Source organism: Oryctolagus cuniculus, assembly GCF_964237555.1.
Source record: "Oryctolagus cuniculus chromosome 16 unlocalized genomic scaffold, mOryCun1.1 SUPER_16_unloc_1, whole genome shotgun sequence".
NCBI classification, from domain to species: Eukaryota; Metazoa; Chordata; class Mammalia; order Lagomorpha; family Leporidae; genus Oryctolagus; species Oryctolagus cuniculus.
In genome coordinates this window covers 1,386,281-1,447,228 of record NW_027208201.1, presented here as the reverse complement: position 1 = coordinate 1,447,228, position 60,948 = coordinate 1,386,281, and the positions used below count along the sequence as shown (strand labels likewise).

General features: G+C 41.3%; 1 protein-coding gene and 1 pseudogene across 1 annotated transcript; one reads left to right on the top strand and one right to left on the bottom strand.

Annotated features, from left to right (window-relative positions):
• Positions 1–2,422: 2,422 nt before the first annotated feature.
• On the bottom strand, positions 2,423–19,751 carry LOC138847785 (vomeronasal type-2 receptor 116-like; annotated as a pseudogene).
• Positions 19,752–29,930: 10,179 nt separating this feature from the next.
• Positions 29,931–33,067, top strand: LOC108176200 (uncharacterized). Its single transcript, XM_017340298.3, has 2 exons — positions 29,931–30,294; positions 31,123–33,067. Exons 1-2 carry the CDS (start codon positions 29,931–29,933, stop codon positions 31,923–31,925), a joined length of 1,167 nt encoding a protein of 388 aa, XP_017195787.3. The 3' UTR covers positions 31,926–33,067.
• Positions 33,068–60,948: the final 27,881 nt, after the last annotated feature.

The window sequence follows — 60,948 nt, the reverse complement described above, 5'->3', positions numbered from 1 at the left end:
CAACAATAGCCAAGAAAACAACCTAGTCAAGAAGTGGGAAAAGGATGTAGAGATTTCTCAAAAAACGAAATCCAAGTGGCCTACAGACACAAGAAAAAATGCTCAGGATCACTAGCCATCAGGGACATGCAAATGAAAACAACAATGAGGTTTCACCCCACTCCAGTTAGAATGGCTCTCATACTGAAATCAATAAACAAAAATGCCAGTGAGGATGTGGGGAATAAGGTACCCTAATTCACTGCTGCTGGGAATGGAAACTGGTAAAGCCACCATGGAAAACAGTTTTGAGATACCTCAGAAATCTGAATAGAGCCCTACCCTTGGATCCATCCATCCCACTCCTTGGAATGTACCCAAAGGAAATGAAGTCAGCAAATAAAACAGACATCTGCACCTGTATATTATGGTAGCTCAATTCACAATAGCCAAGATATGGAATCAACCTAAATGCCCATTAACTGAAGACTTGATAAAGAAACTATGGAGCCTGGAGCCAGTGCCACAGCTCACTAGGCTAATCCTCTGCCTGCGGTGCCAACACCTTGGGTTCTAGTCCCAGTTGGGGCACTGGATTCTGTCCTGGTTGCTCCTCTTCAGTCCTGCTCTCTGCTGTTGGCCCTGGAGTACACTGCAGGATGGCCTAAGTGCTTGGGCCCTGCAACCACATGGGAGACCAGGAGAAGCACCTGGCTCCTAGCTTCAGAACAGCACCATGCGTCAGCCACACCGCTCCGGCTGCAGCAGCCATTGGGGGGTGAACCAATGGAAAAGGAAGACCTTTCTCTGTCTCTCTCATTGTCCACTCTGCCTGTCAAAAAAAGGGAAGAAACTATGGGATATGTACTATATGGAAAACTATTGGCAGTTTAAAAGAATGAAATTTGGTCATTTACAACTAAATGGATGAATCTGGAAAATATCATACTTAGTGAAAGAAGCCAGTCCCAAAGGGACAAATATCACTATATTCTCCCTGATCTGTGACAACTAACAGAGCACCTAAAAGGAAACCTGTAGAAGTGAAATAGACACTATGAGAAGCAATTACTTGAACAGCCCTTGGCTTGACTGTCAAGGAACACTTTATTATTTCACTTTATCTAGTTCTTCATTCTTTTTTTCTTCTCTACTTAATACCATTAGCTAAACTCCTTACTTAACCTAGAATTAATCATAAATGTATTATCAATTGAAAATAGATTCCAGTTCAAAATAAGAATGGGAATGGAAGAGGGAAGAGCTGTACAGATCAGCACACATTCACACAGACCTATCCCTACTGATGATGCTAAAAATGTTCCATGGACTCCAAATCCTTTAGCTGGGTGGCCCTGATGCCATCTTATGTGTAAAAGTGATCATATTAAGTATAGACTTGATCATATACATAGGAACATCAGACAAAGGGATCACATAAATAAGACCAAGTGCCTGATAATAACAATAGACTGAATTACAAAGAAGGGAAATTTCTAACACGGGAAACAGTCCACACAGCAGACTCATAGAATGCAAACACCCTAAACAGCACTCTGACCTAAGAATCAGCCCCTGAGGCCTGACTGAAAACACGATGAGAGAATTTCAGGCATGGAAAGCCAAGACATAGTGGCAAAAATGGTTCTGCATGAAGGATCTCTGTGAGTGAGACCCCAGTGGAAAGAAAAAGCCATCAAAGAAGGATGTACTTTATGCTGAAGGGAGCATAGAACTTCCACTTCGCATATACCCCTGTACAAAAAACTGATGGAGTTTGTGAACTCAAAAGGCTTCTGTAACCTTGGCAACTCATGTCAAGAGCCTCAGGTGATCACTGACCTCATAGCTAAGAGGTCAGTTGTTAAATCAACAACAGGAGTCACTGTGCACTTGCTCCTCATGCTAGACCTCTGTCCTTAATGTGTTGTACTACAAGAGTTTCAGGACAATGCATTATACACATGAAAATGATTTAACATGTCTAATATTTACACTGAAATATTGCAACTCTATTATAAAGCTGACATTAATAGTAAATGAATAATGAATGAATAAATACACTAATGAATGAATAAAAACAGCAAACAGGGGCAGGCGCTGTGGTACAGCAGGTTAGCGCCGTGGCCTGAAGCCCCGCCATTCCATATGGGGGCCAGTTTGAGAACTGGTGCTCCATTTCTCATCCAGCTCTCTGCTATGGCCTGGGAAAGCAGCAGAAAATGGCCCAAGTCTCTGGGACCCTGCACCAGGAACCCCTGGCTCCTTTCTTCAGATCAGTGCAGCTCTATCCAATGCGGCTAATAGGAAGTGAACTGAACAGATGGAAGACCTCTCTCCCTCTGCCTCTCCTCTGTGTAAACCCTTTAAACAAATGAATAAATCTTAGGAAACAGCAAACGTGTAACTCATTTTATTAAAATAAGTATATTATCATGTCCACCAGGTGACAATGAAAACACAGAAATGAAAAGCAATGAAAAGTTTCAAGGAGAGCCTTTATCTGAGATCAGTTTGTGTTTGTGAACATGAAACCCAGGCTAAGAAATTTATACACAGTATTATTTTTGAAGAGAGGAGGATTGGGACCAGTGTGAGTGTGTAGTGGATATAACCACCACTTGTAACTATGACATCCCATGTGGGTGCCAGTTCATATCCTGGCTGTCCCACTTGGAATACTACTCCCCGTTAATGATCCAAAAAAAAAAAGCAGTAGAAGATGACATAAGATGTTGACACTCAAATGGACAACTGAAATAATCTTGGTTTGGCAAGAACCAGCACTGGGCCACAGCAGATATCTTCAGCGTCTATCACCAGATGGAGAGTTTTTCCTACTCTCCCTTTCTTTTCTATGAGTTGGTGCTTCAGAACAAATACATTTTAAGAGAAACATAAAACATTCATAATATGGTTACACTGTGTAATTTTTTTTATAACATCACAATGCAAAATCGGTTTTATAAATCTTAGTTTCTAACCATTGAAAACTGCGAGAGACTTAAGAGCTATTCTTCAGAACATCTGTTTCCTTGGAAACTATTCTATCCCTTAATCCTTTCAAAGCATTCTTCTCAGGTCTGAAGAGAATAATGTAGCACTTGGGAACAAAGATGCAGCCCAGGAGCCCTGCACTGGAGCACAAGATGGAGAAGACCTCCACAGCCACCATGACCTTCCCCTTGGTGCTGTGGTAGACAGGCAGGAAGGTCACCCAGACACTGCAGAACACCAGCATGCTGAACGTCAGGAATTTGGCTTCATTGAAGGTGTCAGGCAGATTCCTGGCTAGGAAAGCCACAGTGAAGCTCACCAGGGCCAAGGAACCCAGGTAGCCCAGGACACAGTAGAAGGCAGTGATGGAGCCCTTGTTGCACACCAGGATGATGTGGCCATGCTCAGAGTGTGCATCTGTGTCAATAAAGGGAGGAGAAGTCCCAAGCCAGATGGCACAGAGAGCCAGTTGGATCAGGGAGCAGATGGGAATAATGGAATTAGGTACCCCTGATAGCAGCCAGTGTCTCATCCTTCTCCCTGGGGCAGTGACCTAGAAGGCCAGAAGCACAGTGATAGTTTTGGCCAGAATGGTGGAAACAGCTGCAGTGAATGCCACTCCAAACATGGTCTGCTGGAGGACACAGGTGGTTGTGTTGGGATGACCAATGAACAGTAAGGAGCAGAGGAAGCAAAAGGTGAGGGCAATGAGCAGGATATAGCTGAGACAACGATTGTTGGCCTTGACTATGGGAGTGTCTCGGTGCTTCACAAAGATACCAAGAAAAACAACTGTGAGGATAGAAAAGCACAGAGCGGTGCAGACCAGGGTCATCCCCAGGGGATCTTCAAATGACAGAAAGGTCACTTTTTTGTGGAAGCACTGATCTCGCTCTGTGTTGGCATACTGAAGATCTGGACAGTTCACACATTGGTCCATATCTGGTGAGAAATGTAATAAACATCATCCCAAGTTCAGTTACTCTTGATTCACAAGTACCTTCTAGAATACCCAATGTAGCTAGTTTAGGCAAATAGTCCTTATTTGATGTGAAAGACAGCATATAAAATGACATATAAAATTACTGGTAATTATTTATGTCCATCTTCCTCATGTTAGCCAGTGTTAATAGTTCATCTTCCTAAGTACCTTACATAATGATGAGTACATTCTCTTTTTCTCCTAACAAAGCCATAAGGGCTACTCTCTGAAACTATTCATGGTGCTTTAAAAACATACCTTAACCTGTGTTATTTTAACACCACAAATTCCTTCTTCATTGTTTCTTCAGATAGGGAACTGATGATCAAGATGCCAGAGGGTTGCATGTGTGGCGAGGGCTACTCTGCCCTTATACAGGGCACATTTTGCTGCATGCTCACTTTGAACAAGAGCAAGCAGCAGCCTTTGATTTTTAAGTTTTTATTTAATGATTGCATTTTTCATACATTCACCTTTAGGAATATAGGAGTTCTTTTACCTATACCCACCCTCCCACTCCCACTCCCATCACACCTCCTTCTTCCTCTTCCTCTACCATCTACTTCTTCATTATGGTTCATTTTTAGTTTGATTTCAAATACAGAGGACCAACTCCATGTTAAGCATAGATTTCAACAGTTGGTATCCACACACACAGACCACATATACAGCACAGTTTAGGAACAAAATTTGCAGTCGATTCTCATAGTACAACTCATTAGGGACAGAGGTCCTACATGGGGACTAAGTACACAGTGACCTCCGTTGTTACTTTAATGATTAACATGTTTATGTATGCATGATGTCAGTGATCACCTGAGGCTCTTGCCATGATCTGCCAAGGCTATGGGAGCCTTTTGTGACCAGAGACTCCATCGGTATTTGGACAGGGCCATACGCAAAGTGGTTGCTCTCTCCTCACTTCAGACAAGAGTACATCCCTTTTTGATGACCTTTTCTTTCAACAGAGGTTTCACAGAGATCCTCCATGTAGTCTATTTTTTACTGCAGAGTCATGGCTTTCCATGCCTGAAATGAGCCCTTCTTTTAATGGTGCTATTCCCTCTGTACTCTCATGGCCTATTCAACCACCCAATGGTTGCGGTCTTTGTTTTAGTGAGTATTCATTTATTAATAATTTACATGAAAGTCAGAGTTTCAGAAGGAGGAGGAGAAGCAGAATGGAGAGAGAGGGAAAGAAGGAGAGGAGGACAGGGAGAAAGAGAGTGAGAAAGGGAAAGAGGTAAGAAAGGAGGGGAGAGATCTTCCCCCAGTGATTCACACCACAAAAGACATTAATAGCTGGACCTCATCTGTTTTGAAGCCAGTAACTGGGAGCTTCTTCTGGGCTTCCTGTATTGGTGTGAGCTCCGAAACTTGGGCCACCTTCAGCTGCTTTCCCAAGCATCAGGAGAGAGCTGCATTGGAAGTGAAGCAGCTGGGACTGGAACTGTTGACCAACTGGGATGCTAGAATCCCAGCCAGGGGCTTAACCTACTATACCACAGCACTGGCCCCAGGTTCCCACTATTAATGTCATGGACTGGGAGATATACTTTATGAATTTTGGTTGCACAGAAATCACCTAGCGATCTCACTAAAACATATCTCTTTAAGGTAGAATCTGGATTATGTTATGATAGGGGAAAGCACTGATTGACAAACCACCATTAGAAGGCAAATGGTCAGGTTCTAGAGAAACACAGAACAGCTGTACACTTGATACCAGCTGGATTAGCTTTCACCCTTGAATGTTTTCATCAAAGAACACACTAGGATGCTGCCTGTAATCAGAGTCAGTCTGTAGACCATCTTGAAACTTACTCCATGTTTCCACTTTCCTGTCTTTTTATCCTTGAACATGAATTTTCTCCCCAGCTCTATCTGTACCCTCCTATTTTCAAAATATTGCTCCATTGATGACTGATGTCTCAACTTGCAGATTTCTTCCAATATTTAGTTAGTCTTACCTTTGTATATTTCATACTTTTGAGACATTACAAGTGCCATATTTTGTAGCTTTGGTTTCCAGAATTGGTAAGGAAAAGTAACTGCTTTGTACAATTTTGTATACCAGCACTACTTAATTCAATTATCAATTCACTGATTTCATTACACTATCCCAATATCACTTTAAATGATGCCACTTTTATATCTTCCTTTTTAGTAAGTTGAATGTCATTCTTTTTTGAAAATATGCATGGAGCCGAACCTCCTGTGTAATTTTCTGTAGAAGTTGCGTTCTTTCATCAACTTTGTATCCAATCTTCAGCCGTAATTTCCATGTTTTGTAGCATTCTAAAATACTCTTTAGGATTGAAAGCTAATCCTTCTTTTTGTCATGTTTCAGTGGTTTTGTTCTTTGTTTACAATTCATAGATCACTTAGATTTTATTAACTATTTTTCTTCAGTTATGCTAATTAATATTACAATTTTCATGTACTGTAAACTGAATTAGATTTTATGAAACTCTTTGGGCATGATGTAGCTTATTTAAAAAGTACGGTTGGATTTACATTGTTTGAGATTTCAAATGTATGAATTTATTTCAACAACAGTGTCTTACAATTTCATTTTGCTGAAATATCTGGCAGTATTTGATCCATCAACTTGAGATGTTCCCATAGAAGAAACATAATTTTTCCCTTTTTCCTGTTCTCTATAGGAGTTGAGAAAGGAGTTCATCTGAAAATTGTTTATCACAATTCAAGTATTGGGAATTATTTTAATAACTGTGAGGATATTTGGATTTTTCAAATATTGCTCAACATATTTCATAATATTTCTATCTGAGAATATCTGAATTTGTTCTATATTTTTCAATGTATCAGAATTAAATGATTAATAAGCTCTAATATTAGTATTTTTACATCTAAATAGACCCCTTCAGCGCTCTCTGTGTATACACACACACACACAGAGTAATCTTACTGTTCACACTGTTCCATCTTGCTGAGGTTCATAAATCTTGTTTATGATCACAAACTTTAAATTATTCCAATGTTTACTTACTTCAATTTCCTTATAATGTCCACATTTTACCTTTAAGGGCTGGTGCTGAATCTGCAGTCATTGACCTACCTTGGTATGCATACTTATTTTTTTAAAGACAGAGTTACAGAGGGAGGTAGAGACAGAGTGAGGTCTTCCATCTACTGGTTCACTCCCCAGATGGCTGCAGCAGCCAGAGCTGTGCTGATCTGAAGACAGCTTCGGAGTCTCTCATGTGTGTGCATTGGCCCAAGGACTTGGACCATCTTCTACTGCTATCCCAGGCCACAGCAGAGAGCTGGATCAGAAGATGAGCAGTTGGGACTAGAACCGGCACCCATATGGGGTGCTGGTGCTTCAGGCCAGGGCTTAAACCCACTGTGCCACAGTGCCAGGCCCACTATGCATACTTATTACCATGTATGTCAGCTTGTGTTCTTTTGATATGAATTTTATAAATGTGTGTACATATGTAAGCATAAGAAGGTTCTTAAAGATTTATATTTTGAGCAGCAATGACTTTTGTCAAAGGCTAAGATTAGCCCCATTTATGATATTTGATGAGTATTATCCCCAGGATGATATACTATATGATTTCTAACATAGTTTTTCATATAACACACAGTTTGTGTAGAGTTGCACTTTCTCACTCCAAGCATGCTACACTTGAATTTGGTGAAAGCATTTTTACCTATACAAGCATAAGGAACTCAGACATGAGTTTTCCTATACTGAATTAGCACATACACCACACTACTCCCATGGACTGTACTCTGTTGCCAGAACCTTTCATTATCAACAATAAGTTTCACAAAATTAGAATGATACTAAATATATGGTACAAATAACTACTAATGCAACACAAGCAAAAACTGGAAAATCTTTTTTTTTTTTTTTTTTTTTTTATGTTTACATGTATGTTTTTTTTTTAACTTTTATTTAATGAATATACGTTTCCAAAGTACGAATAATGGATTACTATGGCTTCCCCCCCATACCGTCCCTCCCACCCACAACCCTCCCCTTTCCCACTCCCTCTCCCCTTCCATTCACATCAAGATTCATTTTCGATTATCTTAATATACAGAAGATCAGCTTAGTATACATTAAGTAAGGATTTCAACAGTTTGCTCCCACACAGAAACATAAAGTGAAAAATAATAGATGATTTTTTTTTAATGATGATGAAATCAGATCAGACCTATTGTCATGTTTAATCCCAGTGAGAGTCAAGTTGGGAGTTGATAGTTTCTATTCTTTTTTTTTTTTTTTTTTTTTTTTTTTTTTACAGAGGATCAGTTTAGTATGCATTAAGTAAAGATTTCAACAGTTTGCACCCCCATAGAAACACAAAGTGAAATATATTATTTGAGTACTCGTTATAGCATTAAATCTCAATGCACAGCACACTAAGGACAAAGATCCTACATGAGGAGTAAGTGCACAGTGACTCCTGTTGTTGACTTTACCAATTGACACTCCTGTCTATGGCATCAGTAATCTCCCTATGCTCCAGTCATGAGTTTCCAAGGCTATGGAAGCCCCTTGAGTTCTCCGACTCTTATCTTGTTTAGACACGGTCATAGTCAAAGTGGAGGTTCTCTCCTCCCTTCAGAGAAAGGTACCTCCTTCTTTGAAGACCTGTTCTTTTCACTGAGATCTCACTCACAGAGATCTTTTGCCAGAGTGTCTTGGCTTTCCATGCCTGAAATACTCTCATGGGCTTTTCAGCCAGATCTGAATGCCTTTAGGGCTGATTCTGAGGCCAGAGTGCTATTTAGGGCATCTGCCATTCTATGAGTCTGCTGAGTATCTCACTTCCCATGTTGGATCACTCTCCCCTTTATTTATTCTATCGGTTAGTGTTAGCAGGTACTAGACTTGCTTATGTGCTCCCTTTGACTCTTAGTCCTTTCATTATGATCAATTGCGAACTGAAATTGATCACTTGGACTAGTGAGATGGCATTGGTACATGCCACCTTGATGGGATTAAATTGGAGTCCCCTGGTATGTTTCTAACTCTACCATTTGGGGCAAGTCAGCTTGAGCATGTCCCAAATTATATATCTCTTCCCTCTCTTCTTCCTACTCTTATGTTTAACAGGGATCACATTTCAGTTAAATTTCAACACTTAAGAATAACTGTGTATTAATTACAGAATTAAATCAGTCATATTAAGTAGAACAGACAAAAAAACTACTAAGAGGGATAATGTATTAAGTTGTTCATTAACAGTCAGGGCTATGCTGATCAAGTCACTGTTTCCCATAGTGTCCCTTTCACTTCAACAAGTTTCCTTTTTGGTGTTCAGTCAGTTGTCACCGATCAGGGAGAACATATGGTATTTGTCCCTTTGGGACTGGCTTATTTCACTCAGCATGATGTGTTCCAGATTCCTCCATTTTGTTGCAAATGACTGGATTTCGTTGTTTCTTACTGCAGTATAGTATTCTAAAGAGTACATATCCCATAATTTCTTTATCCAGTCTACCGTTGATGGGCATTTAGGTTGGTTCCAGGTCTTAGCTATTGTGAATTGAGCTGCAATAAACATTAGGCTGCAGACCGCTTTTTTGTTTGCCAATTTAAATTCCTTTGGGTAAATTCCAAGGAGTGGGATGGCTGGGTCGAACGGTAGGGTTATCTTCAGGTTTCTGAGGAATCTCCAGACTGATTTCCATAGTGGCTTAACCAGTTTGCATTCCCACCAACAGTGGGTTAGTGTCCCTTTTTCCCCACATCCTCGCCAGCATCTGTTGTTGGTAGATTTCTGAATGTGAGCCATTCTAACCGGGGTGAGGTGGAACCTCATTGTGGTTTTGATTTGCATTTCTCTGATTGCTAATGACCTTGAACATTTTTTCATGTGCCTGTTGGCCATTTGGATTTCCTCTTTTGAAAAATGTCTATTGAGGTCCTTGGCCCATCTCTTAATTGGGTTGTTGGTTTTGTTTTTGTGGAGTTTCTTGATCTCTTTGTAGATTCTGGTTATTAACCCTTTATCTGTTGCATAGTTTGCAAATATTTTTTCCCATTCTGTCGGTTGTCTCTTCACTCTCCTGACTGTTTCTTTTGCAGTACAGAAACTTCTCAATTTGATGCAATCCCAATAGTTAATTTTGGCTTTGACTGCCTGTGCCTCCCGGGTCTTTTCCAGAAACTCTTTGCCTGTGCCAATATCTTGAAGGGTTTCTCCAATGTTCTCTAGTAACTTGATGGTGTCAGGTCGTAGATTTAGGTCTTTAATCCATGTTGAGTGGATTTTTGTGTAAGGTGTAAGGTAGGGGTCTTGCTTCATGATTCTGCACGTGGAAATCCAATTTTCCCAGCACCATTTATTGAATAGACTGTCCTTGCTCCAGGAATTAGTTTTAGATCCTTGATCAAATATAAGTTGGCTGTAGATGTTTGGGTTGATTTCTGGTATTTCAATTCTGTTCCATTGGTCTATCCTTCTGTTTCTGTACCAGTACCATGCTGTTTTGATTACAACTGCCCTGTAGTATGTCCTGAAATCTGGTATTGTGATGCCTCCGGCTTTGTTTTTGTTGTACAAGATTGCTTTAGCTATTCGAGGTCTCTTGTGCCTCCATATAAATTTCAGCACCAATTTTTCCAGATCTGAGAAGAAGGTCTTCGGTATCTTGATTGGTATTGCATTGAATCTATAAATTGCTTTTGGGAGAATGGACATTTTGATGATATTGATTCTTCCAATCCATGAGCATGGAAGATTTTTCCATTTCTTGGTATCCTCTTCTATTTCTTTCTTTAAGGTTTTGTAATTTTCATCGTAGAGATCTTTAACGTCCTTGGTTAAGTTTATTCCAAGGTATTTGATTGTTTTTGTAGCTATTGTGAATGGGATTGATCTTAGAATTTCTTCCTCAGCCATGGCATTGTCTGTGTATACAAAGGCTGTTGATTTTTGTGCATTGATTTTATACCCTGCTACTTTGCCAAACTCTTCTATGAGTTCCAATAGTCTCTTGGTAGAGTTCTTTGGGTCCCCTAAATAAAGAATCATGTCATCTGCAAAGAGGGATAGTTTGAGTTCTTCCTTCCCAATTTGTATCCCTTTAATTTCTTTTTCTTGCCTAATAGCTCTGGCTAGAACCTCCAGAACTATATTGAATAGCAGTGGTGAGAGTGGACATCCCTGTCTGGTCCCAGATCTCAGTGGAAATGCTTCCAACTTTTCCCCATTCAATAGGATGTTGGCTGTGGGTTTTTCATAGATTGCTTTGATTGTATTGAGGAATGTTCCTTCCAAACCCAGTTTGCTTAGAGTTTTCATCATGAAAGGGTGTTGTATTTTATCAAATGCTTTCTCGGCATCTATTGAGAGAATCATATGGTTTTTCTTCTGCAGTCTGTTAATGTGGTGTATCACATTGATTGTCTTGCGCACATTAAACCATCCCTGCATACCAGGGATAAATCCCACTTGGTCTGGGTGGATGATCTTTCTGATGTGTTGTTGCATTCTATTGGCGAGAATTTTATTGAGGATTTTTGCATCTATGTTCATCAGGGATATTGGTCTGTAATTCTCTTTCAGTGCTGCATCTTTTCCCGGCTTAGGAATTAAGGTGATGCTGGCTTCATAGAAAGAATTTGGGAGGATTCCCTCTTCTTCAATTGTTCTGAATAGTTTGAGAAGAATTGGAGTTAGTTCTTCTTTAAATGTCTGGTAGAATTCAGCAGTGAATCCATCTGGTCCTGGGCTTTTCTTTGTTGGGAGGGCCTTTATTACTGTTTCAATTTCTGTCTCAGTTATGGGTCTGTTTAGGTTTTCGATGTCTTCCTGGTTCAATTTAGGTAGGTTGCATGTGTCCAGGAATCTATCCATTTCTGATAGGTTTCCCTGTTTGCTGGCATACAAGTCCTTGTAGTAATTTCTGATGATTCTTTTTATTTCTGTGGTGTCTGTTGTTACATTTCCTTTTTCATCTCTGATTTTATTGATTTGGGTCTTTTCTCTTCTTTTTTTAGTTAGTTGGGCCAATGGGGTGTCAATTTTGTTTATTTTTTCAAAAAACCAGCTCCTCGTTTGGCTGATTTTTTGTAATGTTTTTCTTGATTCAATCCTGTTGATTTCTTCTCTGATTTTAATTATTTCTCTTCTCCTACTAGATTTGGGTCTGGTTTGCTGTAGGTTTTCTAGATCCTTGAGGTGAATAGAAAGCTCATCTATTTGGTGCCTTTCCAATTTCTTGATGTAGGCACCTATTGATATAAACTTTCCTCTTAACACTGCTTTTGCTGCGTCCCATAAGTTTTGGTATGTTGTGCTGTTATCCTCATTTACTTCCAGAAAGTTTTTGATTTCTCTTTTGATTTCTTCTATGACCCATTGTTCATTCAGGAGCATGTTGTTCAATCTCCATGTGTTTGCGTATGCTCTAGGGATTCCTGAGTTGTTCATTTCCAACTTCATTCCTTTATGGTCTGAGAAGCTGCATGGTATGATTCTAATTCTTTTGAATTTGCTGAGACTTGCTTTATGGCCTAGTATGTGGTCAATCCTAGAGAAGGTTCCATGTACTGCTGAGAAGAATGTATAATCTTTAGCTGTAGGATTGAAAGTTCTGTATATATCTGTTAGATCCATTTGGGCTATAGTGTCGTTTAAATCTACTGTATCCTTGTTGATCTTCTGTCCTATTGATCTGTCTATTTCTGAGAGTGGAGTATTGAAGTCCCCCAGTACTATTGTATTGGGGTCTAAGTCTCCCTTTAAGTCCGTTAACAAATCTTTTAGATAAACCGGTGCCCTGTAGTTAGGTGCATATACATTGATAATTGTTATATCTTCCTGTTGAATTGATCCCTTAATCATTATGTAGTGTCCCTCTTTGTCTCTCTTAATGGTTTTTGTGGTAAAGTTTATGGTGTCTGATATTAAGATGGCTACGCCTGCTCTTTTTTCATTTCTGTTGGCATGGTATATCTTTTTCCAGCCTTTCACTTTCAGTCTGTATGGATCTTTGTTGGAAAGATGTGTTTCTTGTAAGCAGCAAATAGATGGGTTTTGTTTTTTAACCCAATCAGCCAAACGGTGTCTTTTAACTGGACAGTTCAGGCCATTCACGTTCAATGTGACTAATGATAAGTGGTAACTTTGCCCTGCCATTTGCCAAAGATAAGTTCTAATATATGCTTTGAATTCCCTGTGATCTTTAGCTGTGAGCTTTCCTTCCTTGGTTTCCTTCCTTTACCTTCTTTCATATTGATGACCGTGTTTCTTTGTTTCTGTGTGTAACACATCTTTAAGCATCTTTTGCAGGGCTGGACGAGTGGCAACAAATTCTTTCAATTTCTGTTTGTTATGAAAAGTCTTTATTTCACCTTCATTCACAAATGAGAGCTTGGCAGGATATAATATTCTGGGCTGGCAGTTGTTCTCTCTTAGTACCTGGGCTATATCTTGCCATTCCCTCCTAGCTTGTAGAGTTTCTGATGAGAAGTCAGCTGTGAGTCTGATTGGAGATCCTCTGAGAGTAATCTGACGTTTCTCTCTTGCACATTTTAGGATCTTTTCTTTATGTTTCACTGTGGAGAGTTTAATTACAACGTGCCGTGGTGAGGGTCTCTTTTGGTCGTGTTTATTAGGGGTTCTGTGAGCTTCCTGTACTAGGATTTCTCTGTCCTTCTCCAAACCTGGGAAATTTTCTGCTAATATCTCACTAAAAAGGCCTTCTAATCCTTTCTCCTTCTCCATGCCTTCAGGAACTCCTAGAACCCGAATGTTGGGTTTTTTTAATAGTATCCTGAAGATTCCCGACAATATGTTTTAGATTCCTAATTTCCTCTTCTTTTCTTTGGTCTGACTGTATCCTTTCCTGTTCTCTGTCTTCTAAGTCCGATATTCTCTCTTCTGCTTCTCCCATTCTGTTTGTAAGGCTCTCTATTGTGTTTTTCATTTGATCTATTGAATTCTTCACTTCAGTCACTATCCCAGTTTCCTGTTGTACTAGTTGTTTCGTTTCATTTTGATTCCTCCTTAATATTTCATTTTCACGAGAGAGATTTTCTATCTTGTCCATTAAGGATTTCTGTAGTTCAAGAATTTGTTTTTGAGAACTTCTTAATGTTCTTATCAATTTTTTGAGATCTGCTTCTTGCATTTCTTCTATGTCATCATCCTCATAATCTTGAATTGGGGTGTCTTTTTCATTTGAGGACTTCATGGTGACTTCCTTGTTTTTATTACCTTGGTTTTTGCGTTTGTTATTTGTCATATTGGAGATATTTGGTTTCTTCACTGTGGTGCTTTTTCTTGTTATACTACGACTCTAGATTAAGTGGACTATCTGTTTTTGAGGGAGCCTTAGGGCTTGAGATGGGTGTGGCCTGAGAGCTCTGTTTGGTGTGCCTAAGGTGACACTCCCAGGTTAGGCGTGGTAAACCTCTCTCTCTCTCTCTCTCTCTCTCTTTTTTTTTTTGATTCAACAGGGAAGTTATTCTGCACAGCTGAACAAAGTTGGAGGTAGTTAGCAGGCGAATGATATACCCACAGGAGCCAGAGATCAGAAGCTCTTTCCCAAGGACCACACAGGGAATCTGTTCGGCCCTTAGAGTGGGCTCAAATTCTCCTTCAGTCTCCCACTGGGTTGCCAAAGTTACAGAATTGTAGCGTCTCTGGAGAGTGCTCACGTGAATTCCGTGAGTTCTCTCCCCCACCGTCTCTTTTTTCACAGTCTCAGTTCAGTAGCACCATAAATTTACTAAGTCCTAATCTCCTGTTAATTCGCCCCACCCAGAGTCAGGTTTTTCTGCTAGGCTCAGGGCCGGTGCAGACCTGAGGTCGCTCTGCTTATGACGTATGTCCAAGATGGCGCCTGCTCTTTGTCTTGCTCGCCCTTGAGAGGTGAGCGGAGAGAGAGAAACCCGTGTCCATACCAGTCACCTTTTTTTTTTCCCCCTCTCTCTCTTCCAGTTAGCTTGGTGAAGTCCCCCCCGCCCCGGGGGTCGTTCCCTCTAGTCTCCTCTCTCCGCTTGCCTGCCGGTGTCTCGGGTTATTGAGGTTCGGCTCACCTTGCGTTCCAGCACTGGTGTGTTGAGTCTGCCGCTGATGTCCCGAACTGTGGGCTCCCACGCTCTCCACGCAGGTCTGCTCCGCTTCCAGCGCCGATGTGTGGACTCGGAGCCCTGGACTTCCCAAGTCTCCCCGCTGTTGCACTCCCCTTCGAGCACTTGCGGGCAGACCCTGCAGCTTGCGCAGCTCAGTCCCGCTGCTCAGCTTCCGCAGCTCAGTCCCGCGGCTCGGTCCTGCGGTTCGGCTTTCGCGCGCGGTGGGCGACCTTGTTCTCCCAGTAGGTCCTCCGATTCACGCCCACTGGATCCAGAAGAGTTTTGTCTGCAATATTTTCCTGGTTCTTTTTTCTGAGGCTACCGTAACTCCCCTTTTATTAAACTAAATTTTCCCGGACTATCGGTGCGCGCCCTCACTATTCCGCCATCTTGGCTCCGCCTCCCGAAAATCTTTATGATACATCGGATAGCATAGCTCTGACTCATGGCTAAATCTTAGAAATGCCACACTGTTTTATGGGGTGAATATTCTCCAATCTTGGTTTCTATTCATTTTTTACCATATGTATATCAGCCTGAACTCCAACATGGTCAGCATTACAGAGACATTCAGTCTCTTGTATGCTTTCATAAATAATACAGAGAGTGTATTGTGGAAAGTTTTATCCTTTTGTGGATTATTATTGATTATAAGGAATAATTTCTACCTGAAGCGGGGAAGACTATTCTCAGCAGTCATATTCCACAGATTTTCTTTCCATGGATAAGTTGATAATTTAAGAAACAGGTGGTAACTTCTCCAAGAGGCAGGTATTGATTTACCTGTCTGATTGGAAATCTCATTCCCAGGACAAGGTGTGCAATCAAAACAACAGGCAGGCTTTCCCTCAAGAGGGGTTTTCCTGAATCCAGGGCTGCAACTCACACTGCATACCGAGTGTGGAATCTGAGCGAGTGTTGGTCATAATTCAGACTATTACTTAAGTTCTAAGTAGAGGGTTTCCAAGTCCTGCAAACCTGTTCACTGAAAATGTAAACATTGTTTCTGACACAATGACAACATTCTATTTGATTTTCTTAAATAGATTCAAAAGACTTGCATGAACAAATGTGTTTACTGTCCATCCTCAGACACTAAAAACATAAGAAAGTATTTGGATTGGAAGTGGAGTGGTTTAATGTCTCTAAGTGTCTTTTGAATAAGCCATACTGCACATACTCCCTTAGCAGTTGGGGGGTAACAATGTGTCATGTGAACCTTATGATCAGTCCTACTTACCTCTGTAATTCCTGTGGCCCACTGTATCAAATTCTCAGAGAGAGACAACTGTTCACTCTGTGAAACGTATGGGGAAAACCGTCCTACTTTAACCTTACGTCCGAAACCATATGGAAAATTCCAAAAGTTGAGAATGTCATATTCAGCTTCCAAATTTCTCTTCTGATTCAAATTTACTAGGTCACCAGCTGGATTGGTAAACTGGAGATTCTTCAGAAATGGGTGCAACTGAAAAAATGCATCATATTCTCATGAAGACTGCCCAAGTAATAACACATGAAACCCAGGTTAGAGAAAACCTCTCTTTGTCTGTAAGCACAAATAAACAATTGAACATGTTTAGGACCACCCAATGAATTGAAGTAAAAAAAAAAAAAAACTGATGAGAACTACATCAAGGTAAGTATGATTTCACTCATTTTTCTACAAAAACAAGGGGAATCAAAAATATCCAGCTGTGAGTTTCAGACCATTTCCTTTTTTTTTCTTTTTTTTTTGACAGGCAGAGTGGACAGTGAGAGAGAGAGAGACAGAGAGAAAGGTCTTCCTTTGCTGTTGGTTCACCATCCAATGGCCGCCGTGGCTGGCACGCTGCTGCTGGTGCACTGTGCTGATCTGAAGGCAGGAGCCAGGCACTTGTCCTGGTCTCCCATGGGGTGCAGGGCCCAAGGACTTGGGCCATCCTCCACTGCACTCCCTGGCCACAGCAGAGAGCTGGCCTGGAAGAAGGGCAACCGGAAGGAATCCGGTGCCCCGACCGGGACTAGAACCTGGTGTGCCGGCACCACAAGGTGGAAACTTAGCCTACTGAGCTGCAGCACTGGCCAGATTCAGACCATTTCCAATAGTACATTCCAAGCTGCCAATACTCATTTTCTCAGTGTACCTAGGAGAACTATCTGTAATAAAGTTACTAGAATAAAGAACTGTGCAAATTATATGAGATTCCTTATGTTCATTTTAGATGAACATCCTCAGTGACATTTGAACCTGAAAATAATTACTGTACTGCTGAAGTTGAAAATGGAATAACACAGTCTAGGTATTTCACATGTCAAAATTAAATTGACAAAATTGGAGAGTATTTTTAAGTCACAGCACTGATGCTGATCCAAGAGACCTGCCCACTTTTCATTGGAGCCCTTTTGCTAATGACAAATTACAGGCAGAGGCTCAATTTTTATCTTGTGTTTCAAGCTACTTGGATTGAACACCTGCAGAAACTCTTAAGGGGATCACTTCAGGAGTACATGTCAACAATGGAAACCAAGTTACCTGCCAGGGAGAAAATGCCACCTTTGCCCCATTGTTCACTGGCTGCATTTCTACCTCTTGTAGAAGCCTCTCATGTACACTGTGGGCCACAGCATACACAGCATTGTATATGTTGTAACTCCCATCACTCATGGTCATATCAAAATGAAGTGGAGGCAAGGATTCCAAGGAAGCATTCAGTGGACAGTTCTGCAGAGTTTTACAGGATGTCCCAGTAACTGAGCAATTAAAAGCCAGTGACCAGAATTTGGAGAGGTAAGAGTCTTCTGGGTACTTGGAAGGGTTAGCTGTCCGAAGAAAGTTTTTGAAACCAGAGATCTCAGCATGGTGGTGTGAAAAAATGAAAGTCCCATGGAATGAGTGGAACAGGAAAGGTACCTCAGAGCTGGCAAAATCCCATTGTGAGGTGGTGACACAGATTTCCCACATCATTTACTTCCACCATGATTGAAAGCTGGTGCCTATGAGTGACTCTGTGACACAGAAAAGAATCACCACATTTGCTGATGATTTTAGGATCTGGATATGAGCACTATTTTGGAATGAAGAAAGTGACTCTAGAGTGGCTGGGATCAATTCCACAAAGTCTACACAGATGCCATTCTTCTGCATCTCGGCTTTCAAATCAGACATAAACTGAATACCTTTTGGGAGGTCTGAGATGGCCAAACCCACCCAGGTCCACCCAAAGTGGAGCATCAAGGAGGCCATGCCATGGGCCAGAGAAGTGTCTTTGGGTGCCATCTGATAGAGGGAGGGAAACTGACCACTGTGAGTCAGAAGCGGTTCAAAAGGCCCAAAAGTCAGCTAAGGGAAAAGGCAAGAAATCTGTGTAAGGTTATTGTCATAGTGTAAATTATCATTCCTGAAAAAATTAAGCATATAATGGAAGTGTCAGATTTTAGAATCTTTCATTTTTTTCATCTCCCACTACATTAGATCTTCCTAGTTCATGAATCATTAGACTCACAGGTTGAGAAAAACATTTATCCTTTTCACTCACCCACACCTCTGCTTCAGAAGAAATGTAGCTAATCCACAAAATATCTGCACGCATTCTCTTCAGATCACATACTGTGTCAAATGTATAAGTTCTCTGTCACTTTAATTTTTGGTTCTAAGTAAGGCACCTAAGGTGATGTACTTTATCCCACTTTTTCACTACACACTCACCTGTGGAATTTTGTAGAGTTCCAGCAGTGTCCCCATTTGGACAGCAATGCTGCTTTCTGATATTACAGCAACAGACTTGCTCTGTTTCCTACATGTGTAATTAGGAACGTGCTTTTCCATTCCCACAAGCCAGATGAAGGGGTTCTCCATCACAGTCATATGAGTGTGCATGACATTATAGAGACCAAATCCCAAGGTCATGTTGGGTAAAAGATAGGGGTTTTTGTTGATCTCCTCAATAGCGAAAACCAAGGCCAGAGCATACTGGTAGTTTTTGGACTGAAACCTGCATGAAATGCACAAGGATCTTTAAGGGAAAAGCCTCCAATCCAGATTATCTTCAATTCTGTGATTACTATGACAGATGGATTGGTCATGGCAAAAAATTCATATGTTCTAATCCGTATGTGTAGATTTGCTGAGTACAGAGTGTGAAGTGTTGTATTTGTAGGACACATGTCGTCACTAGAACCAAAGCTGCTACCAACTTTTACTGGTTTCCAAGCCTAAATGACTATGGAAAATAAGATCTGCTTTTACATCATAATGTTGGGCATGTTATCACATGGTTTTCCATGCAGCCAAAGAACATGATCTTATTTTTGGATGCACACCTCATCAATTTAAATCACCTCTGGCAACAGCTACCTCTTCTAAGTATGTGTATTTGATATCTAAAGTAAATGCTACAACAGGCTCTGGAATGCCCTCTCTAAAGTTCATGCACACCTAGGAGTACACTCCAGTTGTCAAAGAAAGTATGACAAGGAAAGTCATCCTTAGCACTGCCTCTAAATGTTTCCTACATCCACAAACTACAATGATTCTTCACCTTACCACATCATTAAGTGCTTCTTGAAATAGCAGTCATACAATCATAATGCTGCAGGTTGTAAAGGGAAAAGAGAGTAACTCAATTGAAGGCTATGTGTTCAAAAAGAGGGATGATGTCACAGTACTGAGAATGGTAAATGGGAGTCTGTAATTAATCCTGAAAAATCTCTTCCCCATCAAACTTACCCATCAGCCAGCATCACAAGCCAAGAAAATAAAATTGAATTCAGAGCTTGAAAAAAGGGAAATATTTAAAAGGGAGGAGCACTTTAGAGAAGCTGGAAACACTCCCTGGGTGAACACGAATCACTGGGCTATGAGGCACCTGGTGCTTTACAATTAAGCCAGTGATGCATTTAGAACACTAAACATATGCTAAAGTAAATCATTATGAGTGGTATCAGTATTTACTCCAAACCGGCCTTCTTCACTCACGTTTTCCTACAATATTGAATATAAATAGTCTTCCATGCAAAGAAAATGATGCATTTCTACTTTCTAGGATCTGACATTTCACAAAGAATGCAAATGAGGAGCCCCTTGTATTTATTTCTGATGTCCTGTGTGCTAATTCCTCATGAATAGACCAAGTCACGTACACTGCTTGTTAAGGGTCAGTGTGTGCTCCAGAGGAAGTGACAGTTTTTCAGTTCTTGGTTCTTGCTATAACATAATATGGATATATGTATGCATATTACATATGTATTCTCTCTATATATCTATACATATGTATACTAAACCATGCACACGGTAGCTATATATATAGTGTTTTATGTATATATAGTTTCCATACATATTTGCTATCCAAATATGTCATTCATACTTTGTAGAATGAGGAAATTTGAAAATCATTGCTATGAATCAAATAAAATTCAGTTTTGTATTTCATATATCTGTTTCTCTCCTCATTACTATCACACTTCCATTATTCTGCATCCTCTCATTTCTTTCTCCAGCTGCTGCCTTGTACCAAAATGTCTAAATGGCTCATGGACACACTGGAATTTGTAAGAGTTTTTCTCTTTTATGCTGTGTTCTTTATCTCTAAAAACAGTTTATCAGTAATTGTTGTATATTCTAAAGTTGGTGAATCTAACATTGGAGGGTATAGCGCCTAAATCTATTGACAGTGAAGTATTTCTTATTTTTCCAAGAATCATCAACACAGATATTTTCCCTGGGTTTATTAAGATTTGATTATGATCTCCAGTTTGCATGGCATACATCTTGGAGGAACTTGGGCTCTATTCATAGCCTCTTTTCCTACTACTGGAAATTCACTACCTCCTGGTCCCTGTCATTAAGGGTACACATAAATGTTGTGCTGCATGCATAACCATAGGGAATACTATTACTAAGGAATAAATATTTCATGAATTGGATGCCATGTGCACACATTAAATTAGGTGAATTTATAAAAATCAATGTGAAGTGAGTAATATTGTTATACCAAGCTATTATCCATTAGATTTTTTTCTGCAGAGATATTTGGACAAATGCCTAAAATACTTCATCAGTTGCATCACCTTGGTGGCACCAACTATACTTCTCAAATCCATTGGCTTTAATGATACTGAAATGATCTATATCCTAATACCTACATTCTAGCAAAGTTCTATGCAGCTGCAACCTACTTCCTGTAGCCTTACAGTAGAAACCAATTAGAAAAGTGGCACCTTCATAAACAAGCTTGAAGAAAACAATTCCGCTGTCCTACAAGATACTATATTCTGCATGCATGAAATTTATATATGCTATATATGTATATGAAACATTTATATTTAGCTACAAATAAAGAATCTTCAAGAGGGGCAACAACAGAATAATCCCCCTTAAGAAATCTATTTTGCCCAGAAAAGGCAGAATCAGGGAAACACTGTAAATGTATTAGATTACAACCATTGAATTTCTGATGGGTATAATCATCAGTAAAATATAATTATTATATTTGTGCAAAGGTGTTGCCCTAAGATTACTTTTACATAGAAAAAACTTTTTGAATCTTTTCTCCTTTACAAGTGTAGAAGAAATGAAGTGTTCTCATGGCCCCAAATCTAGTACGTAGCCAAAAAGAGTGTGAGCACATGTGGAAGAGCTCATGTAACTCAGTTCATTCATTTCAGTGCATGGGTTCTGCAAGAATCTGCTACTGAGGCACAATAGGCCCCGGAGCTGATGAAGGTGGACAGGGAAGGATAGGAGGATACCGACCAAACTCTGGTTCCCCCTCTGATGAGACAACATTTCCATGAACCATCCACGGTGCCAGGCAGAAAGAAATGTCTTCCTCATGCCCCAAATCAATTACCAGCAGTTTTTAGGAGGGACAGAAGATGGACAGGGCAGGGATACAGAACATATTTGCCTATCCATTTGCAGACCCAATAACAAGTAGCTAATATGTAAATAAATGGAAAATGGTTATGGCAAGGAGAACTTACCATCTGAATTTGCGATATTTGATGAAACTTCTCTCGATTCTGGGAACATCATATGTGTAAATGTGCAAAAAAGCAGCGATCTCAATATCTCCATCCTTGTAAAAACTCTGTTCCATCTGGGAATAGCAGTCGGGACCATCCTGACAAGTCACAAGGAGATACAGCTGCAGAAAGAGCAACAGAAAAATCAAAATAAACATCTGTGAAAAACCCTATGCGACAAGAGCACTGGAACATGCAGGGTCATGCAGGTGGATACATAGTGTGTGTGTGTGTGTGTGTGTGTGTGTGTGTGTGTGTGATTGCTTGAAACAAGTCACTTTAATACTGCTCCATCTGACCTCTTTCCACCAGCTATCCACTCATCCATGGGGGAATCTGATACTTTTCTGCCCTGAGGCTCTGCAGTTCAGATCTTCTGTCCTGGTGAAAAACACAAGTAGAAAAACATGTTTGTGAATCATCCTCTTCACCCAGGTGCCAGGATTTCCTCCAAGTCCATGGATACAAAGACTCAAGGGAGAGACTCCTGCTAGTTACGTTTGGTCCAAGGGCTTTGTCAATAAACCACTCCATGAACTTTTGGCAATTATGTATTGGGATTGCATCAGAGAGCATGAAGGGAGGCATCAGGTGAGGCTTTCAGTAAGCTTTCAGACCAGAAATCTCCAGTGTCACACACTACAATGACTCAAAGTGCTACAGGGCAGCCTTCCTCAACCAGTGTTCTGGGCAGCCACAAATCACTTTGATAGCACACAGACCCCAAACCAATCCTGTTTACAGAGATACCCACTAGGACATGTGGTTTTCAATCACTGTGCAACCAGTAATCAGCCTGAATTCAGATATGTCCATTCTGCATTTCTAATCACTTCATCTTTAGTTGTAAAACATAAAAATCGTCCACATTGCTGTTAACCCTGGTAATCCCATAATGATCTGCTTTTGCACCTACAACCTTGGTTGGTGCTCACATGAGAACCTGGCACTATTTCAGTACTTATTTATAGCTTTTTACTCTAGGCAGAGAATACCAGCTGGAAGTCACCTCTTTATTCCCACCACCACAAACACCAAGGTCAGGATCATGCCTGCAGACACCTGTACTTCTTGAATGCAAGTGACTTTCAGGATGCTTATGTAGGACACCATCAGTGCAGCTAGGTACTATTAATCCTTTGCCAAACCACAGACTGCACAACACATGAGTGAACAAAATGGATACCATGTCCTATAGGCAATAATGAGGATCAACACTGACTAATCATTTGTGCTTGTATACCTGTGTGAGGTATTGCCAATGGAGTAAATCTAATAAGGGGGGTAGAGAGGGCATATATGAGAACTCTATTTTTCCACTCAAAAGTTTTCTAAACTCAAATTACTGTAAATGCAGTGCCTAATATTTTAAGTAAAACACATTTTTCATTGCTTAGCCACTGCTCTGATGCCATTAGTGAGATTTTGATTAGGGGCACATGCAAAGTGAGATGCAGTATAGGAGCAAAATACACAACAGAATTCAGTGACTTGCCTAAAAATGAAAATATAATTTCCTGATGAGTTAAATTTATTACTGGTACATTGATGAAGCTTGTTGTCTATTCATTTAAACAAGAAAAATAAATCTAAATCAGAGAGCAAGCATCCACTGTTCTCTCTAATGTGTAGGAACTAAAAATAGAGTCAGTCTGAATGCACTCCATTCACTGAAAAAAAGATTGGGAATGGAGAGGATGAACTCCATGCAATGAAGAGGCTTCAGGAAATGAAAGGAGCCAAGAGCCACCATAAAAAAAAAAATGGGGCTCTTGAGACAAACTGTTCCAGAGACGGCCTTGGAAAATGGGGAGTAAACCGGTTCACAGAGAAAGCAGTCAGCTACTGACCGGAGATACGCAGAACACCTGCCTTGTAGATAAGCCCCCCTTCCTTCCTCTTGCTCAAGGTTAACTAAGAAAGTTACAAGGCATGTAGCAACCTACTCCTGTCTCCTAGAAACCCCCTCCCCTAATGTATCCCTTTGACCTAGTACTTTTCCACTGACATTAGCACTTCAGACTGCCATAAAAGGCCCGCTACTGAAAATTATCCAATGAACTTATGCCAGTCTTTAATATGTTAATTCTGTGGTTTTGCCTTATAAAAGCTGTAGAAGATAGCTGCTCGGGGCTCCTCTCACTTGCTTGCTGCTTGCAGCAGTAGGGGGCCCATTTGTACAAATGAAATAAATTACCTCCTGTTCTATTGCATCGTTTGGTCCGGAGTCTGTGTTTCTGGGGTCGTCACAAGAGGACACCGCTTTTGGGGTCCTACATCTGGGGGCTCGTCCGGGATTTGGGGGACCCCAGACTCCCACACTCCATCGGCCAGACGGAGGTAAGTTTGCTTATTTGTGTATTATTGTAACTGTGGTTTGTACTGTTTGTCCTTGTCTGCCAGGACGACGTGGAATCCGTCCTGGGGCGCCTGTACAGGCTCAGTACTGACTGGACCAAAGGGGAAGACAGAAGTGTCGTGAGGCCCCTGGTCCAACCCTGGAGGACGCTCCAGTGGTGGTCTGGGAAGGAGGGAAAGAGAGTGTTTCCCTTCTTCAAAGGGAGAGCCTGGCCAAACGGCCGCTCCCTTCTGAAATTCTGGTTTTGGTTTTGTCTCGGTCTGTTGCTGCGCGGCTTGTGATTTCAGACGTGTCCTGAGACCCCTGGTTCAATCCTGGAGAGCGCTCCGGTGGTGGTCTGGGAAGGAGGGAAAGAGGGAATTTCCTTTCTTCCAGGGGAGAGCCTGGCTAGACTGCCGCTCCCTTCTGATAGTTTCGGTTTTGTCTCGGTCTGTTGCCGCGCGGCTTGTGATTTATGTTCTGTGTGTCACTGTTTTTGTTGTCCTTTATCTCTTACTGTCTCCCCCATCTGTTTTTATTGTTGTGTTTGATTGCTAGATGTATACTTGTATGAAAAATGTGTATTGTATTCTTATAATGTGTTAATTATGTCTACCTCTCAATGCAACTCTAGGGCCAAATGTAAGGACAAATTTTTGGGCTGGAGAGGCTTGTACCTAGATTTGGCTCTGGTAACCAAGAAACTTTGCTGCCGAATGACCTTCTCCTGCTCCTTGGGAGCCTGGCCAGTTCCCGGGGAGGAGGATAAAGGAATGTTTTCTGATAAACAGGTGGGCATGCTTCATGTCTCGGCTCTCTGGCCAAGACCCGAGATGGGACGCACTGCTTGCCTAAAATCTTGGCAATGAGCCACCCTTGTCCTTGGAGGCTTTAGGGGGGAGCCGGAGCAAGCCTCTGTTGCTGCTGTTTCATCCTGGGGGAACACGCAGTCAAGCTAAATGTTAAATATGCCCGTAATGATTACATGATCAATTGGCTACTGTGATTGAGGTGTTCTGTGACAGTCCCTTTAATGAGAAATTAACAAAATGAATTAATAACAGGACATTCAGGACCTGACGCTCTGCTTGGTATGTCATTACAAAAATCATCAAGGAGGGCTATGCCTGATAAATGAGGGTGCTATAAATGTGGGCAACAGGGACATGTACAAAAATTGTCCAGAAGTCAAAAATCAAAATAAGGCTCTTCCTGGGATTTGCTTCCAGTGCTAAAGGGAAAGGCATTGGGCCAATAAGTGTCACTCCAAAACTAATAAAAAAAGGTAATTCATTAAAAAAACAGAGTTCAGGAAACTGGAAGCGGGGCCAGCCTCAGGCCCTCCCTACAGGGATCAGTGGACCATCTTGCTATAGTATCATTAAAGCAATGGAGCCATGTTTATTGCAACATTCTGTTAATCTATGCTCCTTTACCATCTTTTCTGTAAATAATTTTAGTGTGCACTACAAGGCTTGCAGCGTATTTCTTGCAGATTAAAAGTAACTAAGTCTGTGCACAGCAGACAGCTAAAAAGTAATTTACTGTCACAAATTGGCATAGTTGGCAGGATCTGCAAGTATGCAAAGCAATGCCTTTCTTTAAAAGAAAAACTGAAGTTGCATGTGTAACCTGTGATGTTCCTGGCTGAAAAGACCTTCAGTTCGCCTCTTTGGTGAAGGAATGGGCTCTCTGCTCAGAATCGAGTGAGAATTGGGATGGCAAGTTACGGAGTGCACAGCCTCCACAAGTTATTGAGGTTTTGCTATCAGTGCCGGTGGAAAAGGGGGATGAACTATAGGCTTTGGGGAGGTGAGAATGGATTTTGTTATCTGCATATCTTAATGGCTGGTTTATACTGGAATGAAAAAAAGGGGGGGGGAGAAGAAAAAGGTTTGAGCAAGTTACAGAAGGTGTGAGAAAGTCGCAAAATGTTATGGGAAGAAGAAATCTTTGGTTATTTTCTTTGACATAAAATCAAAATCTGATCCTCTGTTAAAACAATGAGTTAAAGTAATCTATTATGTTCTCTTGATGTCTCTGTTAAATTCTAACTGCTTAAAAACAGCTGTAAAAAGAGCAGTGGTGAAATGGAGGGATCCTATCACCAATCAATGGAATGGACCTGATCCAGTACTGGTATGGGACAAGGGCTCCTAAGGGATGGGTTTTTCCATGTAACCAACATGCCTTTCTGCAATTGCTCCCTGGGCCGTGTGGCCCTGATGCTAACATCTGTATTTACAGCAGCGGATAGAGCACATCAGTGGTGTGCTTTACCTGAAGACTACAATTAACAACTCCTTTAAGTCTGACTCTAGGACACTGGAAGGAGGTTCGGGAGATCGCCCGCAGTTTGTCGATGGAAATCCGCAAGAAGGAGTGGGTGACGCTCTGCACCTCCAAATGGCCCACCCTCGGTGTTGGGTGGCCAAAAGATGGAACTTTTAACCTCGATTTAATTTCGCAGATTAAAGACCAAGTCTGCCGCAAGGGTGACGGGGGACGCCCAGGACAAGTACCCTATATTATGGTGTGGGAAGACTTGACCCGGAAGCCCCCGCTGTGGGTTAAGCCTTTCATCACACCCGGAGCCATCAAAGACCACCAGCAGAAAGCTAAGGAGGGAGTTGATGAGAGTTCTGGGCTCCACCCTTCCCCCCCCTTAACTCCCTCGACCCCAGTTCCAGCAGAGACCCCAGCACAAGGTCCCCCGCCAACCTCAGGTCTTTATCCTCTGAAAGAACTCCAATCATTAAAATCTGCATGTCCACCGGTCCTTTCGGACGGACAGGAGGACCTCCTCTTCATGGACCCCCCCCCACCGCCATATAACCGTCCGGTGCCGGGGGAGATGCCTCCCTCCGCCCCGTCCCCGGATTCTACAGTCCAAGACTCAGGGGAATCAGAACCCACTTCCCAACGAGACCCCTCGCCACCAAGCACCCGCCTGCGTCTTCGCCGGGAGCAGAAGGGGGGGGGGAATTTTGGGCGGCATCCCAGGCTTTCCCATTACGCTCGGTGGGGGGGGGGAGCTTCAGTATTGGCCTTTCTCCGCGTCAGATCTTTACAATTGGAAAACCCATAACCCCCCATTTTCGCAAGACCCGCAGGCCCTCACGGGACTGATCGAGTCGGTTTTGTTAACCCACCAACCCACTTGGGATGATTGTCAGCAGCTTTTACAGGCCCTTCTGACCACGGAAGAGCAGCAACGGGTCTTCACAGAAGCCCGTAGAAATGTGCCGGGGGAGGACGGCCGCCCCACTCAGCTGCCTAATGAGATTGATGAGGTGTTCCCGCTGACTCGACCCAATTGGGATTTCAATACGGCAGCGGGTAGGGAACGACTCCGTCTCTACCGCCAGGTTCTCCTGACAGGGCTCCGAGGGGCAGGAAGGCGCCCCACCAATTTGGCCAAGGTACGTGCGATTGTGCAGGGTAGTGAGGAAACCCCGGCAGGATTTTTAGAAAGGCTAATAAAAGGATATAGAATGTATACTCCCTTTGACCCACAGGCCCCTGACTGGCAGGCCGATGTGATCATGTCCTTCATTGGACAATCGGCCCCGGACATCCGCACAAGGCTGCAGAGGCTAGAGGGGTTGCAGGGGTATACGCTGCAGGACCTAGTTAAGGAGGCAGAAAGAATTTTCAATAAGAGAAACAAAAGAAGAGAGAGAAGAAAGTCTACGCAGAGAGCAAGAACGCAGGGAAGAGCAGAGAGATAAGAAAAGGAATAAAGATTTAGTTAAAATTCTAGCCACCACAGTTACAGGATCAAAGCAGGCAAAAGGTAAGCAAGATAGGGACCTGGGAGACAAACGGAGGCCATGGCTGGACCGAGACCAGTGTGCATACTGCAAAGAAAGAGGACACTGGGCTAAGGAGTGCCCGAACAAAGGGCAGCCAAGGAGCCAGCGGAGAGCGACGCCCATCCTGGCACTGGAAGACGACGAATAGGTAGGTCAGGGCCAGGCGCCTCCCCCTGAGCCCCGGGTAACTCTAAAAGTGGGAGGCCGGCCAGTCACCTTCCTGGTCGATACGGGAGCCCAACATTCGGTCCTCACAACGGCCGGAGGCCCCCTTAGTTCCAAGACATCATGGGTCCAGGGGGCCACTGGAGGAAAATTGTACAAATGGACTACTGAACACAAAGTCGACCTGGCAACAGGGCGTGTCACGCATTCGTTTCTACTAGTGCCGGACTGCCCATACCCCCTGCTGGAAAGGGATCTGCTCTCAAAGGTTGGAGCCCAGATCCATTTCCAAGACAAAGGAGCCACAGTAGTCGGCCCTGCAGGCCAACCCCTCCATGTGTTGACCCTCCAGCTGGAAGACGAGTACCGCCTTCACGAAAACCCTCTATCAGTTCAGTCCCAAGTAACATCTAAATGGCTTACTAAATTTCCCCAGTCTTGGGCGGAAACGGGAGGAGTAGGGCTGGCTATCAGACAGCCCCCGGTGATAGTAAACCTGAAGCCCACGGCCACTCCCGTATCAATCCGCCAATATCCTATGGCTGCGGAGGCGAAGAGTGGAATTCGACCACATATACAGAGACTGATAAAATTGGGCATTTTGAAACCTTGTCAGTCACCTTGGAACACCCCTTTGTTACCAGTCAAAAAGCCTGGCTCTAATGATTACAGGCCAGTGCAAGACCTACGGGAAGTAAACCGCAGGGCTGAGGACATTCACCCCACGGTCCCTAACCCATACAACTTGTTGAGCACCCTGGCCCCGACCCGAACTTGGTATACGGTGCTTGACTTGAAAGATGCCTTCTTTTGCCTAAGACTGAGTCCCCAGAGTCAGCCTCTCTTTGCCTTCGAGTGGAAAGACCCGGAGACTGGGTTTTCAGGACAACTGACGTGGACCAGGCTTCCCCAAGGGTTTAAGAACTCCCCTACGCTGTTTGATGAAGCCCTACACCAGGACTTGGCAGACTTCTGGGTAAGCCACCCAGAATTGACTCTCCTACAATACGTGGATGACCTATTGTTAGCTGCAGAGACTGAGCAGGGTTGCACCAGAGGTACAGAGGCCCTACTTTGTAGATTGGGAGAGCTGGGATATAGGGCTTCCGCGAAAAAGGCCCAACTTTGCACCCAACGCATGACCTACCTAGGCTACGTATTGGAGGGGGGGGTCGGAGATGGTTGACTGAGGAACGGAAAAAGGCTGTAGCGCTCATCCCGCCGCCTAAAAGTGCTCGTCACCTCAGGGAGTTCTTGGGCAGCGCTGGTTTCTGCCGCCTCTGGATACCGGGTTTTGCGGAGATGGCAGCATCCCTATACCCCCTGACCAGGACAAATTCCCCGTTTATCTGGGGAAGGGAACAACAATTAGCCTTTGACAGAATAAAATGGGCCCTCTTGGAGGCCCCGGCATTAAGCCTCCCGGACCCTGCTAAGCCCTTTACCCTCTATGTGGATGAAAAAGGGGGAGTGGCAAAGGGTGTCTTAACTCAGAATTTGGGGCCCTGAAAAAGACCTGTGGCGTATTTTTCAAAGAAACTGGACAGTGTCGCCTCGGGGTGGCCCTCTTGCCTCCGCATGATTGCGGCTATGGCCGTCTTAGTGAAAGACTCGGACAAATTGACCTTGGGGCAACCACTCACCATAGTGGCACCCCATGCCATCGAGGCCGTCATCCGCCAACCGCCAGATAGATGGCTCTCGAACGCCAGGGTCACTCACTACCAGGCCATGCTGCTCAACCCTGAACGGATCCGGTATGGGACTGCTGCCTCGCTCAACCCGGCCACCCTGCTTCCTGAGCCGGGGTCTGAATCACAAGTTGACCACGACTGCCACCAAGTGTTAGCCGAAGTGCATGGGACCCGAGAAGACCTGACCGATCTACCCATGTCAGACGCAGTCACCTGGTATACGGACGGGAGCAGCTTCTTGCACCAAGGTGAGAGAAAGGCAGGGGCGGCGGTGGTTGATGGGGAAACTGTCATATGGGCCTCTGCTCTGCCCCCAGGGACTTCAGCACAGAAGGCTGAACTTATAGCCCTCACTCAAGCACTTCGTGCCGCTGAGAACCGGAGAGTAAATATTTATACAGACAGCCGTTATGCCTTTGCCACTGCACATATACATGGGGAAATATATCGGAGGAGAGGATTGCTAACCTCAGGGGGCAAGGACATTAAAAATAAGCAGGAGATCCTAGACCTCCTACAAGCCCTCCACCTTCCTAAGAAAGTGAGCATCATCCACTGCCCAGGTCATCAAAAGGGAGATGACGCAGTGGCCAAGGGGAATAGAATGGCGGATGAGGTAGCTAAAACAAGGGCCCTGGATAGCGTCACTCTAGTAACGCAGTCATCTGAAACCACAAATAACCCTGGGTGGTCATATTCGGAGCAAGATATGACGGCTATCCAGAGACTGGGAGGCGTGCACAATGACCAGAGTAAGGCCTGGGAGATCCAGGGAAAAACAGTATTGCCAAAAAAGGAAGCCAAAGACCTTATAAAAGACCTCCATAGATGGACCCACTTGGGACATAAAAAGTTAAAGGCCCTACTGGACAGAGAATAACTAACCTATTTTATAATAGGACTGGACTCATTGGTAAAACAAGTGATAGAGTCTTGCGTTCCTTGTGCAAAAGTAAATCCAAAGTGTATTAAAGTACCAGAGGGAGCAAGGATGCGAGGGGCTCGCCCGGGAACGAACTGGGAAGTGGACTTTACCGAGATTCGTCCCGGTAAATGTGAAATTAAGTACCTTCTAGTATTTGTAGACACTTTCTCCGGCTGGACAGAGGCTTTTCCGGTAAAGAAGGAAACAGCGCAGGTGGTGGTCAAAAAAATCTTGGAAAAAATCTTTCCGCGGTTTGGCTTGCCTAAGGTACTGGGATCCGATAATGGGCCGGCCTTTGTCTCCCAGGTAAGTCAGTTGGTGGCTAAAGTACTGGGGATTGATTGGAAATTGCATTGTGCGTATAGACCCCAGAGCTCAGGACAGGTAGAGCGCATGAATAGAATAATTAAGGAGACCTTAACTAAATTAATGATGGAGACTGGCGCTAGAGACTGGGTTGAGCTATTACCTATGGCCCTGTTCCGGGCTCGCAACACCCCATCCGCGTTCGGGTTAACTCCGTATAAAATATTGTATGGGGGCCCTCCCCCAATAGCTGACTTGTTGGGGCCTAGTATTGACTCTTATGCCACTTCCCCCTGCCTGCAGACCCGGCTGAGAGCTCTGCAGCTGATTCAAAAATACGTGTGGAAACCTCTAGCGGCAGTGTATCAATCCAAGTGCCCTGCAGTGCCACACCCGTTCCAGATCGGAGATTCAGTGTACGTCCGTAGACATCAGTCCAGGACCCTCGAGCCGCGTTGGAAGGGACCTTACACGGTGCTACTGACAACTCCCACTGCAGTGAAGGTCGACGGGATCGCCGCTTGGATTCACGCTTCCCACGTCAAGAAGGCACTGCCGGAAGGAGAAGGCCCCGCGGACGACTCAGCCAGATGGACGCTCCAGCGCACTCAAAACCCCCTCAAGATAAGACTTTCAAAGACTGCCTAATGTTTGTAATCATTAGCCTGTTGCTTGTACTACTTATGACTCATCCTAGTCTCACCCTATCCAGCTTGTCCCTCTCAAACGCTCATGCCCCACGAAAGCTCACCTGGGAAGTGATCTCCCCTTCGGGTAGCGTGGCCTGGTCCACCAGCGACATTTGCATCCCAGGGACATGGTGGCCATCTCTCCACCCAGACGTATGCCAGATGGTCCTGGGGCTAGATACCTGGGATTTACCCGATCAAGACAGCCTCACTCTGAAACCACCGGGTCCAGGTGGAAAGCCTGGTCCTTTAGGGTGCAGACACCGATACCGAAGGTGCCGACTACGTCAGCTTGAATTTTATGTGTGCCTCAGGGATGGTAGAAGGCGGGATCAGATTTACCGGTGTGGGGGGCCAGAGTCTACAGGTCGCCCTGGCTGACAACCTTGCTCTCCACCATAGCAGGCCCCCTCATTATCCTGCTCCTAATCCTGACCTTCGGGCCATGCATTATAAACTGACTACTCCAGTTTGTTAAGGATAGGCTGTCCACCATACAGGCATTAGTCCTCACACAACAGTATCAAGCCCTGGCCACCAGTGACCATATTGAAACCCCTCATTAACGGGCACACAATTTTAAGATTAAAATTAGTTCAAAGAAAAAAATGGGGGAATGAAAGGAGCCAAGAGCCACCATAAAAAAAAAAAATGGGGCTCTTGAGACAAACTGTTCCAGAGACGGCCTTGGAAAATGGGGAGTAAACCGGTTCACAGAGAAAGCAGTCAGCTACTGACCGGAGATACGCAGAACACCTGCCTTGTAGATAAGCCCCCCTTCCTTCCTCTTGCTCAAGGTTAACTAAGAAAGTTACAAGGCATGTAGCAACCTACTCCTGTCTCCTAGAAACCCCCTCCCCTAATGTATCCCTTTGACCTAGTACTTTTCCACCGACATTAGCACTTCAGACTGCCATAAAAGGCCCGCTACTGAAAATTATCCAATGAACTTATGCCAGTCTTTAATATGTTAATTCTGTGGTTTTGCCTTATAAAAGCTGTAGAAGATAGCTGCTCGGGGCTCCTCTCACTTGCTTGCTGCTTGCAGCAGTAGGGGGCCCATTTGTACAAATGAAATAAATTACCTCCTGTTCTATTGCATCGTTTGGTCCGGAGTCTGTGTTTCTGGGGTCGTCACAAGAGGACACCGCTTTTGGGGTCCTACAGAAATCCATGGAAAATATGTGTTATGAAACAGTTATGGATGAATTTTAAAAAATTGGCACCCAGATATGTTCAATAATTTTTGCGTGTTTCTTTCATATTTAACCTTCTCATCTTCTATACTCTTAATGCTGCATTTGACATTTTTATAGTTTGTGATGAATGCTTCAATTCTAGAACTTTAAACTTATTTCAGGGAAATATATATTCTAATTGCATAAACTTATATGGAATCTGAGATCATACATTTATGTCAAATTGAACTTTAGCAACAACATCATAAATGTTGATAATATTTTTTCTTTTTGAGACTTTTAATAATTTATATTGAAGTCCAATATCATGTAGGTTACTGCAAAGCAATTTCCAGAAACAAAAATATGTGGACATTTGAGTGAGTAGGTACAGAGTTCTCTGTGTGTATAGGGAACACACACATGAACTTACACTCATTCTACATCGAGAACACTGTCTCCAATGGACTATCCTGGGCTATCTTCTCAGGCTCAATACACTTCAAATCAAAAGTAGAAATCACTATAAGTCATTGTAACTTAATGTCATAGCAAGCAGTAAAGGAAACTAAGAAAATCTACAATGCAGAGGTGAGCTGGCATGTCAGCACTCACTGTATCAATTCTCAGTAACTCCAAATTATCTATGCTGGTATGTACAGTCTACAACACTGCATTTTTAACCATTTTTAATTATGTCCCAGCCAAAAATCCCCAATTCCTCCATCTTCCAGCCATACTTAATCTGATGCAGCTCCTCTGAATATAACAGAACATGACACTTTGCTAGTGTTGCCATTTATGGTAATCTATCAGGATTCTGTTTCTACCATTATCCATCTAACCTAGGAATAATACTGATGATTACTGAAGAGAGACCAAGAAGGCTGAATGAGAAGGACATACTGTTATAATCTAGTAGGAGATATAAAAGTAAAAGTGGAAGAAATACATTCTCATGGGATAGTAAGAGAGAAAACCACAGTGAGAATTCTATGGAAGGAAGAAGAATGCTGTGGATCAGTGTGGAAGTTGCAGACATGCAATATGTTCAAGGACACAACAGAAAATCCCAGCAGCCAAGAGCCAGAGAAAGCAACAGTGTTGGAGAGGGAGGGGTGATCAGACTGCAGTGCCTGAGCCACTGGTTATGTAATTGGAGGGAGAGATTTCAAGAGTCAACCATCTGAGAGAAAATGGGAGAATATTGCTACCTGTCCTTCCAGATACATGTTTACAACATACAAATTAAAAAAAAAAACAGAAGGGACAATACAAATATCATCAAAACTGCATAAAGGAATTGAACAGACATTCCTGCACAAATAGAAGAGCCAAAGGCCTTACCAAGGGCGCTAAACATTAGTAAACTTGGAATACTAGTCAAAATCACACTGAGATATCACCTCACATCTGCTCAATTGGCTACAATAATTTTTGTTTTTAAAGATTTTGTTTGAATGGAAGATTGAGAGAGTGAATGTGAGTGATAAAGTCAGAAAGAGAGAGGGAGAGAGAGAGAGAGTGAAAGAGAAAGTATCTTCCATCCCATGGTTCACTCTCCAAATGATCACAACAGCTGGAGCTGAGCTGATCCAGAGACAGGAGCCACGGGCTTCTTCAGGTCTCCCAAATAGCTGCAAAGGACCAAAGACTTGGGCCATCTTCCACTGCGTTTCCTGGCCACGAAGGGCACATGGATCCTTAGAGATCTTTGGTAAATGTCTTCAACCATGATTATTATCAACTCCAAACTTAGAACTACTAGAGACTGAATGTTTTGTGCAAATATGGGGAGGTTGAAATACTGCTCTGTAGCATGATCATAGTTGATGAGGTCTTTGGGAGGTATTAGCAATTTTTATGGCTTACCTAGTTGCTTTCTTGCAATTTTCAATATGAGACTACAGAGAGAGTTTGTTACATCTCTCTAACAGGTGAAGACTGTGAGAAGAGGAAAGGAAAACTATCTTTACTGGAAGCAGGAAATGTGTCTTGGGCAAACACCAACCTCATGTATATTGATCCTGGTCTTACCAGCCTCAGAAATTCTGAAAAATAAATTCCTGTTGTTAAGTCATAAAGTCATGGCATGTTGTTAAATGGAAACTAGATGATTAACATGAGTAAATTGGGATGAACACTAGTTACTCTCATTTGTGTCAACAGACAGCTCTCCCAAGTCCTTGGATTTTGTATTTGTAGCAAATGCCAGAACAGGCTCTGGAATGTTCTGTCTAAATTACATGTACCACAAGGAAGAGAAACTGATTTTAAAAGGAAAGCAAAATGAACTAAATACAAATCAGTCTTGCTGAATTTTGCGCATGTTCCATCATGGACCAAAATGGTTATTTATATTAGCACATCATTAAATGACTCCTCAAACAGCATCATCATGAACATGACTTTGTGCAAGGTCTTGGGAAAGAATAACTCATCTGAGGGCTATGTGGCTAGCAGAGGCAGGATATATAAGTGTGGAGCATGGTGGAGTACAAGGCTTGGCATTTATAACTGTTAAGCCTCCTCCTTTTCAAAACTGGGCATCAGCTCCCACCCCAGATCAGGAAACTAATTCAAATTCAAAGGCTGAATGAAGGAGAATCTTAAATGCAGAACATTTAGAAGATGTCAGAATCACTAGGGGGACTTCAAGTACTGTAGATCAAAAGGCACTGCACCTAGTGAAGCTGAATGGCTGCCATCTAGTTTTCTATGGAAATCTGAAAAGTATGTTTATATAAATAATGACTATTGGTAGCAGTTCTAACTCCAAATAGGTCTTATTCTCTGAATCTTAACTCAAGACTTTCATGCAGATTGACTTGCAGGTCAAGAAACACATCATGCATTTCTACAGGCACTGACACAAAACTTCCCCAAGGTTAGAACGCAGGTGCCCTTTGTGTTTCAAGTGTCCTGAGTATTCAGTCATGATGAACAGTCGATTTCATGTTGACAGCTTATACACCCTCGTATGTTCTGACCAGAAGAGGTATCTTTCAATTGTTGGGCACATGATTTTATATGTTTCAAACATTACAAATTGTATACTTGTGTTTTCAAGTATCTCTTTATTATCTATGTTGCTTTCTGGGTGAGATAAGTGGAAAATTCCATTCTAAGCAAAAATATATTTTGTGATCTGTATTTAGTCTTTTTCTTCTTTGTCATTCTTCCAGTTTTCCTCTAATTGCTCTGTTCTCTTCATCTCCTCCTCCCCCTCCTCTTCTCTATAAAGCTGTATATGATCTCTGCCAAACAGGCTTTTGCTGAGAGTTTGCAAGTGGATACAATATGTCATTCCATCCTTTATCCTTTCTAACAGGTCATCAGTGGTAAGAAGAGATTCTGACACTGGGAAATCTAACAGTTGGGGATTTAGTGGCTCAAGCAGTTATTTTAAATTTAATATTTTATTCTGCTGTCATCAACAAATGTCTATTTTTCCTTCATGTTTCTAATGAGATTGCTTTATAAGGTGCTTCTTGCATGATTTTTCACTTGTGTGTTACCTGTATCCTTATCACAATCTTTTCCTCCACTTAAGAACCATGAGAGTTTCTCCTGGTCATGGAATAATCCCATGTTGAGTGATTTCATTTTCATCTCATGTCTCAGAATTTATCTGGGATTCCCACATTAATTTGCCCCAGATGCATAGTGAAATACACATAATTTTTTTTTTCCTTTTAGGGTGGCTCTTAGCCTTTGTGTGTTGTTTTGTCTGCAAAAGCATTCAACTGTTTGCAATCCATTTCTTTCTTCCTGGGGTTTTCTCATCTAGCAAATTAGGGAAATAATCCAAATCATATTCTTTGAAAGACCTTGATTTCTGTTAAATGAAGAAAGGAAATCCAAAATCACAAGGAAGTAAAATTGGGCAGAGGCTCCCACTCACCACAGGATTCTGCCTGTCTTCTGATGAGAAAACTGTGTGCACAGAGCTGAGGCTCCAGACTTTGGTGAAGATCAATTTGGGGGCATTCATTATGGCAGATGTGTGGATCTCTGCAAACTTCAGGTGTCACTCTTGAGGAGCTGACATGAGAGGTTCCACAAGAAGGAGCCCTTAAAACCATCCCCTACCCCTTCAGGTGCATTTACTGCAGTCTTGCAGGCAAGGTCAAATCCATGCTCTGCCTCAAGCACCCTCTAGTGCCTGAGGGTGGTATTGACCCTGACTGAAAGGAAGGGAGACATGGGCATAAGAGCAGCAGACAGCTCCAAATCAAGACTGGGTCAACTGAAACATCCAAGTATAATGGAAAGGATCTCCATGGGAACATCAGATGGCTGTGCAGAAATAAACACGTGTGTGTACAGGAAGTCTGAAAGACTATTTAGATAGGAGCTGCCTGTGTCAATGGGATTGCAGTTGTTTCCTTTTCTCTTTATAAATACTTAGATTCATTTGCATAAGGATACTATTGAACAATAAAGGATAACTGGCCAACTTCACATTGAATTTAAAAATGGATGCCAATGTGTTTCCTTTTTAATGAAATAAACAAGCCTATAATAAAACAGACAACTCATGAAAAGTAAGCCAGCATAGAATATACTATTCAGATAATACATAAACATATGATCTAACTATGATTGATAGAAATTATAATCAGATATATTCTTGGCACATTAACTCAGGACTTAGTTTTTGCATGCAAAAATATAGAATTTCAGTTCCAGTAATCTTGCCTTTACAAACACACATACATACACAACAAAATTGTTTTGAAACTCAATGACTCAGATACCAATTGACTTGGGTATTAGAAGACACACATGCTAATGGCTATTCATACACAACTGAGTATGACTCAGGAAGTTTTGCTATGTTCTGAGACAACCACATAAAGTTATGGTACCTCCCACCCAAGTGCTTCTCATGCTATAGCTGCTGAAGACACTGTTGGAGGGTTTGTGGAGAAAGAAGTAATTCTATGAGGAACTGATGACTCTGCTGGAGATGATGGGGACATTTAATTAAAGATGCCTCAGTTAGGGAAAAGGCTCTCAAAAGGTAGTTGGAATCTGCATGATCTGGTGCTTCACCACTTATCTTTGAGAATAATGGAAATTGGAGCTTGGCAGTGGTGCAGTATGTTAAGTTTCCACCTTGAGTGCACACACTTTACAACCTCTGCTGGAGAGCACTTGGGAAAAAGGTACCCTAATCCACAGTTGGTGGGAATGTCAAATGGTGCAGCACTGTGGAATACAGTACAGAATTGTCTGTGAAAGAAAATAGATCTGCCATATGACCCAGTCAACTGACTCCTAGGAATTTACCCAAACAAAATGAAATCAGCATGAAAAGGGGTCATCTGTACTTCCATGTTCATTGAAGCTCAATTCAAAATAGCTAAGTATGGAATCAATCCAGATACCCATCAACTGATGACTGGATAAAGAAACCATGGTTTATACTTTAAGAATATTCATCAACAGTAAAAAAAAGGAATACTGTCTTTTGAAATAGCATTGATACAACTGGAAACCATGATACTTAGAGAAATAAGCCAGTATCAGAAAAGACATGTACTGTATGTGTTCTCCTATCTGTCATAACAAGTGCCTAAAAAGTAATGTATTGGAGTGAAATTGACAATTGGAGATTCCATGATTGTTTATAGCCTTTGTCTCTATTTTTGAGAAATACTGTTGGTTTCTTCCTACCATTGTAGAACACTTTACATATGGTAGGGTTAATCTCATGGGTACAAAGTAAACTAGAAAAGGGTTCTTTGCAAAAATAAAGAATGGGAATAGGAGAGGGAGGGGAAGAAGCATAAGACTGTTGACAGGAGGGAGGATTAGGTGGGAAGTATCACTACATTCCTAATCTGTATATATGAAATTCATGAAACTTGTATACCTGAATTAAAATTTGAAATATAAACACATTGAGTAACTTACAAACAACAAAAAAAAAATTTTAAAGGCAGAAGTTACAACAAAATACAAGTAATTAATGAACAATGGGAATAGGATATGATGGACATTTCTGCAGAGTTAAATATATGACCAGAGGGCATTACAAAGGATCCTAATCAGCAATAAGTATGGAGAAACCATTCTACACCAGAAGGAGTCTCCACCTCACATCCACTACATGGGTACAGAGAGAAATTTTCCAAGTGATGTAGATAACGTAGAGAATTTGGAATCTTCAAATGTGATAGAAAGTAACAGTACATATGGTATGGAAGACAGTTGTCATCTCCTTAGCAAATTCAACACAAAATTAATTTATGACCAAAACATTCTACACCTGAGAGTACACTCAAAAATTAGAAAATATGCAAAAATCTCTTCCAATCAGTGTTTGTATCCAAACAGCCAAAGTTGGAAATAGCACACAAATCAGTCTATAGTTAATTGGAGACACAAAACTCAAAATTTACAGCAAGGATTTATCAGTTTGTCATGAAAAATGTAGACACTTGCAATAATGTGGATGCCCCTTGAAAGCACCATGCAAAATGAACAGTCAACTAAATCCACAGAGTCAAATATTTAATTTATACAAAACACCCAGGACTGTGAAATCCACGGAAACATAAACAGATTGGTGGTTGTGCAAAATCAGTTTTTCAATCTTACTTTCTAACCATTCAAAACTGAGATTGCCTTAAGACCTACAACTGAGAACATCCTTTTCCTTGAAAATATCCTATCCCTTAAAAATTTCAAAGCATTCTTCTCAGGTCTGTAAAGAATAATGTAGCACTTGGGAACAAAAATGCAGTCCAGGAGCCCTGCACTGGAGCACAAGATGGAGAAGACCTCTACAGCCACCATGACCTTCCCCTTGGTGCTGTGGTAGACAGGCAGGAAGGTCACCCAGACACTGCAGAACACCAGCATGCTTAATGTCAGGAACTTGGCTTCACTGAACTTGTCAGGTAGATTCTTGGCTAGGAAAACCACAGTGAATCTTGCCAAGGCCAAGGAGCCCAGGAAGCCCAGGACTGAGTAGAAAGCAGTCAGTGAGCCCTTGTTGCATACCAGGATGGTGTGGCCATGCTCAGAGTGTGCATCTGTGTCAACAAATGGAGCAGAAGTCCCAAGCCAGATGGCACAGAGAGCCAGTTGGATCAGGGAGCAGATGGGAATAATGGAGTTAGGTACCCCTGATATCAGCCAGTTTCTCATTCTTCTCCCTGGGGCAGTGACCTTGAAGGCCAGAAGCACAGTGATAGTTTTGGCCGGGACAGTGGAACCAGCCATGGTGAACACCAATCCTAACGTGGTATGCAGGAGGACACAGGTGGTTGTCTTGTGCTGACCAATAAACACTAAGGAGCAGAGGAAGCAGAAGGTGAGGGAAATGAGCAGGATGTAGCTGAGACCACGATTGTTGGCCTTGACTATGGGAGTGTCTCAGTGCTTAACAGGGACCCCAACACCACAGCAGTGAGGACAGAGAAGCACAGAGCTGTGCAGATGAGGATCATCCCAAGGGTGTCTTCAAAAACAGAAAATTCACTTTATTTGTAGAAGCACTGGTCTCACTACGTGGTGGCATCTGATGATATGGACACTTCATACACTGGTCAATATGTAGTGGAAATGTACAATGACATCAGCCCAAGTTCAGTTATTTCTGATTCACAAGGTTTTTCTGGAATACCCAACTGAGCTATTTCAGGAATATTCTGATTTGATGTTGAAGACAGCATATAAATGACATCTAGGATATAATTGGCTGTTATTCATGCCCAACTTCCTCATGTTAACCAGAGTTATTACTACACCTCCCTAAGTACCTTACATACTGATGGATACATTCTCTTTTTCTCATATAAAAGGTTGTTCCTTCTTAATCTTTATTACCAAGCAATACATTTCTATACTTGTGATGTTTCCATCTCCAATTCCCTTGATTTACATTTTTAAACTTTTATTTAATGAATATAAATTTCCAAAGTACAGCTTATGGATTACAATGACTTCCCCCCCATAACGTCCCTCCCACCCACTATCCTCCCCTTTCCCACTCCCTCTCCCCTTCCATTCACATCAAGATTCATTTCTGTTTCTCTTTATATACAGAAGATCAGTTTAGCATACATTAAGTAAAGATTTCAACTGTTTGCTCCCACACAGAAACATAAAGTGAAAAATACTGTTTGAGTACTAGTTATAGCATTAAATCTCAATGTACAGCACACTAAGGACAAAGATCCTACATGAGGAGTAAGTGCACAGTGACTCCTGTTGTTGACTTAACAAATTGACAATCTTGTTTATGGCATCAGTAATCAACCTAGGCTCTTGTCATGAGCTGCCAAGGCTATGGAAGCCCCCTGAGTTCACTGACTCTGATCATATTTAGACAAGGCCATGGTCAAAGTGGAAGTTCTCTCCTCCCTTCAGAGAAAGGTACCTCCTTCTTTGATGACCCGTTCTTTCCACTGGGATCTCATTTGCAGAGATCTTTCATTTAGTTTTTTTTTTTTTCCCAGAGTGTCTTGGCTTTCCATGCCTGAAATACTCTCATGGGCTTTTCAGCTGGATCTGCATGCCTTTAGGGCTGATTCTGAGGCCAGAGTTCTATTTAGGACATCTGCCATTCTATGGGTCTGCTGTGTATCTCACTTCCCATGTTGGATCATTCTCTCCTATTTTTATTCTATCAGCTAGTATTTGCAGACACTATTCTTGTTTATGTGATCCCTTTGCTTCTTATTCCTATCATTATGATCAATTGTGAACAGAAATTGATCACCAGGACTAGTGAGATGGCATTGGTACATGCCACCTTGATGGGACTGCATTGGAATCCCCTGGTATGTTTCTAACTCTACCGTTTGAGGTAAGTCAGCTTGAGCATGTCCCGAATTGCACATCTCTTCCCTCTCTTATTCCCACTCTTATATTTAACAGCAATCACTTTTCAGTTAAGTTTCAGCACTTAAGAAGAATTGTGTATTGATTACAGTATTCAACCCAAGTATTAAGTAGAACAAACAAAAAAAATACTAAGAGGGATAACATATGAAGTTGCTCATCAACATGGTGAGGGCTGATCAAGTCACTGTTTCTCATAGTGTTCATTTCACTTTAGTCCTGACGGTTCATGCACAATGCAATACTTTATCCATTTTAGTTTTTTTTTGTTCTAGTACCGTTGGTTGAACTCTGTAATTAACCAAAAAGGAAACCTGTTGATTTACATTTTAAAAATAACCTGTTAAAAATCTAAATTAAGATAACATTTTTAAATAAGGAAGATATCAAATTTCAGCATAAGTCACTTTAAGTAGTATTTAACTATTTTTCATGAACAGTTTATGAAAACATATTTGTTAAACAAACCCAGTAGTGGTATAGAAATGATGAGGCATTTTTCTATTAGCTCACAGGCCAAAGAAATAAAAGTACATGGTTTGCATCCTTGCTGGAATAGGCATAGAAACAGAAGTGTACCTCAAGTCCTAGGTTTCCTGAGTTTGAGCTATCTCAAAACTCCCCCTGCCTGTGGCATCTAGATGTGCACTGAAGCTCACAAGGAAGGGAGAAAGATGAGGGTGGGATTAGCATGTGTCACCCATTCTCACTCAGCCTTCCACACCTGTAGCCTAGGACATATATTTGTCAAAAGGAACACACATGGAGTGATCAGTTCCCTTACTGGCTGTGTGCTAGACTGGGCCTCTGCCTGCTCAAATATATACTGTAGCTTAGTTCTTATACATAAGGAAAAATAGTAGTTCTATGCCTCTCCTTACATCTAGTTTAATAGGCCTGATTTTGACAATGAACTTTCATGGTGAAAGCATAAGCAAAGATGTTTGTACACTAGAGTGCCAGCCATGGCTACCACCTACATTGGTGACTACATGGGTGAAGTCACAAAGAAGCAGAGTGGGGGAATATAATTCTCCCCAGTAAAACTCTGAGGTATCTGACAGTAGGGACCCTAAAGAGAGAATACAGAAGGAAGATGGGGGATACCAGAGACATGCTGTGACTTGTCTATGCCACGTGGGGACTGTTTTAACCCAGATCTAACACACTAATTATCTAGAATTATCTAAGAATTCAAGTTTGTAGAAATTGTGGAGACTTGAAGAGGTATAGAAAGCATTTAGAAGGCGGTGGCAAGATGGCGAAATAGGAAGGGAACACACTGATAGTCTGGGGAGAGACAGTTTAATAAAAGTGGAGATACTGCAGGTTCAAGGAAGAGTAGCAGAAGAAACAGCAGAGGACACTCTTCCAAAAGTAGTGATCCACAGTGGACCTGCGTGGAGAACGTGGGAGCTCACAGTTCAGGACACCAGCAGCAGACTCAACACACCAGCACTGGAACGCGAGGTGAGCCAAACCTCAATAGCCTGAGACACCAGCAGGCAAGCAGAAAAAGGAGACTAGAGGGAATGAGGACTGAAACCCCATGGGGAAAAGTTCACCGGGCTAACTAGAAGAGAGAGAGAGTGACTGATACGGACACGAGTTTCTCTCTCTCCACTCACCTCTCAAAGGCAAGCAAGACAAAGAGCAGGTGCCATTTTGGACATACGTCACAAGCAGGGTGACCTAAGGTCTGTACCGGCCCTGAGCCTAGCAGAAAAACCTGACTCTGAGGGGGTGAAATAACAGGAGATTAAGACCTAGTGAATGTGTGCTGCTACAGAACTGAGACTGTTAAAAAAGAGATGGTGGGGGAGAGAACTCACAGAATTCATGTTAGTACTCTCCAGAGATGCTACAATTTGGTAACCATGGCAACCCAGTGGGAGACTGAAGGAGAATTTGAGCCCACATTGAGGGCATGACAGATTTCCTGTGTGGTCCTTGGGAAAGAGCTTCCAATCTCTGGCTCCTGTGGGTATATCATTCGCCTACTAACTACCTCCAATTCTGTTCAGCTGTGCAGAATTACTTCCCTTTTGAATCAAAGAAAGAAAGAAAGAGACAGAGAGAGATTTACCACACCTAACCAGGGAGTGTCACCTTTGGCACACCCTTAACCCTGAGGAACCAAATAGAGATCTCAGGCCACACCCATCTCAAGCCTCTAAGGCTCCATCAAAAGCAGACAGTCCACTTAATCTAGAGTCATAGTATAACAAGAAAAAACACTACAAGAAACCAAAGAATATCTCCAATATGCCAAACAACAAATGCAGAAACCAAGGTAACAAGAACAAGAAAGACACTATGACACCCCCAAATGTAAAGACACCCAATTCAAGATTATGAACATGATGAGACAGAAGAAATGCAAGAAGTGGATCTCAAAAAATTTATGATAATAACATTAAGAAGTTCTCAAAAACAAATTCTTGAACTACAGAAATCCTTAATGGACAAGATAGAAAATCTTTCTCACGAAAATGAAATATTAAGGAGGAATAAAATGAAATGAAACAACTAGTAGAACATTAAACTGTGATAGTGATGAGAAATCATAATGAAATGAATTCAATAGATCAAATGACAAACACATTAGAGAGCCTTAAAAACAGAATAGGTGAAGCTGAAGAGAGAATATCAGACTTAGAAGACAGAGCACAGGAAAGTATACAGTCAAACCAAAGAAAAGAAGAGGAAATTAGAAATCTGAAAAATATTGTGGGGAACCTACAGGATACTATTAAAATGCCCAACATTCAGGTTCTAGGAGTTCCTGAAGGCATGGAGAGGGAGAAAGGATTAGAAGGCCTTTTTAGTGAGATAATAGCAGAAAATTTCCCAGGTTTGGAGAAGGACAGAGACATCCTAGTACAGGAAGCTCATAGAACCCTTAATAAACATGACCAAAGGAGATCCTCACCACGACACGTTGTAATTAAACTCACCACAGTGAAACAGAAAGAAAAGATCCTAAAATGTGCAAGAGAGAAATGTCAGGTTACTCTTAGAAGATCTCCAATTAGACTCACAGCTGAATTCTCATCAGAAACCCTACAGGCTAGAAGGGAATGGTGAGACATAACACAGGTACTAAGAGAAAAACTGCCAGCCCACAATATTATATCCTGCAAACCTCTCATTTGTGAATGAAGCTGAAATAAAAACCTTTCATAGCAAACAGAAATTGAAAGAATTTGTCACCACTCATCCAGCCCTGCAAAAGATGCTTAAAGATGTGTTGTACACAGAAACACAGAAACACGGTCATCAATATGAAAGAAGGTAAAGGAAGGAAATCTCACAGCAAAAGATCACAGGAAGTTCAAAGCATATATTAGAAAATATCTTTGGCAAATGGCAGGGCAAAGTTACCATTTATCAATAGAACGTTGAACATTGAACGTTAATGGCCTGAACTGTCCAGTTAAAAGACACTGATTGGCTGATTGGGTTAAGGAACAAAACTCATCTATTTGCTGCCTACAAGAAACACATCTTTCCAACAAAGATGCATACAGACTGAAAGTGAAAGTCTGTAAAAAGATATACCTGACAACAGAAATGAAAAAAAGAGCAGGCATAGCCATCTTAATATCAGACAACATAAACTTTATCACAAAATCTGTTAAGAGAGACAAAGAGGGGCACTATATAATGATTAAGGGATCAATTCAACAGGAAGATATAATGATTATCAATGCACATGCACCTAATTACAAGACACCAGTTTATTTAACAGATTTGTTAAGGAACTTATAGGGAGACTTAGACCTCAATACAATACTACTGGGGGAATTCAATACTCCACTCTCAGAAATAGACAGATCAACAGGACAGAAGATAAACAAGGATACAGTAGATATAATCGACACTATTGCCCAAATGGATCTAACAGATATCTACAGAATTTTTCATCCTACACAGAAAGCATTTACATTCTTCTCAGCAGTACATGGAACCTTCTCTAGCATTGACCACATACTAGGCCATAAAGAAAGTCTCAACAAATTCAAAAGAATTAGAATCATACCATGCAGCTTCTCAGACCATAAAGGAATGAAGTTGGAAATTAGCAACTCAGGAATCCCTAGAGCATACGCAAACACATGGAGATTGAACAACATGCTCCTGAATGAACAATGGGTCATAGAAGAAATCAAAAGAGAAATCAAAATTTTCTGGAAGTAAGTGAGGATAACAATACAACATATCAAAACTCATGTGATACAGCAAAAGCAGTATTGAGAAGCAAGTTTATAGCAATAGGTGCCTATATCAAGAAATTGGAAAGGCATCAAATAGATGAGCTTTCACTGCATCCAAGGATCTAGAAAATCTGCAGCAAACCAGACCCAAATCTAGTAGGAGAAGAGAAACAATTAAAATCAGAGAAGAAATCAACAGGATTGAATCCAAAAATATTACAAAAAATCAGCCAAATGAGGAGCTTGTTTTTTGAAAAAATCAACAAAATTGACAGCCCATTGGCCCAACTAACTAAAAAAAGAAGAGAAAAGACCCAAATCAATAAAATCAGAGATGAAAAAGGAAACATAACAACAGACACCACAGAAATAAAAAGAATCATCAGAAATTACTACAAGGACTTGTATGCCAGCAAACAGGAAAACCTATCAGAAATGGATAGATTCCTGGACACATGCAAACTACCTAAATTGAACCAGGAAGACATAAAAAACCTAAACAGACACATAACTGAGACAGAAATTGAAACAGTAATAAAGACCCTCCCAACAAAGAAAAGCCCAGGACCAGATGGATTCACTGCTGAATTCTACCAGACATTTAAAGAAGAACTGACTCCAATTCTTCTCAAACTATTCAGAACAATCGAAAAAGAGGGAATCATCCCAAATGCTTTTTATGAAGCCAGCATCACCTTAATTCCGAAGCTGGAAAATGATACAGTATTGAAAGAAAATTACAGACCAATATCCCTGATGAACATAGATGCAAATTCCTCAATAAAATTCTTGCCAATAGAATGCAACAACACATCAGAAAGATCATCCACCCAGACCAAGTGGGATTTATCCCTGGTATGCAGGGATGGTTTAATGTGTGCAAGACAATCAATGTGATACACCACATTAACAGACTGCAGAAGAAAAACCATATGATTATCTCAGTAGATGCAGAGAAAGCATTTGATAAAATACAACGCCCTTTCATGATGAAAACTCTAAGCAAACTGGGTATGGAAGGAACATTCCTCAACACAATCAAAGCAATTTATGAAAAACCCATGGCCAACATCCTATTGAATGGAGAAAAATTGGAAGCATTTCCACTGAGATCTGGTACCAGACAGGGATGCGCAGACTCAACACTGCTATTAAATATAGTTCTGGAAGTTTTAGCCAGAGCTATTAAGAAAGAAAAAGAAATTAAAGGATACAAATTGGGAAGGAAGAAGTCAAACTATCCCTCTTTGCAGATGATATGATTCTTTATCTAGGGGATACAAAGAGCTCTACTTAGAGACTATTGGAACTCATAGAAGAGTTTGGCAAAGTAGCAGGGTATAAAATAAATGCATAAAAATGAACAGCCTTTGTATACACAGGCAATTCCATGACTGAGAAAGAACTTCTAAGATTAATCCCATTCACAATAGCTACAAAACCAATCAAATATCTTGGAATAAGCTTAACCAAGGATGTTAAAATCTCTACGATGAAAATTATAAAACCTAAAAGAAAGAAATAGAAGAGGATACCAAAAAATGGACAAATATTCCATGCTCATGGATTGGAAATCAATATCATCAAAATGTCCATTCTCCCAAAAGCAATTTATAGATTCAATGCAATACCAATGGGAGACCAGGAAAAGCACCTGGCTCCTGGCTCCTGCCATCGGATCAGCGCGGTGCACCGGCCGCAGCGCGCCAGCCACGGCGGCCATTGGAGGGTGAACCAACGGCAAAGGAAGACCTTTCTCTCTGTCTCTCTCTCTCACTGTCCACTCTGCCTGTAAAAAAAAAAAAAAAAAAAAAAAAAAAAAAAAAAAAAAAAAAAAAGATACCAAAGACCTTCTTCTCAGATCTAGAAAAAATGATGCTGAAATTCATATGGAGACACAGGAGACCTCGGATAGCTAAAGCACTCTTGTACAACAAAAACAAAGCTGGAGGCATCACAATACCAGATTTCAGGACATACTACAGGGCAGTTGTTATCAAAAGAGCATTGTACTGGTACAGAAACAGATGGATAGACCAATGGAACAGAATTGAAACACCAGAAATCAACCCAAACATCTACAGCCAACTTATATTTGACCAAGGAACTAAAACCAATCCCTGGAGTAAGGACAGTCTATTCAACAAATAGTGCTGGGAAAATTGGATTTCCATGTGCAGGATCATGAAGCAAGACCCCTACCTTTCACCTTACACAAAAATCCACTCAACATGGATTAAAGACTTAAATCTACGACCCAACACCATCAAATTATTAGAGAGTATTGGAAAAACCCTGCAAGATATAGGTACTGGCAAAGACTTCTTGGAAAATACCCAGAAGCACAGGCAGTCAAAGCCAAAATCAACTATTGGGATTGCATCAAATTGAGAAGTTTCTGTACTGCAAAAGAAACAGGAGAGTGAAGAGACAACCGACAGAAAGGGAAAAGTATTTGCAAACTATGCAACAGATAAAGGGTTAATAACCAGAATCTACAAAGAGATCAAGAAACTCCACAACATCAAAACAAACCACCTACTTAAGATGGGCCAAGGACCGCAACAGACTTTTTTCAAAAGAGGAAATCCAAATGGCCAACAGACACATGAAAAAATGTTCAAGGTCATTAGCAATCAGGGAAATGCAAATCAAAACCACTAACTTCAAAATCACTAACTTCTGTTAGTGATGTATCTATACATGGGGGGTCAGCAATCACCATATCTCCATCATTATGAAGGTTGTTTTGTAACTCAAGAAAGCACAAACTATCAACCAGTGAATACACAAGGAAGGGAACCTACAGTAGGGGAATGAGAAAAAGCAAAGGAAGCATTTAGGAAATATGTACAAAACCCTAGAACTCAATTGTAGAAGAACCTTCAGTGCTAGGCAGGTACACACACATATTGTATTTTTCTGCATTCATGTGTGCACATCTGTGTGTGTTTCTACTGGACTGGAGAGGCCATTCCAATGCTCTTCAATCTAACCCCGTTCTGCCAAGCCATCTCCTCTTCCATGGAGTAAGGAATCATTCTTCCCTTGGGCTCTGCAGCTGAGGTCTTGTGTCCAGGTATAAAACACAAGATGGAAAACCTATTTTTGGCCCATCTTTTCTACACCCAGGTGCTTTGATGATATCAAAGTCTATGGATAGCAAGATCCTAGAGACAAACTCCTATTAGATTTGATCCAAAAACTTTGCTGTTTAATATGACACAAATAGACTGCCTCACAGGATGCAATGGGAGCTGTCAGGTGAGAACCTAGAAGGACCAGTCTCAGTCAGCACTTAGCCAATAGCATTCCAGCATCACACTCCCCAGAAGACAAAAGAGGAAGGGGCAGCCCCACACACCCAGTATCCAGGGCAGCCACAGAACATTTCCATGTTTCCCACACAGATCTCATAGAAATCCTGTGCACAAAGAAACCCACAAGTACAGGTTTCCCAAGTACTGTGGCCCCACTCATCACTCTCAATTCAGAGATTCCTAATCAGTACATCAACATCATTGTATCTGTATGTTAACATATCCATGTATGACACCTATCCCAAATGTTCTAACATCCACACTAATTCCATGAAGATTTACACCTACAACCATGGGTATTTCTCATTTAAGCCCTTATGAGGCCATGGGAGCTAAGTGCCAAAGTCTCCATTTTCACCCTAAAGCAGATAAATCAGCTGGAAATCATCTCTATTCAGACCACGAAAACCACCAGGGGCAGAATCATACCCTACAGATATCTATGTCTTTGGAGTGCAAGTGGTTTTCAGGACTACTCTCTAGAATACCGTCATGGATTTCTGTGTGGGAGCAAACTGTTGAAATCCTTACTTAATGTATACTAAGCTGATCTTCTGTATATTAAGATAATCGAAAATGAATCTTGATGTGAATGGAAGGGGAGAGGGAGTGGGAAAGGGGAGGGTTGTGGGTGGGAGGGACGGTATGGGGGGGAAGCCATAGTAATCCATTATTCGTACTTTGGAAACGTATATTCATTAAATAAAAGTTAAAAAAAAAAAAAAGAATACCGTCATGGAGAACACGTATCATTATTCCACTGCCAAAACTTGTGGATTGTGCAACAAAAAAGCAACCCCAAAGTAAACTAGAAACTTTAGGCAAAGTGATGCATCAACAGTGGCTCATCAATTGTCCATTTTATCCTACTATCCTACTGTCATGAGATGTTATCAATAGAGGATAGCTAAAGGAGTTGGGGACACATAAGAAAATTCTAGTATTCTATTCAAATACTTTGTAAGTTTAAACTGCTGTAAAACAGAAAGTCTAATAATTTTAATATAAACAGATTTTTCATCCAGTCACTACTGGTGCCTTGCCTTTATTAAGCATTGAATTAAAATAGTTCAATTGTCTAAGATCCTTCCATTTTCTATGAATAATTTGAGGTTCTCTGGACATGTTGCATACATACACTAAAATATCACAGAACTATTAAGTGTTAATCAAAGCTGTAAAATAACTTAAGAACCTAAAAACATGTGATTTGATTATCTACTGAACACATGGAAGAAATGATCATTCTGTATCTCCTAAACATAATCATAATAATAACATATATTTACATACACACATATGTACACAATTGCTTTAAAATTCAAAGGAATCAAATACACACTGACTTGGATATTAGAAAAGGCATCTGATAATGGCTACTCATACACAACTGAGTATGACTCAGGGAGTTTTCCTATGTTCTGAGACAGCTCCATAAGTTATTGTATCCCCCAACCAAGTGCTTCTCAGGCTATAGGAGCTGAAGACACTGTTGGAGGGTTTGGGGAGAAAGAAGTAATTCTATGAGGAACTATCTACTGTGTTGGAGATGATGAGGACATTTGTAATTTAAGATATCTCAATCGGGGAAAAGGCTCTCAAAAGGAGGTTGGAATTAACCTGTTCTGATGCTTTTCCACTTATCTTTTAAGAATAACAGAGAGGAGCCAAGATGGAAGTAGAGCAACAAGATGTTCTCAGTCTCAAGGTGGAAAATAGATAGTTAATTAGGAAAGGTGATACAGGCTGGTGACAGAGCCACAAGAATTTTGAGCAGAGAAGCCTGGGAGTCCAGCAGAGATGGAGCAGGACCACACAGAGGGAGCAAACAGCCACTGAGCCACGGCAGAGGTGTGAAGAAGAACCCAAATGGGGTAACTGATGTGACACCATCCCCCCCAGGTGTACCAGGTGAGATGTAAGTTTACGAGACCCCAGAGCTGCGGTTAGCAGTGGGCAACTGTTTGAAATTCCCAGAGGGAAGTTATGGGAAAGGACAGAGAACTAGGGCATACTCCTGCCCACCTATGTCTCCCCCTCCACTCAGACTGGCAGCCAGCTGGGAGAAGCCATATTATCTGTTTACATCTCTGAAAATAAACACAGTGCTACCATATTTGCCTTCTGTGCGCATGTCCATTGACTTTTGGGGCTACTTCACTGCACACCTGCCACCCAGAACAAGGATCACAACATTTCAGAGTACTTTCCCCACCACCACCACATGAGCTATATGACAGTGAGAAGTTCTAAAGACTGAAATCCCTAGTTCATTTCACACACCAGAGCCTGGCCAAAGTAGGCAGGGCTTAGTGCACCAGAGCCCTTCTATCAGCCCCCATCACCATCCAGAAGCAAGCAGGACTTCCAGAGGTGGAACTACATATTTCCACTGGCAACGTAGACACATAGCACAGGGAAATCTTGCCACAAGCACCAAGACACATATTAAAGGGGAAAGAAATTGAAAGTGATAAAAAACAAGGGGAAAAATTTTAATAAAACTAAGGAAGATAGTATTAGCCCCAGAATGGAATATTACATCAGCTCTTAAGTAATAGAAGCATAAGAGCAGGGGATTGAAGATATTCCAGAAACATATTTAGGAAAACTTATCATCAGATTACTTAGAAGCAACCAGAAACACATTCACAACCTAAATGAAATGTGCTCTCAGGAAATTGAGATATTGAAGAGAAATCAGAATGAAATTTAGATGTGAAGAATTCAGTAGAGTAAATAACAATACAGTGGATAGTCTCAGAAAAATCCTCAAAGACAAGAAAAAAGAAGATCAGAACTTGAAGCTCTCCTCAGTAACATATAAAGAAAAGATCTTAAAATGTGCCTGAGAGAAATGCCAAATCACATTCAGAGGGAACCCAGATAAACTCATCCCAGTCTTCTCATCACAAACCCTACAGGAAAGGAGAGAATGGCAAGACATATTCCAAGTCTTAAGAGAAAAAACACAGTCAACCCAGATTACTATACCCTACAAAACTCTCATTTATGAATGCATGAGAAAAAGGATCTTTCACAGCAAATAGAAGTTGAAAGAAACTTTAAGTACATGCCCAGCCCTAAGAAATACACTCAAACATGTGCTACACACAAACACAGAAACAGGAACATCACTGGAAAATGACATAATTAGCCAGCAAAAGAACAAGTGAAATCCAAAGTACATAAACAGAACGATTTACAGAAAAATGGTAGGGCAAAGTCGGTACATAACAATAGTACCACTGAATGTAAATGGTCTCAACTCCTCAGTTAAAAGACACAGACTGGATAAATGGATTTACAAAGAAAACTCATATGTTTGCTGCCTACAAGAAACACATCTTACCAAAAAACATGCTTGCAGACTGAAAGTGAAAGGATTGAAAAAGATATTCCATGCCAACAGAAACCAAAAAGAGTTGGAGTGGCCATTCTAATATGACAAAATAGGCTTTAACACAAAGACCACCAAGAGAGACAAAGAAGGACACAATGTAATGATCAAAGGATCAATTCAACAGGAAGATGCGATCATTATAAATGTATATGCACCCAACTATAGGGAACCTGCCATTAAAAAAATGTTAAAAGATTTAAAGGGAGATATAGATCCAAATACCATAGGAATTTGGGACTTTAATACCCTACTCCCAGAAATGGACAGATCAACAAAACAGAAAATCAGTAATGAAACATCAAACTAAATCAACACCACAGACCAAATAGACCTAGCAGATATCTACAGACCTTTTCATCCTACAGTTGCAGAATACACATTCTTCTCAGCAGTTCATGGAACTACATACTAGACCATAGAGCAAGTCTCAGAAAATTAAAAAAAAATGAAATCATACCATGCATCTTCTCGAACCACAATGGAATGAAGCTGGAATTTGGCAACTCAAGAATCTCTAGAACATATGCAAACACATGGAGACTAACAACATGCTCCTGAATCAACAGTTGATCATAGAAGAAATCAAAAGAGAAATCAAAACATTTCTGGAAGCAAATGAAGATGGCAATACAACATATCAAAGCTTATGGGATACAGCAAAAGCAGTGTTAAGAGGAAAGTATATAGCAATTGGTGATTACATGAAGAAACTACAAAGGTACCCAATAAATGAACTATCTATTGGGACATGCTCAACCTGACTTGCCCCAAATGGTAGAGTTAGAAACCTGCCAGGGGATTCCAATTCAATTCCATCAAGGTGGCATGTACAATTGAAATGTCACTAGTCCAAGTGATCAACTTTGGTTCACAATTGAACATAATGATAGGTCTAAGAGTCAGAGACCATATAAAAAAGACTAGTGTCTGCTAATACTATCTGATAGAATTAAAAAGGAGAGAATGATCCAACATGGGAGGCAGGATGCACAGCAGACTCATAGAATGGCAGATGCCCTAAACAGCACTCTGGCCCAGAATAAGCCCTTAAAGCATTTGGATCTGGCTGAAGAGCCCATGAGAGTATTTTAGGCATGGAAAGCCAAGACACTCTGGAAAAAAAACCTAAATGAAAGATCCCTGTGAGTGAGATCCCAGTGGAAAGAATAACAGGCCATCAAAGAAGGAGGTACCTTTCTCTGAAGGGAAGAGAGAACTTCCACTTTGACTATGATCCCATTTAAATAAGATCAGAGTCGGTGAACTCAAAATGCTTCCATAGCCTTGGCAACTCATGACAAAAGCCTCGGGTGATTACTGAGGCCATAAACAAGACTGCCAATTTGCTAAGTCAACAACAGGAGTCACTGTGCACTTACTCCTCATGTAGGATGTCTGTCCTTAATGTGTTGTATAATGTGAATTAACATTATAACTAGCACTCAAACACTATTTTACACATTGTGTTATGGTGTGGGTGCAAACTGTTGAAATCTTTACTGAATTTATACTAAATTGATCTTGTATATATAAAGATAATTGAAAATGAAAAAATGAATGAACTATCTATCCACCTGAAGGACCTATGAAAAAAAAAAACAGCAAACTAAACCCAAGACCAGTAGAAGGAAAGAAATAATTAAAATTAGAAAAGAAATCAACAACATTGAAAGCAAAAAAAATACAAAAGATCAGCAAAACAAAGAGTAGTGTTTTTTTTGTTTTTAATTATGTATTTATTTATTTATTTATTTATTTTTGACAGGCAGAATTAGAGAGAGAGAGAGAGACTGAGAGAAAGGTCTTCCTTTTCCATTGGTTCACCCCCTAAGCAGCCACTATAGCCAGCACGCTGCGCCGATACAAAGCCAGGAGCCAGGTGTTTCCACCTGGCCTCCCATGTGGGTGCAGGGCCCAACCACTTGAGCCATCCTCCACTGCCTCCCTGGGCCACAGCAGAGAGCTGGACTGGAAGAGGAGCAATGGAGACTGAATCTGGTGCCCCAACCGGGACTAGAACCCAGGGTGCCAGTGCCGCAGTCAGAGAATTAGCCAAGAGTGCCATGGCACCGGCTGGTTTCTTGAAAAAATAAACAAAATTGACACACCATTAGCCCAACTAACCAAGGAAGGAGGGAGAAGACTCAAATCAACAAAATTAAAAGTGAAAAAGGAAAGTAACAATAGACACAAGAAAAATAAAAAAGAATCCTCAGAAATTACTACAAAGAGCTGTATGCCAACAAACTGGGAAAGCTAGAAGAAATGATTAGGTTCCTGGACACATAAAACTTACTATACTAAACTGAGCTTTGAAGACAGAAAATCTAAAAAGACCCATAACTGTGATGGAAATTCAGTCAGTAATAAAGACCCTCCCAACAAAGTAAAGCCCAGGACCAGATGAATTCCTTGCAAAATTCTACCAAGTATTGAAAGAAGAACTAACTCCAATTCTTCTCAAGCTATTTAAAACAATGGACAGGGATGGAATCCTCCCAAATTCCTACTATGAAGCCAGCAGCACCTTAATCCCTGTAGCTGGAAAAGATGCAATAGAGAAAGGAAATTATAGACCAATTTCCCTGATAAACACCGATGCAAAATCCCTCAACAAAATCCTGGCCAGTCAATTTCAACACCAAATCAGGAAGATCATTCACCCAGACCAAGTGAGATTTATCCCTGGTATGCAAGTATTGTTCAACATTCACAAATCAATCTATGTGATACATCACATTAACAAAGAATAAAAGCCGAATGATTATCTCAATAGATGTAGAGAAAGCATTTGATAAAATACAATACTCTTTCATGATGAAAACTCTAAGCAAATTTAATCTAGAAGGAACATTCTTCAACATAATTAAGGCAATTTATGACAAACACACGGCCAGCATCCTATTGAATGGGGAAAACCTGGAAGCATTCTCATTGAGATATGGAACCAGAAAAGGATGCCCACTGTCTCCATTGCTATTCAATATAGTACTGGAAGTTTAGCCAGAGCCATCAGGCAAGAAAAAGAAATGACAGGGATTCAGATTGGTAAGGATAAAGTAAAAATCTCCTTATTTGCAGATGACATGATTATATATATAGGGGAACTGAAAGACTCCACAAGGAGACTACTAGAACTCACAAAAGGGTTTGGTAAAACATCATGATATAAAATCAATACACAAAAAACTACAACCCTGTATACACAGACAATGCCATGGCTGAGAAAGAATTTCTAAGATCAATCCCATTCACAATAGCTACAAAAAAGTAAATACCTTGGAAAAAGTTTAACAAAGGAGGTAAAAGATCTCTATGATGAGAATTACAAAACTCTCCAAAAAGAAATAAAAGACAACATTAAAAAATGGAAAAAACTTCCATGTTCATAGATCAGAATAATCATCATCATCAAAATGTCCACTCTTCCTAAAATAATTACAGATTCAATGCAATACCATTCAAAATACCAAATACATTCTTCTCAGATGTAGAAAAGATGATGCTGAAATTCATTTGGAAACCTAAGAGGTCTAGGATAGCTAAAGCAATCTTATACAACAAAAGTACAGCCAGAGGCATCAGAATACCAGATTTAAAGGCATACTACAAAGCAGTTATAATCAAAACAGCATGGTATTGGTACAAAAACAGATGCATACACCAATGGAACAGAATAGAAATGCAGAAATCAATACAACAATCTATAACAACCAACTTATTTTCATTCAAGTAGCTAAAACCACTCCCTAGAGCAAGAACAGGGATTTCCACATGCAGAAATATGAAACAAGGCCCCTACCTTACACCTTACACAAAAATCCATTCAAAATGGATTATAGACCTAAATCTATGACCCAATACCATCAAAGTAAAAGAGAGCATTGGGGAAACCCTGCAAGACATCAGCCTAGGCACAGTGTTCTTTGAAAAGACCCCAGAGGCACAGGCAATAAAAACCCAGATTAACAAGTGGGATTACATCAAATTGCAAAGCTTCTGTACGGCAAACAAACAGGAAAGTAAAGAAGCAATGAATAGAATGGGAGAAATTATTTGCAAACCATGCAACTGATAAAGGATTAATAACTAGGATATATAAAGCGATCAAAAAACTCAACAATAGCCAAACAAACAACCCAGTCAAGAAGTAGGCAAAGGATGTAGACATTTCTCAAAAAATGAAATCCAAGTGGCCTACAGACACATGAAAAAATGCTCAGGATCACTAGCCATCAGGGACATGCAAATAAAAAACACAATGAGGTTTCACCTCACTCTAGTTAGAATGGCTCTCATACTGAAATCAATAAACACAAATGCCAGTGAGGATGTGGGGAATATGGTACCCTAATTCACTGCTGCTGGGAATGCAAACTGGTAAAGCCACCATGGAAAACAGTTTTGAGATACCTCAGAAATCTGAATATAGCCCTACCCTAGGATCCATCCATCCAAACCACTCCTTGGAATGTACCCAAAGGAAATGAAGCCAGCAAATAAAAGAGACATCTGCACCTGTATGTTTATTGTAGCTCAATTCACAATAGCCAAGATATGGAATCAACCTAAATGCCCATTAACTGAAGACTTGATAAAGTAACTATGGAGCCTGGAGCCAGTGCTACAGCTCACTAGGCTAATCCTCTGCCTGCGGTGTCAACACCCTGGGTTCTCGTCCCAGTCAGGGCACTGGATTCTGTCCTGGTTGCTCCTCTTCCAGTCCTGCTCTCTGCTGTTGGCCCCGGAGTACACTAGAGGATGGGCTAAGTGCTTGGGCCGTGCAACCGCATGGGAGACCAGGAGAAACACCTGGTTCCTGGCTTCAGAATAGCACCATGCACTAGCTGCACCACTCCAGCTGCAGTGACCACTGCGGGGTGAACCAATGGAAAAGGAATACCTTTCTCTATCTCTCTCACAGTCCACTCTGCCTGTCAAAAAATAAAAAGAAAAAAGAAAGAAAGAAACTATGGGATATGTACTATATGGAAAACTATCGGCAGTTTAAAAGAATGAAATTTGGTCATTTACAACTAAATGGATGACTGGAAAATATCATACTTAGTGAAATAAGCCAGTCCCAAAGGGACAAATATCATTATCTTCTCCCTGATTTGTGACAACTAACAGAGCACCTAAAAGGAAACCTGTAGAAGTGAAATAGACACTATGAGAAGCAATTACTTGAACAGCCCTCGGCTTGACTGTCAAGGAACACTTTATTATTTCACTTTATCTAGTATTTCATTCGTTTTTTCTTCTCTACTTAATACCATTAGCTAAACTCCTTACTTAACCTAGAATTAATCATAAATGTATTATCAATTGAAAATAGATTCCAGTTCAAAATAAGAATGGGAATGGAAGAGGGAAGAGCTGTACAGATCAGCACACATTCACACAGACCTACCCCTAATGGTGAAGCTAAAAATGTTCCATGCACCCCAAATCCCATTTAGCTGGGTGGCACTGTTCCCATCTTATGTGTAAAAGTGATCATATTAAGAATCAACTTGATCATGTGAATAGGAACATCAGACAAAGGGATCACATAAATAAGACAAGTGCCTGATAATAACAATAGACAGAATTACAAAGAAGGTAAAGTTCCAACACGGGAAGCAGTCCACACAGCAGACACATAGAATGACAAACACCCTAAACAGCACTCTCACCTCAGAATCAGACCCTGAGACCTGACTGAAAACACGATGAGAGAATTTCAGGCATGGAAAGCCAAGACATAGTGGCAAAAATGGTTCTGCATGAAGGATCTCTGTGAGTGAGACCCCAGTGGAAAGAAAAAGCCATCAAAGAAGGATGTACTTTATGCTGAAGGGAGCATAGAACTTCCACTTCGCATATACCCCTGTACAAAAAACTGACAGAGTTTGTGAATTCAAAAGGCTTCTGTAACCTTCGCAGCTCATTTCAAGAGCCTCAGGTGATCACTGACATCATAACTAAGAGTGTCAGTTGTTAAATCAACAACAGGAGTCACTGTGCACTTGCTCCCCATGCTGTACCTCTGTCCTTAATGTGTTGTACTACAAGAGTTTCAGGACAATGCATTATTTTTTTTGAATGTAAGTGAAACTTTTTACATTTGTTTTAACTTTTACTTAATGAATATAAATTTCCAAAGTACAGCTTATGGATTACAATCGCTTGTCCCCCATAACGTCCCTCCCACCCGCAACCCTCCCCTCTCCCACACCCTCTCCCCTTCCATTCACATCAAGATTCATTTTCAATTCTCTTTATATACAGAAGATCAGTTTAGCATCCATTAAGTAAAGAATTCAACAGTCCGCTCCCACACAGAAACATAAAGTAAATAATAGAAGATTTTTTAAATGATGATGAAATCAGATCAGACCTATTGTCATGTTTAATCCCAGAGAGAGTCAAGTTGGGAATTGATAATTTCTTCTTCTTTTTTTTTTTTTTTTACAGAAGATCAGTAAGTATACATCAAGTAAAGCTTTCAACAGTTTGCACCCCCATAGAAATACAGAGTGAAATATATTGTGTGAGTACTTGTTATAGCATTTAGTATCAATGTACAGCACGCTAAGGACAGAGATCCTACATGAGGAGTAAATGCACAGTGACTCCTGTTGTTGACTTTACAAATTGACACTCTTGTTTATGGCCTCAGTTATCTCCCCATGCTCCAGTCATGAGTTTCCAAGGCTATGGAAGCCATCTGAGTTCTCCGACTCTTATCTTGTTTAGACAGGGTCATAGTCAAAGTGGAGGTTCTGTCCTCCCTTCAGAGAAAGGTACCTCCTTCTTTGAAGACCTGTTCTTTCCACTGGGATCTCACTCACAGAGATCTTTCATTTAGTTTTTTTTTTTTCCTGAGTGTTTTGGCTTTCCATGCCTGAAATACTCTCATGGGCTTTTCAGCCAGATCGGAATGCCTTTAGGGCTGATACTGAGGCCACAGTACTGTTTAGCACATCCGCCATTCTATGAGTCTGCTGAGTATCTCGCTTCCCATGTTGGATCACTCTCCCCTTTATTCTATCGGTTAGTGTTAGCAGGTACTAGACTTGTTTATGTGCTCCCTTTGCCTCTTAGTCCTTTCATTATGATCAATTGTGAACTGAAATTGATCACTTGGACTAGTGAGATGGCATTGGCACATGCCACCTTGATGGGATTGAATTGGAGTCCCCTGGTATGTTTCTAACTCTACCATTTGGGGCAAGTCAGCCTGAGCATGTACAAATTGTACATCTCTTCCCTCTCTTATTCCCACTCATATGTTTAACAGAGATCACATTTCAGTTAATTTTCAACACTTAAGAATAACTGTGTATTAATTACAGAATTAAACCAGTCATATTAAGTAGAGCAGACGAAAAAAACTACTAAGAGGGATAATGCATTAAGTTGTTCATTAACAGTCAGGGCTATGCTGATCAAGTCACCATTTCTCATAGTGTCCATTTCACTTCAACAAGTTTCCTTTTTCGTGTTCAGTCACCAATCAGGGAGAATATATGGCATTTGTCCCTTTGGGGCTGCTTATTTCACTCAGCATGATGTGTTCCAGATTCCTCCATTTTGTTGCAAATGACTGGATTTCGTTGTTTCTTACTACGGTATAGTATTCTAAAGAGTACATATCCCATAATTCCTTATCCAATCTACTGTTGATGGGCATTTAGTTTGGTGCCAGGTCTTGGCTATTGTGAATTATGCTGCAATAAACATTAGGTTGCAGACCGCTTTTTTGTTTGTCAATTTAAACTCCTTTGGGTAAATTCCAAGGAGTGGGATGGCTGGGTCAAACGGTAGGGTTATCTTCAGGTTTCTGAGGAATCTCCAGACTGACTTCCATAGTGGCTTGACCAGTTTGCATTCCCACCAACAGTGGGTTAGTGTCCCTTTTTCCCCACATCCTCGCCAGCATCTGTTGTTGGTAGATTTCTGTATGTGAGCCATTCTAACTGGGGTGAGGTGAAACCTCATTGAGGTTTTGATTTGCATT

Coding starts and splice junctions, on each gene's coding strand:
- LOC108176200 (XM_017340298.3), top strand. CDS start 29,931: ATGATTGCGGCTATGGCCGTCTTAGTGAAAGACTCGGACAAATTGACC. Junction 30,295..31,122: donor GAGCAGCTTCTTGCACCAAG/GTGAGAGAAAGG, acceptor AGTACCTTCTAG/TATTTGTAGACACTTTCTCC.